This window comes from Pipra filicauda, unplaced genomic scaffold (assembly GCF_003945595.2).
Source record: "Pipra filicauda isolate LSUMZ 115617 unplaced genomic scaffold, ASM394559v2 scaffold342_size772408_pilon, whole genome shotgun sequence".
NCBI lineage: Eukaryota > Metazoa > Chordata > Aves > Passeriformes > Pipridae > Pipra > Pipra filicauda.
The window spans coordinates 662,361-734,449 of record NW_024104468.1 but is presented as its reverse complement, the minus strand read 5'-3'; the positions used below and the strand labels follow the sequence as shown (position 1 = coordinate 734,449).

The 72,089-nt window shown below is 38.2% G+C and overlaps 1 long non-coding RNA gene across 1 annotated transcript; it reads right to left on the bottom strand.

The window, feature by feature from the left end:
* Positions 1-33,030: 33,030 nt before the first annotated feature.
* On the bottom strand, positions 33,031-65,328 carry LOC113993945. The gene is made up of 3 exons (XR_005564633.1): positions 65,249-65,328; positions 43,310-43,385; positions 33,031-33,115 (listed from the first exon to the last, which is right to left on the bottom strand). It is a non-coding gene; the product is annotated as an uncharacterized LOC113993945 (long non-coding RNA).
* Between the last annotated feature and the right edge of the window lie 6,761 nt (positions 65,329-72,089).

The window sequence follows — 72,089 nt, the reverse complement described above, 5'->3', positions numbered from 1 at the left end:
ACACAATTTTAAGCAGGGGTTAGTTTGCTTATCTTAATTCTATGCCCAAATTTATGAGTCTTCAGGAAGAACTCTGGCCACCTTGACTTTTCTGGCAATTCAGGAAAAAAAAAATCCCACAAAATACTGGCAGAGAAAAGAGCGTTTAAACTTTATTCTAAGTGTAGGGTCTATTACACAGCAGTATAGCGTATCTGTGGTTAGGCTGCTATGAGAATACTGCACTTTGCTGCCTGCATATCTTTACACTTATTTAAGGGATAATCTTTATTTCTTATAGCTGTACTATACAATGCCATAAACAGCTGCCGAGATTAATAACTGAAGTTAAATCAGCTTCCAGAGCTGTATATAGAGAGCATACCACATTGCCACTGAGGGAACCTAATTGTATTTTAAAGCAAACCACATATAGTAATAGACAGCAATATTTTTCTCCACTTGGGAGGGCCTGTGCTGATCTGTACTCTTTCTTGAGCTTTCTGGTAACAGACAGTATGCACTATATGGTGGGTAGAATGCACAAGACCTGAAGTCTGCACTGATTAAGAAACACAGGGACTTGAAAGACTAATTAAAGATGGCTGAAAAGTGAAAGCACATTAGCTAAAGCTCATTAGATTCCTGGATGGGTACTTTGCTTCTGAATGAGAGGGTCCACATTGAACTGACTGCACTTCTACTAATGTGGTTTTACATCACGCTATAACTTACTATGTCTTGACTGTACAGGACATGTGCCTTAAAACTCCAAGTGCTACCACAGTGAGGTGAAATGTCCAAACAAATGAAGAAGAGGCTCCAAGTGCCAGATTGCAAGAGACAATGAGGACTTTAAATGACAGTAACATCTTTTGTTAAAGCTCCCAAGGCCAATCATTTCTAAACACCATCATGGCTCAGTAGCTGTTAGCAGAATTGCCTGTAACCACCTGTTTGTCCCACCCTGTTATCTGCTTTTTGTGCCACAGCAGAGGCTGCAGAACAGACAACATGCACTCACAGCAAAACAAGGCCCAGCATATTAATATAAAATTGAAGCAACCTAAGTTAATGGGCTGAGCTGTGGCTGCAGCTGCTGTGGCTGTAATTTCCAATTCCTATGTCAACAGCTGCCAAGGACTAAGGCTGTCTCTGTCACTACAAATGTGAGAAACCTATCTCAGTCCACGGGTCCACTGGAGGACATTAACCCAGGGCCAGGAATATGCAGCCTTCCCAGCACGCACAATAAGCAGTCCTACTCTTCATTCATTTTCATAAATATATTCAAATGACAAACCAACCCTGACCTGTTTGAAAGAGGAATGCTCTTTTTCAGAAGAGCACCCATTCCTTCCATCCTCGTACTAGTTTCCCTAAGTCCCACGTGATGTCTTTCAGGTGTGACAGCTTCAGAGGAGCATTGACAGCCTTTAAACTCACACAGCCTATGACTCTAGCTCTCCATTATGGGGCTGATGAACTACAATGAAGATTGCACAATACATGGTTTTCACCAAGAGCACAAGTTGTGAGGAAGTACCCTGCACCTCAGGAGGTTTGGTTTTGTCAGTTTTCCTGTTAAGAAGTGATAGTTGCCTACTGGAAGAAGGGAAAGGAAAAACAAAAAAAGAAAAAAAAAAAAGTCAAAGCCAAAAAAACAAATCACAAAAAAAACTAGCCATGAAATTCTTTGCAACTATTTTTTGTACTCTGTGAGCTATAGTTAAACCTAAACTTCATCTTTCTAACAATGAGAAATCCCATTCCTATCTCCATTGAAACCACCAATATTGCCATTGACTTCAGTGGGTTTGAATTAGGTCCCCATGTCTACAAACAACTTTGAAAAATAACTCCGGTAGGTTTAAAACTGATACTATCTCATTCTTTCCCACATTCACCCATGAAAAAGAAAATTGTCCTATTTCTTTTCAACCTTCGGTTCTCTTTTAACCTATTAAATCTCTCTTGTAACAAAGTACTTTGCACAAACACATTTCGAGCTGGAAGCATTCTTATAAAGACCTCCAGGATTTAGGGCACTGTTACGGACTTTAGGAGACAAGTTTCAATCCTGTGAAATTTTTAGTGTCTTCTAAAATATGAGCACTGTCCTTATTCCTCTTGATTCAATTTATGCAAAATTAAATGATTTCCTGGGATACAAACATAGCAAAACTATTGCTTAGGTTCAGTTTCCATTAAGTTGGAACCTTAAGACCAGATGCAGAACCGGTATTAAATATTAATATGTCTTACTTTACAAGACCATTTGTGTAATGATGTATTTTCAGATTTGGACTTTGTATTAGGAAGGCTAGAATTTCCATTTGGGTTTATTTTATAAATTCTGTGAAAATATCAAAGTGAACATCCAAGATTCTTCCACATTTAAAGAAATGGATTTTAAGAGGAAAAGCAGCTTATTGAAAATAATATTTTGTATCATTTGAAAGAGTAACTTTGGAAAACACAGCTATGAAGTGGATACAATAAACTAGGCTGGTTATATTAATAAATCAGTAGTGGTTTTAATAATTCAGTAATCAATGAACTTGTCTTGGAAAAAGAGTAAATCTCTAAAGTCAACGTACATTATACATTATACATTCAACAGTCTCATTCTTCTTAACATTTAGCAGTTGTTTCTTTAATCATCCCTTTACAAATAAAGCTACATTCGCTGAAATAAGTTTCTGCTATGAATCATTCTAGTTACTTTACAAACAAAAGACAATAATACAATAATTCTAATAATCTAGGTAGCAGAATAAAATATACAAGGACACCAAAGAAGAGATTTAGGATAATTTCAAACCTGAACAAAAGTACATCTGCACTCTGCCCTTTCAGTTTTTCAGTGTAACAGACTGAGACATTACTATCTCTCCATTAAAGCTCTGAGAAGAGTCTCCGAACAGCTGGTTCCTCTACGTGGTAATTGTCCCTGTGCTGGTTTGACCTGAGTTGAATACCAGATGCCTACCAAAGCCACTCCATCACTCCCCTCCTCAGCAGGACAGGGGAGAGAAAATGTGACAAAAAGCTCATGGGATAAGGGCAGAGAGGGTTCACTCACCAATTACCATCATAAGCAAAACAGATTCGACTTGGGGAAAATTAATTTAATTTATTGCCAACCAAATCAGAGTAGGATATTGAGAAAATAAAAACTAAATCTTAAACCCCCTTTTCCTCATATCTCCCTTCCTGGGTTCAACTGCACTTCCAATTTTCTCTACCTCCTCCCTCCGCCAGCTGCACAAATTGACAACGGAATGGGGGCTGTAGTCAGTTTATCCCACACTGTCACTGCCATTCCTTCCTCCTCAGGGGAATGACTTTCCACATTCTTCCCTTGCTCCAGCATGGGGTCCCTCCTACATGAGAGTCCTCCACAAACTTTTCCAATGTGGTTTCTTCCCACAGGTTGCAATTATTCATGAACTGCCCTGCCTGTGTCTCCCATGGGGTCACAATTCCTGCCAGCCAACTTGCTCCACCATGAGCTCCTCTTTCCATGGGTCCACAGGTCCTTCCAGGAAGCTGCTCCAGTTCAGGCTTCCCATAGGGTCACATCCTCCCTCAGGCATCCCCCTTCTCCTGCATGGAGTCCTCCGCAGGCTGCAGGTGGACATCATTCCACCATGGACTTCTGTGGGCTGCAGGGACACAGCTGCCTCACCTTGATCAGCACCACGGGCTGCAGGAGAACCTCTGCTCTGGCAACTGGACCACTTCCTCCCCCTCCTTCTTCGCTGACCTTGAGGTCTGCAGGGCTATTTCTCTCCTCTCCGCAACTGCAATTGCTCTTGTGTGGTAATTTTTTCCCCCTTCTTAAATATGTTATCCCAGAGGCACTACATTGATGAGCTCAGCCTTGGCCAGCAGCAGGTCCATCTTGGAGCTGGCTGACACTGGCTCTGTTGGACACAGGGGAAGCTTCTGCCAGCTCTCTCAGAGAAGTAACCCGTGTAGCCCTCCCCCTACTAAACCTTGCTAGCAAACCCAATATTGTCCCATTTGCCAAAACTAAATGAAATACAAACAGATTACACACCTGGGAGTATGCAACTGTCCATCAAGTTGGCAGTAGTATATATCAATTACTCAAATTCATCTTGGTGTTTTGCACATGGATCCCATGGATGTCCCCCATTGTCAGGCTGCTTTGGTCTTACACTTGGAAATGAAAGCCATTCCAGAGGTGAAATGAATTATTAAGGTCAAAGAGTACAGGTGAGATAAAGGAAATAGTGTAGGGAAAGATGCTCATATCTTGGTGACTTGTGTGTGCATTATAGGTAAAAATCAATTATTGTCCTTCAAGCATTTTGAGGATATGGGACTGAAGAGACATGCTGGCTCTTAAATTAAAAAAGGAAATCTTTAGGAAACTGAGGAGAAAAAAAAAAAAAAAGGAAGGGGAAGGGATTTTTTTAATCAATAAAACAGTCTTCCTGCTTGCATAAGGTGGACAAGGAATGCCTGTGCACTTATCAACAGGCAGCATTTAAAAATGAGCTTCAGCTCTCATTTGATAGGATTGTCTTTTTAAAGACAAAGAGCCAAACCCTGCCAGGAGCTCCTTCCCCCAGCAGAGTCAGGAGAATCAAAGGTATACCACACTCAGCCTATCCAGCTGCTGATTGTGCCTCTGAATTGACACAACCTGCTTCTCACTCACAGAGTTGTCTGACTGCATATAAGAAGCCCTTCTGGAGCAGCAGACGTAGTCAATGACAGTAACCCTTAGAGCGGTTAGAGGCAGGAACTGAAATAAGTAATGCTAAACCTGACAACATAACGCAATAGGGAGAGGCAGTGACAACACTGAGGCAAGTTACCAGACCTAAACTCCAAAGCATTTACCAGCAGTCCCTGCTGGAGGGTCTCTCTACAGGAACAGGAAACATTTCCTCAGCATTCTCCTGGAATATCAAGCATTGCTGCCCTCCAGAAATAAAAATCTGCTACAGTCACTTCTTTCTAAGGGTTAAAATTATGTTCTAAGTCAAAAAAAAGTAAATGTTTATGGCAAATATTGTCAAATTATGGAAATAAGTAATAAGCACCAGTCTCAAAAGCAACATCACAGATGATGTGATGAAAGCTTACAGATCAAATGGATCTTCTTCTGTTGCAGTAAAAGCATATCTTTCCCTACTTCAACTTCTCTTTTACATGACAATCTGTGGCTCAAGGTGCATTGAAGTCCAAAGACAGGTAGATTTATTAATGGAGAAGTTATAGAGTGTATTAAAGAGAAATTAAACTTGAATTTTTTTTCTATATGGTATAAAGAGAACAAAAATATGTGGTAGTTCTTGACTAAAATAATTTAACTTTTAATGTAGCAAATGAAAATTTAAATCACTCATGCTTCTGTCACTATAGGTTTTATTTGTTCTGAATATTGTTATTTTTAAGTAGCATGGTGAACACAATTTAACAGCAAGAGGATTGGTGTAGTCTTGTATTTGCAAATCTTCAAAGCTAGAAGTATTTGCACACTTATGCAGTCTATGAAATACATTGTTACGTGATTTATTTTAGCTAATCATGAAAAAATATTGCTATAGTAGACTATGTTTAGAGCAAACTCTAAAGTATTATGCCAAAAATTTAACCTTAGTTATAAAAAAATAAATCTGTGTTAATTAGAAGTATATTTTATCAAATCATAATCTTGCAATGGACATATTATGTTAAAAATTTATTACATTTTCAGAATTATTTTTCTTTACAAGTCAGCCACTTCTACTGAAATAAATCAAGAAATATGACAAGAGTAGCACATGTAACATTCCTCTGTGTCTGTAGGTAGGCATGGTAATAAAAGCTTTTGTAATAAAAAGTAGTAGTTTTCTAATAATGATTCTAGATTCAGAAATCAGTTCTCAAAAGGGTTAGGACTAGCAGTGGTGTGGTATTTCATTGGCTCCATCCAGTCATTTCACCTGCACTCATTAGCACTAAGTAGAACTGACTCAGTCAGATATTTAAAAACTATATTTCTGTCTTTGAATGAAATTGCAAAATGACGCTTCCTCTCCAAATCAAAGACAATGTACTTCTTTCAGGCTGAATGACTGCACTGTAAGCCTGCTGAAATTACCAAACTGCAAAGTTCTCTAAGCACTAATAAAATGTAATTTTAGGACAGTGTAGCCTCGTAATTATAAGATTTTTACATCTTCTTTAACCTGTGCTTTGTCTTTCTGCCTTTCTTATTTTGTGAGAGCCATTAAATAAATGACAGTACAAATGTCATTTTAGGGCTTTTTAATGTGAATAATATACTGTCTTCCCATATTCTCTCCATTATCTGTGTAGGAACAGACCAGCGTACTGTCATTACCCTGCCTCATCTTATCTCTAGATGTTGCTATTAAAACTCCCTTTTGTCAGAGATGTGTATCATATTAGTGAGTACCTCATCACAGAGATATCAGCTTTTGCCTTTGATGCTGGAGCATGCAGTACTGACTTCTACATATGTACAGCATTACCATAAAGACTTAGCAAAAGATAGCTACTACCTCACAGAAAAGGCCCTGCAGTTATGTGAAGATTAAGCTAGAAACAGTCAGGATGCCAGCAACACCTTCCTCAGGAAAACATCAGAGGATTTACTCAGCCTACCAAATCTTCCCCCAAAGAAACTCCTGCAAATTGTTTGAGAAAAGCATATTCTGGTTTAAACAGATTAGCATAAACAATAAAAACAGATTAGAGAGCGTTTAATTTATCAGAAACTTCTTGGGGTAAACGCTGATCTAATGTCTATTTCCCAGGTAACAGGCAGCAGTTGGTGCCATAGCAAATGGAGTTGAAGGAAGTTAAAGAAATGTTACTCCTCGCTGAGATCAGGATTCCTCACACATTTAAGGTTTTGCTTGTCTCTGTCTGCCATCACACTAGCTTAGCTTTACTACACAGTGCATTTGAGAATTGTGACTCCTGTCTGTGACTCAGCTTTTTTTATGTTCCTTGTCAATTTGATCCTAGCTGTTCAAGCATGGCATATTAGAGGACAAATGTGGCAAAGTTTTCCTGCCTAGATATATGAGGAAGATCATAAAACCCCACACATACGTAGCTGTGCAGAGCAAAATTTTTTAAGCCTTTTCAGTGCAATATAACAAATATTCCTAACTGTGGAACTCTGGATTAAATTTAAAACTGTAAAACTTTCAAATTGGAGAACTTGGAAACCAAATTCTCCCATAATATTTTTGTTTTGTCAAGTGTGCATCTTCCAACAAGAACCAAACACACTGTCAAGCTCCCAAGCAGCTCTACTGTCCTGCCCTATACTGATGGTACTGAGCTGCAGCGCAATTGTATTAGTGGTAAAAGAGCAAGATAGAAGAAGTAAAGGTCACAATTGTCACATTAAGCACACAGATTTACCTTGCATTGCACACTGGAAAAACACAGAAAATGAGGCGTCAATGTAAGAACTGGTTCACCGGCAGCCTTTCTCACAGTAACAAGAAAAATAGAGTGTGTTCATCTACAGGAGATATTCAGAAGTTTCAATAAGACCGTAAAGACTGTCTGGCTGGCACTGTGCATTTCTGAGAGTATGCTGGCAGCACAGGCTGCTGCCATTTTCATTCAACTCATATCCCACCTGCTGGCATCATGGCTCTCTAACAAATATTTTGTCCTCTGACTTCCCTCATTCTGTTTACAAACAATAAAGACCTGAAAATACACTGAAAATATAGAGTTGCTCTTAGTGCATAGTATTACTGTTTCCAGCAGCACACTCACTGAACAATTTACTTGTCAAACTTCAGCCAAAAGACAGAAAAAGTTTCATGTGTCTTTGTGATAACACCTGGAGGATATGTTATAAAGTACTGGCTCTTTACCCCTCTTCTGGACAATTTTCCTTCATATCTTTCTGCTTCTTTCAATGACTTTCCATTCCTACACTTATTAAAAGTCACAGTTTCAAAACAAAGATTTGTAGAAGACTTTAGAAGGCAAAAGATTAGCTGCATATTTTTAAAAACTCCTCCAACCTTGACACTTTTGGCATACTGCTTATTTCCTGATTTGCTAAATAGAGTTGCACAAATATCAAAAGCATACAGTTATATTACCTTTTTCTGCAGGACATTTAGTCCAGGGAGAAATACCTCCCTATCTACACTTCACTTTGTTTAGAACTTAATTTAATTGTGCAACAGATCATTTAATTGTGCAACATACTCACACCTTTAATTTGCTCAGTCTATGCAAGGTTTCAAAGCAATTTTTCACTACTTTGATCTCAGAAAAATTCAATCTGATCCTTGACGCCATGTTGGGTTTGCTGATTTTTCTCTTTGAATACAGTTAGCCCACAACACTGCTAAACTACCACTCTTTATTGGCAGAGTCTCATCAAAGGAGCATCTGTTCCCAGAAACTGGATTTAGTTTTTAGTTAAGGGGGAAATATCCATATGGCTCTCCATGGCTCCTACAGAATTGTTATGTGAGTCAGTGGTAATGGTCACTAAACTCCAAGTTCAGATATTTTCAAAAGTTCTGTTGTTCCTGCTTGTGTTTACAAACTCCAATAAAAACTCAACAAGATGAAAACAAATTAATAATCTGTTGAAAAATTGGTTTTCCTTTCCTTCTGTCCCTCATCCAGTAATCTGCACAAAACAAAATGCAACAGAGTAATAAAAGTAGGAATTGTTAAATGTGAGTTTTCTTAATAATCTCCCATGTTGCTTTGCATTTTTCCAGATCAAAGACATGACGAAAGTATGAGGATGTGGAAAATAGTGATCTATATTGCTACTTTACCGATTATAAATGTTGAATTTGATTATAAAAGCAATCAAATGCTGAAATAAATTCACACTAATGTCTTGTGTGTCAATAGCAGAGTTTAGACCACTACATTATGCTGCTAATGTTCTAGTGACCTGTGTGAAGCTATTCACACAGCACAACCAAAAATGGAGAGAAACACCATTTGAATTCACTATCCCTATTACACAATTTATCATTACAGTGGAGCTGAACTAAGAGTTTGCTGTTGAAAGCAGGTTTTATTCTTCCTCTCTTAATAACCCTGTTTGTTCTTTTCTTTCTCAGATTTTCCCAATCACCCAGAAAAGCCCTCCCAGACCACTGTCATGCTGGCATTAAAAATTCTCTTTTTTATTTCCTCCCTTTGACTATTTTTTGCCAACCTAGCATGTTCTAAGCACGTAATTAGATACCACCAATGCTGGCAAAAGAAAAGTGACACATGGCACATTCTAAAGCAAGGAGAAGAGAAGAAAATAATATGTTAGTGATCAGCAACAACAGTCTGTTAATTTGGATCAAACAGTAATAGAAATCCACAGCCTTACATGTCCTAGTGTTCAATGAGATTGTCAATCTGCCATGCTAAGGGACCAGCATTACATATTCCTGATAGCTGCTGGCCCCCAAAGTTTATACTCTAAACAGACACAGCAAACAGGAAGGAAGACAGAATACTCAAAACACATCCAACATTTCAGCTCTAAGATCAAGAGCGGTATTTGGTTTCTTCTCAGATCAGCATCAAACTCTAAAGGCATTTTGATCTGAAGCTTCCAAGGCCTTCTAGTGTAAGTTTTCCCATTACAGAGGTTCTGGTAGTTTCTTGGTCTGATTTTACTCCATAAGCCTGCGGATTTTTGACTCAAGGTCTAAAAGACTATGTAAGCAAGGTTGAGTCCCAAATACCAGTTTACATCAGTACTCTTATGTTCCACTATCCTGAACAGATAAGTATTAGCAAAAAGGTAAATCACAATGGAATAATCCCAGCAAAAAGGAATTCCATCTGTTCATAAAAATAAATGCTTTTAAGAGTAGATCTGCTTAGCACATTAAGGAGGCAGGCAGCTTGGTTCATAAAAACTTAAATCGAAAGGTAATCTTCAGTCATGGATCAGCCTGCTAAGAGGTCCATACACAGAGTAATAAATTTAGGTGCAGAAAAGTAAATGATGCTAGACATATTTCCTCTATCATTCTCTCTTCATAAGTTTTACATCAAGAAAAGTGGAATATTTAATTGTAAAATATAAAAATGCTATAAATCCTCTAATATAAAGCATGTGCATGGCTATCCAGCCATTGTTAAGAATGGAAATTTCACAACACAACACAGAAGCTCTTCTCTTCTTACACAAACTTGTATGTAACAAGCCATTGCAAGTGGGAAAGCACAGAAGCCAATGGATTTGTCTAAACATAAAACAAAGGAGAAAAAAAAACAACAAGGTGAGCCCCTCCCAAATACTTGGACATACTGGTACCACCTCCAGGACACTGTTTCTAGACAAATGCGCTAGAAGAATGGTTGCATCATGGCTCAGCTCCTCGCTTCATGACGGTTTATTTAATTAAACAAGTTTATTGGCTGAATGTCCAATTAGGAACTTGGAGCTCAGCCTGACAGTTTTATAACATATCAGTATCCTTGATATATTCTGAAGAGAGAAAGTCTATATCTACTTTGTTGGCTTATTTGAAAAACAAGTTTACTTGTATTTTTTCCCCTACACACCGAACCAAATGTGTGCAGCAGCTATGGACAGTGACAGCAAACCTAGCTCATCAACCCGTGCTGAGCGCAGCAGTAACCAACCCACTGGGGCCTTCATAATAACTATAGTACCAACCCACCCTAATGCTGCATCAGCAGTCCTACTGCCTCACTAGTCACACAGTTATGTTTAATCTCCAGCAACAGTCCTAACCCTTAATACCACAGCATATCACTGTGCTGTAGTAGTTTTACAGTAGCCTGTCTAAAACCAAACTTGCTTAAGCCTCTGAAACCATAACCTCAGTACTGAATGAGGAGATCCCCCCAGAACAGAATTGGGCATTCCTAGATGTCCCTTTTGGAAACAACCCTGAAAATAAATGATCTGTTCAAAGTGAACAATTAAAATATATGTGTTCATACCAGATGACAACCTAGCCTTCATCTAATCTACAGCCAGACCAACAACATCTGCCAGACAGAATTTGTATAACTGGAATTTCTAATATCACCACTTATTATCAACCGTAATTATCTGAAAATGCCTGCAGAAATTGATAATTAAGACTGGAAACCCAATAAAAACTTCTTGCAATTAGTAAAGTAATAAGAACTTCAGATAGGGGCTCTATACCAAACCAATCTGACTATTTTTTATTTTAGTTTTAGAAATAAATCTGAAAGCCCTGAAATTTGAGAGTTAAAATCTCAGTCTTAAATACTTTCTTGCTTTTGAATGAATTTATGAGTCTTTGCTAGGTCCCAAAAAACACTATATTACTGTTTTCAAAAAATATACAACTACCCTGGGAGAATGAAAACATGAACTCTAAATGTTCATCAGACTCATTAAAAATATTGAATTTCTGGTCCACTGCCAGCAAGAAACAGCAACATGAGCAAAACCTGTACAATATTTTCAGAATAGTATTTTTGCTCTCCCTATTTTAAACCCTTATTTCTAAACAGTAGAATATCTTCCCTGATGGGCACATGCAGAATACTAATTGAAAATCCACAAACTTGTCCCTCCTCTACATTATGGATTGTGAGATCAGTATAATTCTATTACTGTATAACATTTTTCACAACACCTCACAGCGTATGAGTTTACTAGATGACCACCAAAAGGATATGAACCCTTTCAACTTGTTAAATGGATTTTTTTTTAAAAAGGCCAGAGATAAAACTATAGTCATAGAATAAGTTTGAGATAGAAGAAGTAGTTATTTCCTTCTTCTATGACATATTTGTGTGTATTTGTACATAACAACTAGCATGCAAATACTGAATCATTATTATGTTCTTTTTTGAGAGAAAAAAAAAGTGTATATTTTCTCCCTAGTTGGATTAATAGGTTCATGTTACTAAATTTACTGTCAGCAATGCATTACTGTCATAGAACAGCAATTTCAGAGACCTGTAAAACCTACTGTAAATAACTATAATTTTTTTTTCATCTAGAAACACAAAGAAATCCATTTTGTCAGTGTTAGATGAAAGTAAAATTCTCGACTGCAGTCTCCTTCAAAGTTTCTTTTGCAATGTTTTTGACAATAACTGTTGAGAATAATTTATTTAGGCATTTACCTCTTTGTTCTTTGTAAATTCCCTATCAATAAACTGCAATTACAGTTCACATTGGTACATCTTTGATGGAGAGTTTTATGAAGATTTATGCAACCAATTAGGAGGATAGTTCATGTGACACAAAATCCTGGGGCACATCATCTCAATCATACTCTGTTGTTCCTGACTTCTGACTAAATGGTTTCACTTCACAACACTGTTTTAATTCATTATAATTATTTCATTAAAAATCAAATTTTATTTCTTGCTCCAGCAAATCTCATACAAGAAGCTGCAATAGACAGGTTCTGTGTATAATAGACAATTTTGCACTTGTCCAGGTACTCATGATCTGTGAATGCCAAAGATGCCCAAATAGACTGAGTCTTACTTTCAGCTTAATGAACAGTTCATGGCATATTTTTATGCTGTTGATCAGCCATATTTCTACATTTATTGTCATGGGTTTTGCTCCTTAAGGAACTGAGTGTAGTCACAACATTTCAAAACTGCATTGGGTTTCAAATTAGGAAGAAAAATAAAAAGAACAGAAGCATGAAGTTGCCAAGATTTCATTCTGCAACTAATTTTCTGTAACCTTCACAAAAGTAAGTCGATGGATTTTGGTTCAAAACCCCAGGGGTGGGTGCAGATTGGTGGCAGTTCTTTTCAGTCTGTTCCTTGCAAAGCTGTATCCTTTTTTACTCCACTCCTCTGCCTGGGATAGAAAATCCTGTTCACTGTAACATTGGAGTAGTCGACTCCATCCACACTGCGTGCACAGGCATGTGAAACCCACAATTACCATGCCATAAGCATCATGACAGAAGGCACAGCCCATCAGGGAACCCAGTCACCAGATAAGATCAGGATGTCAAAGAAAAGTGCAACTCAAAGACAGCTTTGTTTTACTTTACTAATTAAAAACATCCAACTGAAGTACATGGTTGAATTTGGATCAAATACAGTGAAAACACACATTTCTAATTCTATTAGCTAAAACTGAAATTGAGGAACTGCATTTTTCATTTGAGAAATCATTACAGAAAATAAATTTCTAGCCTGCTCTATCTCTTTACTTCTCAACTATTCTGCTTACTGCTCTGCTTACATTCCACTGTGGGACTTCTTGTAATTGTCTTCATCTCCTCTGAAATTGTCTCTGTGCTCTTAGTCTCAGCAATATTAACATACTTCTAAGGATAAAGTTTTCAAAATTCATTGCTTAATGACCAAATTTCATTATCTGGAATTTGGGGTTGCACTTCTAAGAATACCTCTGTCATAAGAAATTCTGCATTTTCATATTGTACTTATTTAAGAATAATGGGCTTTTATTGACCAGTGCTGTCAATGCTTGAAGCCAAGCTTCCTTTTGCTGTTTCCACACACGCCCTTCACTTTTCCTCATTTTCAATTTATCTAATGTTGATGCAAATTTAATCCTGAGGTTGCTGATATTAGCACCACAAAACACTGTGTATTCCATAAACATTATCATCTAAATAGACAATGAAAAACACAGTAAAAGAAAACCTGAAGAAATTGAGTTGACTGGATTTCTGCATTATCTGCTTATTGCTTTTCTTCCTCATAGTCCTATAGTTTGCAAAATATTTTTAGCATTTTTCACTGATATTTTTGAAATACTGGATGGGGAATGGAAACACTGGAATTTATTGTTGCTCTTGAACCTAATAAAAACTCTAGAAAAAAATCCCAGTATTTTTAACTATATGTCTACAGCTCAATCTTCAAATCTTCTGGTGCGTGACACTAAAACACTTTGTAGTATCTATGTCTTTGCAATGTCTTGGAGATATCGTAGAAGACCCTCATGAAACCACTCCTTTCTGCCGTTGTCTGTAGACAAAAGTAGAGTGAAATCAACATAGGACAAGAACAACAAACAGCAGTGAATAAGAAAAAGCAATGTGACAAGCGGCTACTTGCACTGTCCTAAACTGTACATCTTACATTTCAAAAATACTTTAGCAAGACTTCACTGGACCCAAAGCACAGGGCCAGTTTAGAGAACACTTTCTGCCTACACTACGCAAATCTCAATTTCTGGAAACAGAAAGAAAGGCAAAGATGAATTTCTCTAATACCTTTTCCAGTTGAAACAGGGATGATAGACAAAGTTGCTCAAAAGCAGTAGAAAAATTAACTGGAGGGAGGAATAAGTTGGTAATCCAATTTTGATGAGGGAAACATGATAATTCAATGGAAGCCTCAAACAGTACCTTAAACCCTAAAAAGACTAGTTTACAATAGCTAGAACTTTAGATACTGCTTGTCACTATAGTACCAATTTAACATCAGAGTCTTGTTCCTTCACAGATTTTTATCCTCAGCACCCATTTAAACAACTGGCCATACCATCCCATTACCTAAAATCTGTCCCTTTTGCCTGCTTTCTTGGCTCTTGTAATGAAAAAAAACAAGAGTATATCATCAAAAAGAAATGTTCACCATATTACCCACTTCCATTAAACAGCCTGGAGTCACTTATTTTACTGCTAATAAAATAATACCACATTGTGTGATTTTGAAGGGGACAAACACTATTTGAAGTGAATAAACACTAATTGCAAGCACGGGAAGGATTTGGTTCATTAAAAAAATCATAGCTTTTCAGCTTGAATGAGTCAGAGGAATGTATGTACTCACACCACCTTAACTAAGGTCACACTGTTTCCAGAAGTTTTAGCACCATCTCGTACAGCACAATGTTCCATTCCCAGATATGTCTAGTCTGCAGTCAATCATTTTAACTTTTTCGCAATGTTAACTTTCTCTTTTTGAAACCCACTGAAAGGTTTCTTAAACAAATACCTGACTAATTCTAACAAACCATATGTTAGACCCTAAGGGCAGCCAAAGACGACACAGCAGAGCTGTCTGAAAAGTTACTAGATACTATAGTCTGCACAGTTGGATGGCTGAAACCTGCAGATCATGCTAATTAAAGGAGGAAAAGGAAGAGGTTGAGAAAAACAGTTAAATGATATTTCTTCTAACAATAAACAGATTCCAGCTATAACAACCTCTTTTAGGGAAACGCAACTTTCAGTAGGACACTACCTTGAGAGAAACTGTCATTATTTCCCTTTCTTGGTTACTAACCAGTAATTTGCCACTGGGAAGGCACAACCCACTAACCCAAGCCAGTAATTTGTCACAAAGCATCACAGACTTTCTTACTAGCTATCAGCACGTAGCCCATTGATTTCATTACTTACAAGAGGGAGCCCCTACCCAGGACAAGGAAAATCCAGGAAAATTCTACATGTCAGACATTGTCTGGGTGTGAGCAATTCCCAATAGTGCCATCTTGAAGTCAATCCACATTTTCTTGCTCTAAGAAATTAAAAAGTGGTATTTTCCTCCAAATTATTCATGACTGACTTTGAGTCAATAGTGGATTCTAAGAACATGTCATTATGAGGTCATTCATCACTGGATGAAATATGAAGAGAAACTCTCCTTGGAACTAATCTTTTCTCACCTCCAACCCCCAGAAAAATTCCTATTCATGGTAAAAATGGCATCATCAGAAATGGTCTCTGTGTAGGTAAAACAAATTACAAGAAATTACAGGGACTGAGATGTTCTGTTTCATATTTTTGAAATACATATCATATTGCCCTTCTACGTGATAATCCTTTTCAAGAGGATCTAAACAAGACCAGGTCATCACAGATGATTCAATGCCTAAAGGTGAAGGGAAGAGCTTAGTGGGATTTTTTTTAAAAGCAGATGTGTGCAATTCTCATCAACATCAGTGTTTCTTAAGGGTAAATGTTGGCTTAAACCTTTGCAAGAATAGAAATATTAAAAAATCCTCACCAAAACACACACATACACAAAAGAAAACAAAAACCTCAAAACAAACAAATCCAAAAAACAAAAAAAAAACCAACAAAAACAAAACAAACAAACAAAAAACAAACAAACAAAAAACTTGGAGAATTGTCTTTATTAAAGTTTAGCCTAATCATTTATACAATTACACATATAAGGCTGAGCACTCCTATATCTTATCAGATTGGAGTAATAATGAGGAAGCTTACAATAAAATACTATTCTACTGAATGTAATTAACTTATAAAATACAACAAACCCAGGAATGAAACATAATTATGACCATGATCTTCCCCAATTACATCCAAATACCAAAGAAAAGATCCTTAAGAAGAAAATATAGTTATTGCAATTATCTTCTCTCTTTTAATACTCCTTCCATCTGTATTGGCAAATTAAGCCTGAATAGAAATACAAATTCACGTGAAATTACTTAAAGAAACATCGCTGATGCTACTTTCCAAGTATTTTGCTTAGATGCATTATGATTCTGCTCACACATAAAATTTTGAAATAAAATCCTTAGTTCTCAGATTACTTCTTTATAATTTTCATAGCTCACATACTTAGATCTGTGTGATAAACACGCTAATTAAAAGTTTACACCAGTATGTGTGCAACTAGAACCTAATGAGTGTTACCTATATATAAGACATCAATACCCAAAAGAGAAACATATCGTCATAGCACTCAATGTTCCTCTCTTTGACCATATGATTATTTTAAACTGAAGACCTTCTGTGGTTTAGTGTAAGACCACTCAATATATCTAAATATTCAGCCTGAGTATATGTAACACTATTGCTTCAATGCACTGTAGAATGAGATTGAACAGTCCACTCGCAATGCAGTGTGTTCAAGTTGTCATTAATCCAAAGTAAATTAGACAAGGTCATACATCAGTACTTAAGTGGAAGGTTTATCACTTTTGATTTTGTTCCCTGCAACTTCCTGCTCTCTTTTTGCTAAAATTTACATGTCCTGCATTTTACATGAATCCTGCATTGATCTCACATTTAAAGGAAAAGGTCTTTCAGGATACTCAAGTCCTTCATACATCTCATTAGCTCCATTTAGATTCACTATGTACACTTTTCCACTTGCCACAGCTGTATATAGCACAAAGTAAATTTTGTCTGTGAAAAGCCTTTCTATGAAAAGGTGGGGAGAGGGGCCATGAGCCTCAGATGTTCCCTGCACAAGCAAGCAGTCCCAACATTTTCTCAGACCAAGCATGAAAAAGCTGATAAAAGGAGCTCCCCCACATGAGGGGATGAAGAAGAGCCATCAGCACACAAACCCTCCCTAGCAATCAGGTCAGCAGCAGCCTGAGATCAAAAAGCACGGAGCATACATTCAATGGATGCTAAATCTGGACCAATTTTACTTTCTGAAACAAAGCATCTGGCTTCTTAAAGATGTATGTCTTTTGTTAAAGGGGATTTTTCAAAAATTAAAGTGCTGAGGTTCACAAAACTTTTTGGTTACATGTGGAAAATGAACTTGTCTTTTTCAGAAAGCTGAAGTTTTAAAACAGCATCTTTAAAACAACATCTGCAATAAGGGATATTTTTGGGATTTTCATTCTGAACTCCAGCCTTGGGACACAGAGATGCTTATTTTTTTAATGTTTAATTAACTGGATTTGGGTGATTTTTAAACAGAACAAGTAAATTCATGTTAGGTGAAATCAATTGGTGATGTGTTGAATGAGTGGTTAGTTTGTAACATACAGCATTTTTATACCTAAATGAAGTTTCTTTTTAATAGAGTAAACGAAGAGAGAACCACTTAAATCCCAAACATATTTAATTAAAATAGGGTAATTATTGTACAGCTATATTTGAACAGACAATATAGTTGCAGCAATTATCTGTAATTATGCAACTCCAATCAGAGAATAATGGAGGTTTCAATGTCACTAAGCACTATAGGGATAATTACTCTTTCCATTATTCTGATGGGCACATAATTAGCAACTTTAGAAAAAAAATCTTCATGGGGACATAACAGCCATACTTTAAATACAGGCTGCTTGGGAATGATCAAGGTATTCTGTGCAAAAAGAAAAAGTAGCATCCTCAATTAGTTCCAGCTGAACAGTCATTACTTCCCAAAAAAAAGAGCATTTATTTCATGGCCACGATAAAGATACTCAATCATGTTTGAATACAATACTATGCTTACTGAATGAGACTTTAAAACAGTAGTATGTAATAATTTAGTTGAAAAGCCTTAGATAAAAACCTCTCCTCTAACAGAGGATATCCAGGTCCAGAAAAGCCGTGCAACCATGGATTCATCTGGATCTCTAACTGGTTCTTAAATATTATATTCTTGGTCTGAGGAGGAAAAGATTTGAGCCAAAGCACACAGTTGCTTCAAACATGTAACTGAAAATCAGATGGAAAAGAGAGCAGAAAGTCTGGTGACAGTACTAACAGACAGTACTCAAGAGATAAACATAATTTGTCTCACAAATTTCTGTATGCAGTGTCTCCAGATTGTCAGTTGTCTGTCATTCACCTTCAGTATTACACAGAAACTGTGGTGTTACAAGAATGGATGTATCTAAAAGCTAGACATCACCTCACATTTCAGTCTGTTGCTCAATCTGCAGCACTGGACATGACTTATTTTGTAACAGACTGTTACTTCTGCTGGCATGGTCATGGCCATACCAAAAAGAACAGACACTTTCAACCAGCTGGACATGGCCATGATATCACCTGAGAGCTGCCAGCAAGCCTGACAGTTCAGCACCCATCACCTCTATTGACATTACCAAACACTGCTGAGTTCACCTGCTGCCTGCTTGTTGGGAATGCCCATGAGATCACCTTTCCACATACTCTTCCCAGTCACCTGTGACCACTGTGGTGTCCCAGCTAACTCCCAGATTGGTTGCATCCTATTTTAGGCATATTGCTGACTCACCTAAGCCAGGGAGCCTCGGTTTTCTGCTCAGTCAAACAGGGAAAGGAAGGTGTCTCTAGGTGAGGTCTGGTAGGTTGAGTTACCCCTTGGGTTTGTCCCACTCCTACAGCTAAACTGCCAGAAGTTAACTCAGCTGCATGCCTGAAGCTGGATGGGATGACTCCAGACATAAGAGGAGATCAATCTTCTCTGCTGTCCATCCTTAGCAAGGGTGGCACAGCAAAAAAAAGGGCTGCCCAGTCAGGATTGCCATGACATCACACTATTTCTCACCTAGCACACAGTTCAAAGCTTCAGGAAGACTAAGAGCTGCTGTTCCCAAACGCTAGCAAATTTTTCCTTCTTTTCTGATGCCCTATGTGTGGGACATGAAAGACACCCCACAGACACCCACTCATTCCTTGGCCAAGCCCTAGGGATTCTCACTGACAGCACTGACAGCATTCTCACTGACAAGGAGTATCTCCTATCTATACAAAAACTTGGTAGCTACAATACTTGAAGTTCTGTTCAGGAAAAGTAATGTGGTTTTAGAGGGAGTTAATGAGATTTTTAAATGGTAGTCAATTCTAGGCAAGGCCCTGACAAGCTCCCAGTTTTTATCTTTTATGAGTGGTATAATCTTTTCTGCTAATTTTCAGAACCAGAAGCCCACCTAAGATTCCAAACAGAGGCTTTCATGCACAAATATTTTGGAGTGTGAACTGGAATAAAAATACTAAAATTTTCTATGGCCTAGACAGAAATCATATGGTAACACAGAAAATATATTTATGGGGGCAAAAATGATACCATTCTTATATAGCTGCAGTTATAAGACCTGAAAAAGATTAATGCTCCATTTTGTAGGGTTGAAAGTAAAGGTGTTAGAAGCCTCTTTTCATGTTTTCCCTCAGTGTTTAGATTTAAAAGAAAATTGAGGAAACATGGTGTTTTTAAGAGAGACTACTGAGATTTTCTCCTAGACTAACAGCTTTGCTGACACAATATGTATTTGGATTCCAGACTTGACAAAGATCACATTCTGATTGCAAGGCTTAAAAGACAGTCTTGGCCCGATCCTGGTCCTCTGCACACAGGCTGTTCATCACATATCTGCAGCCCAGTGTCATGGCCTCTATCTCCGAGTCTGGGAGGCTGGTAGCCAACTACAGCAGGTCAGCCTGAGTTGCCACCTGATGGCCAGAAAGGTAGCCAGGAGCTCCAGGGACACGAGGAATATGTTCCAGCTGCCACTTGGTAAAACCCTGCAGAAATGCATAATCCCTACTGGCAGCTTGTGCTCTCTTAAGGTATTTCGGCCATTTTGAACTAAAATGTAGAAGCAAACAAATTCTATCACAAACTTGCCCCTTACAACTCAATCCATCACCTCTTTGCTAACAGTGAAAAGTGTCCTGCAGTTTTCTCATTAGGCCAATACTTTACTGGCTATGCAAGATGCAGTGAAGAATACTTTCTACATTTGAGCAAGGCTTTCCCAGCAAATGCTTGATCATTGTGCCATATGAAAGGTGCTGTAGCTTAATCAAGACTTTTGACTCCCATGGTGATTAGACAGCATGAGGAAGGCCGAAGTTTCCCAAAGAGACAGTCTGCATCCATGCAAGGAAAAAATGTTCTCAATATGTTCAGAACGAAAATTGCAATGACATCTGCACGCTACTGGGTCAGACTTTGCTTATTATATGGTATAAAAATGTCTTCTTGTATTAGGTTTTATGACAACTAGCCATTGCTTGAATGGATTACAAACATCTCTCCTGGAACAGGATACCAATTGTTGCCTCTTTGCATCATTTCAATAACTGTGCATTATTCAGAATAATGAACAATTAGGATAGGAACTTCAGATTTTTTCTGTAGCAAATATATTTTTCTTCTATGTTCATTCTACACAGTTTCCAATTTCTTGTTTTAATATGTTTAAACTTTTGTCTAAGATGGTTGAATTATTTCTCTTCCTAGTAGTGCTTCCTTTCTATAATTTTTGGGGGAGAAGGGGAGTGATGTCACAACAACTCTATTGATCCACATTCTTTACTGATATATTAGCACTTATCTTTCACTTTTTTCCCCCAAAAGGCTGTGCTATTTCATTGCCCCTATTTCCTTCTTTTTACTTTCTATGATTTTTTACTTAATTTAGTTCTGAACTTTGAATGGTTTCCCTTTTGAAGTAGACTCTAGTTAGTCCTTTTATTATTTGTAGGATTTGTCATAATGTTAACTAACAAAAGCTCATATTTATTCCGCGGCATTACAGAGGTAGTTTTCAATGTCAACATTACCTTCATCTCTCCCTGTGCCTCCGGGCATATAGTGTACAAACCATTTGGGGTTAAAAAAAGAAAAAAAACACCACCAAAGAAACCCCACAACCACCACCACCACAAAACAAACAAAAAAACCAACACATTTCTATTGTCCTACTCTGTAAACAGTTCAAAACCCTGACAGAGAAAAATGCAGCAAGAGAGAGCTCTAGAGGCCCTCTCCCGCATTGCACCAACTCCCACGTATATACACACACATACACTGAATGCATGCCCTATCTCTTTTGTACATCTGACATACAGGAAGCTTACAAAACACTCCAGCCATAAGCTGCCATTATATGACATCCCACACTTTGTTCGGCTACCAGATGCAGGTTTGCTTAGTTCTTTGAAATGAAGGAGGCAGAGGAGTGTTTTGCTTGGATCTTTCTTTGGAAGATAGTGATTTTTGATTACAAAAAATAGACCTGAGTCAATCCCTATAAAATAAGAAAAGCATCATTACAGTAAATTCTGGACAAGCTCTGTAGTCTTCTGATTTTCCTAAAATTTAAAGAAATCACAAAACCCACAACACTTTTTCAGTTCAGGTGAGAAGCACATGGTTGCAGCAACTACACTTACCAAAATCCCTTTGAGGTAAGCTTTAAGTAGTTAGCAGGAAGAAAAAGCCTTTATAAGAGATCCCAAACTCTTACAGATCCCTGTATTATTATACATAATACAGGCATTATCAGGTACCACTGGAGTTTATCTTTCCAAGGAACTGTTGAGCCATCTGGCAGAAGGTAGCTGAGGAGCTTCTGGGAAAGGAGCCTCCTGTACCATACCCATGCTCTGAGGATGAAAACTATGCTACTGTGTACCTGACCATCAACCTGATCATCACTATATGCAAAACAAGGGCTAAAATACTACTAATACCCAAGATCAGAGACTGTGCTGTACCACAAACACAGGTCTGTTTTACAGGGACTTTTATCTCAGGTTCTGGAGTTTTCGTTACTTATGAACCAAAATTTGCCTTTCTAATTGGAAGAAGTCCCCAGGCAGATGTATCCCAGCTCAGTGACTGCCTCAGGGCACCTCTCTGGTATCACCCCAGTAACTCTTGGAGTCTCTTTCCCTGTTGCTCCTGAAGGAAGAGGGCTACGGGCATGCCTGCCAGTTCCCAAAGCAACACTTCCTCTTAGAGAGGGTCAAGATGTCTCAGACACTCGCGTGACGATGAGCTAAGCCAAAGGACAAGAGCTTAATTACAGAAAGAACACCGATTTGTTCAAAGCCCATAGTGTTTAAACCCATCCCTGCCTACAGCCTGTCCTCCAGGCTGTTCAAATCATGTTCTTCCACAAAAACTTAGATACAAGTCGTATAGAAATCTTTTCTGTGACATATAAACTTTTTGTTCCGCATTTCTACCTTACATAATAGAAGAGCATATTCCCTAACATCTGTCAGTTTTAACACTTTAAATTCCATGGTAAAATGAAAACGCATTCATAGCCTTCAGAAATAAAACCATAAGGATCTCACAAGCGGACCTCAACATAAGCAGGAATGTTTGTCATTTTCTGACACACCTATAAACACAGATAATGTGTGTGGGGAAAAAAAACAAAGGACCAAATTCTGGCCACACCCAAATCTATACTGAATGTGAGATTGCAACAATAAAAATGGCCACATTTTCTCTGTTTAACTTATATATGTGCATATTGTATTATCTTATAACTTTAATAACCTTCTTAGCTACATTCTATTTTAAATACCAGACTAGTATAGGTATGGAACCCCATATAAATCAGCAGAACAACTTTTCTATGAGAATTATTTAACTGCTATTGATTACATGAAGCCATACACAGATGTAGGGGAAAAAAACTGTTCACATATACGGCCATCTCAGCTAGATGCACCATACAAATCATCGTGTCTCTGCAACATCCCTCTTGCTTGTGGCAACTGAAAAATCAATGCTTGTCTTTAAGTAGGCTCTCCTCAACACTCAGCTGCCAGGGTCAAGGTGATTTTGCTGGGATTCTCCTTTGCCAGCCTCCTTATACTCTGAGATCAGCTCCTAAGAGGTAGGTGGATTTTTTCCTCCCCAACTTTAACCCTTTTCTGAAAATCCTCTCTCTTTCACTTCTTCCCCTCCAGAACAGCTATTTGCAGTGTCCTTCAGAGACCACATTAAAGCTCTTAAATCTTTCCTGCATTTCTTTCTATTGACCACTCTCAGATGGTTAGCCCCAAAATTCACAAAGGATGAATCAGACTCTAAAATACCATGAAACAACAACTACACAAAGCTTAAAAATAACTGGTGTAGTTTGGGGATGTTTTCTGCTTGCTCTGAATACGTGTGCAAGGTCCTTATGGCACTGAAACTCTCTAACCTTTTAGTGAGTACAGAAATCTTGGCTACTGATGCAGTTCCCTCAGCAGAATCCCCCAAGGGGGAAATCAAACCCCTTTGGGTTTGGCCATAGAATAATAGAATGGCCTGGGTTAAAAGAGACCCTTTCACTGGACCAGGTGGCTCAGAGCTCCATTCAACCTGGCCTTGAACATATGAGACATCCACAGCTTCTCAAGGCAACCTCTTCCAGTGCCTTACCACTCTGACAGTAAAGAATTTCTTCCTAATATCTAATCTAAACCTACTCTGTTTTAGTTTGAAGCTTTTCCCTCTTGTCCTGTCACCACATGCCTTTGTAAATAATCTCTCTCAACCTTTCTTGCAGGCTCCCTTTAGGTACCGGAAGGCCACAATTAGGTGACCCCTAAGCCTTCTCTTTTCTCAGCTCTTTTCCTTACCTCATGGGAGAGGTAAGAGGTAAGAGGTTCCATTCCTCTAATCATTTTGGTGGACCTCCTCTGGGCTTGCTCCAACAGGCTGATGTCCTTCCTGCGCTGGGGACCCCAGAGCTGGATGCAGCACTCCACGTGAGGTCTCACAAGAGCAGAGTAAAAGGGCAAAATCCCCTCCCTCGACCCGCTGGCCACGCTGTTTTTGATGCAGCCCAGGACACATTTGGCTTTCTGGGCTGCCAGTGCACATTTCTGGCTCATGTCCATCCTCTCATCCACCAGCACTCTCAAGTCCTTCTCAGCAGGGCTGCTCTCAATCTCTTCAACCCCCAGCCTGTGTTGATACCAGACATTGCCCCAACCCAGGTGCAGCACCGTGCACTTGCTCTTGTTAAACCACACAAACTAACCATGGCCTCAGTTGTTGAGCTTGTCCAGCTCCCTCTGGATGGTATTCCGTCCTTCAGGTGTGTCAACCACAGCACTCAGGTTTGTGTCATCTGTAAATTTGCTGAGAGTGCACTTGATCCCTTCGTCTATGTGAATAATGAAGACAGCACCTATGCACAGCAAGAGTCCCACAGGCACCTTCAGGGCTGACCAATCATTAGATTAAAACAGCTTTGAACTGGACAAAACTCAAACTGGTCATCTGCCTGTGAAAGACTCCATGGCTTGCTTAGCTGGGAGCTAAGATGGAGCACTGCAACTGAAATTCCAATGACCTGCTGTCCTCTGCCTCATAGGGACAGAGGGAGAACAGCTTTTCTGGCAGCGCACGTAAATCTTCACAGCTTTTCAAGGTTTCTTGCAATTGTCAACACTGAACTTCTCAAGCTTTCCCAGTCAATTCTATGGAGGAAGAGAGGGCTGTTCTGATCAAAAGAGCAATGCTGCCGGCCAATAGTCAATAACATTTTTGGATGAAGGAGCCTCCTAACTGATCTATTATCCATTTTGCCGTGTTAAAAAGGTTGGACAACGCCATGTCCATATGTGCAAACAAGGTGTGCATTGTGTGGGTTGGTTAAATAGTCCCAAATATGCGATGCCAAAAAAGCTAGGAGGAAAAAAAAACCAAACCACACTCCAGCAAATGAGCTTAAAAGAAGGTTAATAATGGTCAGCTTGAAAGCCATAAGGAATGCCCTAAAAATATAACCAAGAACTGTGGATGCTGTCTCAACATATAAGCACCAAAAAATTACTCACATGAGTCTAATTACATGTGAAACAGCTTGTATATATCTAGTTAAAAATAAAAAAAGCCCAAAGGAAGCTCAAAAAAGATTAAGCCTTAATTCAGTCATATGTATTCATTTATTTGGGAAAATATCCCTTACAAAAATTAGACTCCATAGTCATAACAAAAATTAATGCAGAGAAATGTTTGTGCATTATATACATATATATTATTCTCTTAAGTAAAAGTAACTTATTTGAAGTAACTAAAGTCTCACTTTTCATTCTAAAATTAATTAAAGGAAAATCCAAGTACTCAAGTTGTTTAATAAACACAGTAAGCAATGTCATGGTCAAAGAGAAAAACGAACAGGGTTTTTGCTGAAAATGCATCGAGAGGAAATAAATAGCTTTCTGGATAAGTAATAATCAACAGCAAACTGCAATGCCATTATGCTTTACAAAGGATAGAGTGGAATGTGTGGAAAGATTAGAACAAAAAAATAAAGAAAGCTGTAAAAAACCCAGATACTTGACAGAAGAATGAGAAAAGGACATGGTTCGGCGTTCTGCAAAAATGATTCAAATAAATCTATACTTTGGCAAATAGGAAAAGGAAACAGAAAAGATGCAATAAAATCCAGTTATTTTTCTTGGCATTTCATTTGACAGCAATAATATCTAAGGTCATCTCTCATATAAACTTACCCTAAGTAGAAACATTTTGCTTCTGTTTACATTGAGATTGGACAGTAAAGTCATTATAGTTTGTTCATGTGGTGGTGTTCTTTATCTTGTATGGCTCCTCACAAAGTAATACATTTTATAATTGGAGAAAGAAAAACCAGATTTGTATAATACCAATGAGTGTTATAGGTAGCAAAGACAATTTTACTGGCTTATAAAAATTGAAACAGGGAGATGGCCATAAAAAATATAAAACTTTGCCAATGAGTTCATATTATACACAAGAATACAAAACTCTCAGGATACTAACTTCAAATCATCATCTCTGTCTCCTACTATACCGTATCTTTGGCAAGGCTTATGAACAATGTTTCCATCTCTCAAAACTCTTAGGTTCCCCATGTGAACTTTGACCATTTTTCAAAAGTTTCCATTAGCCTTCAAATAAAAATCAGATAGTAGGGTTCTTTTACAGAGTGAGTAAAGGGTGTTCTCATAGGAATCTTTATACCTATATGCGTGTATGTGTGTGTGTGTGCGTATACATACACGTACACACACAGGGAATTAGTTTGAAAGCATTTTTGTCCAGGAAAAATGGAAAAACACCCTAAAATTTTTTGAGGGATAGGTGCTATGTGGTTTGAGCTTTACAGTACCATTACCTGAGTTCCAAAAAATGATAATGTTAGAAAGATGTTCAAGTAATCACTCTAAAAGCTTGACTGTAATTATAAAATACAATATCCCTACACCTTTTGATGTTGTCCTTTCTGTTTTTTTCAATACATTGAGGATGACACTAATAATGTCAAAAATATTAATGCATCAGTCTCACGCAATGTATGTTTGCCATGTTCTGTATCATGTTAAGAGCAGGAATGAAGGCACTGATCTCTATTAAAAAAAGTTCTTTCAGCCGAAATTCAGATCAAAATGTTACCGCTTATAATACAGTACCACCATTAGAATAAAAAAACAAGCCTAGGTAACTGCTGTGACAATAAGCAGAGTAAGACTGTATTTTATGTCCCCCTTCATTACAAATCCATTTGGCATCCATTCTAATTGCCAGCCTATTCTCAGAAAAAAAAATTTATTTGGTGGGTTGGTGTATGTCATGTGTGCATTGTACATTTATAGCACTTCCATTGTAATTCAACATTAATTATATTTCACATTATGTACTGCATGATGCTGCCATATGAAATGGTTCAATTCTGTAAATGAGAAAATTAAGCTCACTTTTGTCTGTTCTAATCCCATTTTACTCTTATTACACTTCAGTATCAGAACTCTCCTCTTTTGTTATATTACCAAATCCACAAACACACGAAACACAGCTCTTTCACACAGAAGAGCAAAAGCTTTAACAACCTTTAAAAAAGAAAAAAAAAAAGTCCCAAACAAAAAAAACTAATTTTCAGCAATTCCGTATCACTTTAATATATTTTCCTACTTCTGAATTCTTACTAGGCTCATAAAACACTAATTGAGAGAAAAAATGGAGCACTAGTTTCCTGTCATCATAGATATAGAAATAATAAACATGCATGACAGGAGATTATTGGTCAATGATTTTAAAAAATGTGTCACTTCATGTATACCCTGACCTCTTCTCAGTCAGTTTGACATTTGCTCAGAGATGACTAGTGTTTATCTTCCCATAGTTGTGTTTATCACAGAAACATAGCATAAAAGAAAAAGACAAAAAAAAAAAGGACAGTTAGAGGGTTTTCATCTTTTGTTGAGTCATAGAGAGCTATCCCTACTGAAATAAACCTGATTATTAGTACAAAATAAAGAAATTAAAAATGGAATAGTACAGTGGAAGATACACATATATTTGTTGAAAAAAATATTTTAAAACATCAGAATGCTTTTTACACTTTCTCTGATGCCTCACAATTGACAGAATTTATAGAGGTTTGATCCTTTTGTAGGAACTTCTGTTGCTTGACTTCATTTCACCAGTACACCAGGTGACCTTTCCAGAGATCCTCTGGAAAGGCATTTTTGAAGCCTTAGGTGCTTAGGGTGGACAGACAGGTTGAAAACCCAATTATGTTCTTCAAACAATTTACTAGGCAGTCCTTCTATCAAATATTTATGTCAAATGTGACACTTCTCAAACAGAGGCTAAAGAGCCCATGAAGATACGGGGGGGGGGGGGGGGGGGGGGGAGGAAAGGAAAAATAAGAAAATATGAACAAGACAGGAGCTTTAAGACCACCCAGATTCCCTTAATCCACGAAGCCTTTCTTGTCCACCTTTGCTGACCCTTTGAGCTAGACTTTCCAGAAACTTTCTAGGAAATAAGGCAGAGAGGTTAATGCCACTTGTTTGCTCATAAACATTCTTCCAGAATAGACACATGATTGAACAGGATGCACAGGTCTTTAGTTTAAGAAAAGTATTGGGAATATCAGACAAATTATTTCTGTACCTGTAAGCAGGTGTTACTGTATCCGATTTACTACAGTTTTAGAGTAGAATCTCATGAGATGTTACTTGACTCTGTGGGAAAGTTGCCCATACTAGACCAGAGGACCAGATCTTGTCTTCTTCAGTGAAAGTGGGAAAAGCTACATTCCCATATGTAATTGGTTATCTTCAGTAGCTAGTTGTCACATCCACACCAAGAAATCAAAGGATATGATGACTCATGGGAGACCCCAGCTACAGACCCCTCAGGCCACTTAGGCAGAGAAGGCCTAGATGGGAACTCCGTAGTCTTTCCTCAAGAGCTCGGCTGATCTGCCTATTTCCCTTCAACAGAAACAGGGTCTTTCTCTATTGTTTCTCTATTTAGATAAGCAACCAAAGCCTTCATCCAATTTCCATGGGCTTGGAACCTTACAAGTAAGTGCTAAAATCTTACAGACTGTAAACTGCTTGTGGTTAAGACCCTTAAGGTACATCCCACTGACCAGCTAAAACAGAGAGACAAGAAGTCCATACAGCAAGCTCCTCCAGAGCTAGACATGATCATCTATGTCCTGAACTGAAAAATGATAGCTACCTAGGCCAAAGTAGTACCTTTATAAGCCATATTTTCATGAGTAGTAGTTTAGCCATGCTATTTTCTAGCTAGAAGAAAGTGGTAGCAAGGAATCTATTCCTGCTTTTTATACACAGACTCCACAACAGTCTAACACATGCTGAAAGTGTCAACCTGTGCCACAAAAATTGGGAACAAATCTGGGATATCTTTAGGTAAAATACCCAGAAAATATATGTGTGCATAACAGCTGTTTAACAGAAGTTTTCTGAAGGTACTCCAACTGTAATAGGTAGAACATTCCTTCTAAATCTTAGACAGTATTAAAACGTTAAACCTTCAGGTTCCCATACAAAAAAATCCTATAGGTAGATGCTTGTAGTTTCCAGGTCATTTTCTCAAAGGAATAACCTAGAGTGCCTCAGTAAAGTGATCATTTACTGCATCCAGGAAACATTATAAATAAGGTGAATGATTTTTTAATATTATAGATAACTTTCAATAAAATCTCCTAACAATACTGCTCCAGTTAATTACACCATTCCTGGACATGTTGATGTCACCATATATTTAAATATAGGGTTTCAGTAGAAGAGTCATGTTTCTGAAACTTTATTGTGCATCTATAAAAGTTTCATGTTGAATTACTGGATTTTTAGTGTAATTATAGTATGTCAATTACATATTTATAACAGCATTACAGGGCTTGAGAACAGAAACTGCTGGCATTCTCTGTCTAACACTTCAGAATTAGTCAGATAACCTTCAGCCGGGTATCTCTGCACACAGGAGCACTGCAGTCCTGGAGTTGAGACTCAGACAAAAAAGAATAAAATCTGTAGCCTTTATTCAAAGGACTACAAGAATCAGCATGCCACACACACAGCTAAAACTTGTTATGCATGGATCAGTCACTAAATCCATAAAGATTTATTCAATATTCTTCCTTTACAGTCAGAATTTCTTATGCCATTTCAGAAACCATGACTGTGTCCTGGACCTGTACCAAGCTTCCTGAGCACAGCAGCCTACCCTATGCTTTGTACGTGCAATCTCAAGAGTATCCTGTGAAGGTCTAATGAATCTCCTCATCACTGTTCTCTCTGAGCCAAAATCAGACATTGTAGTAGCAAAGATTTTTACTGCAGTCAGAGGTTACAGATAAGTTAATAATACAAAAGACCAATACTCTATAAAGACAGTATAGGTTTGGGATACTGCAAACGGATACCATATCATCTCATCAACCCTTTTAAAATTTACTTGACCATTCAGTTTGGTTTAATATAGATACAATTGTTAAGTTAGATAAAAATGAAAAAAATCAGCAAGAGAATATAAATTGCAGAAGTCTTCCTTTATGGCAGCTTACGCCTCAGTCCCTTTTCATATAATCAAACTAGTCTTGTCAGAATTTGTCACTTAGTATTTGCAATAAAATTTCTGGTTATGATAATGTTTGTCCTCTATTATCCTTAAGAACATTTTCAGAGGTGCTGCTCTAAGGATCTGCAGAAGACCTGACATTTAAAAATCAGTCATTTGATATTTGGAATGACTTAGAATTATTCTAACTCAAAATAAAGGTTGTGTATGCATGAAAGTGCACAGCCTTTCTTCGCGACACCTCTATCTTTCTTACCTTTTTTCTGAGCCACAATATTTTTGGTACTTGAAGTCCTGTAATAGCAAGTTCACATTCAAGATTTAACCAATGTCAGTGAAAGAAGTGTTAATTGCTTCCAAGTTACACTATCTGTTGGCTGTTCAACTACATTTGCTACACACTGATATGTGAAAGCCCAGACTGCAAGACAGTTCACTGCAACACCTCCAGAACCTTGCAAAGCCTGTTTGGATATAACATTAATTCACCAGAAGCTGGTCAGTTCTGGACTTCCATTCGTTTTAGTATTTGTCAAAAGTAGTTTTTTAATAAAAGTTCAATCCTTCCAGTGGTTTAAAAAACAGAAAAGCACAGTTATGCCCATTGTACAGATCATATATTCAAGCCTCAGATAAACATGACCTGTACAATTGCACCAAGTAGATCAATACCAAAATGGGAAAAGAACTTTCTCTCCTTATTTTGACCAGTGTGATATTCAGTGAACTGTCTTGCCACTTTTGAGTTATTTCAAGATTTACCATTGTCATTTCTAGTATCCCAGTTTAAAACACCTACTTTAAATGCATTTTATGAAAGCATAAGTAACATTAACGTGAAATTGAAAGAGATTTTTTTTTTTGAGAGCAGAAAGAGCAATACACTAATTATTACTTAAGACCACTTCTCAGACAAAAGGCAGAGAGAACTGCCCAGCTTCATATTTAGTCTTCTCATACTGGAAATTTGCCAATTAAGACTTTTCTTCCTTGCATTATTCTAAGATTCCTTTAAGAGACAACCTAATTAGCACAAGGTCTCCAAATGGGATGACAATTTATGCTGACAGTTAAATGCTGAGTTATTCTTGTTTCTCAGCTTTAAAAAAATGGGAAGAACCAGAGTGGTAATGATAATTTCATATTATATAAGATAAAGTGAATTATTATGCTCACATTTGCTCTTCAGGCATAGACCATAACACATCTTGTTTCGAAGTCAGAGCCATTTTAAATCAATTGCAGGGCATTTCAATCAATTGCCCAATATTGCCACATTTGGCAACAAGCATTGCCAACACATTTTTTCTCTCTCTACTCTGCTTTGAAAGTCAAAGCAATCACAGAAAGGAAGTTCACAGGTAGCACCCAATTTCAGAAGAGGGCATAAGTCATCCCATGATGAGCTATTAGATGGACTGCTGGACTACTTTTGGTCAGTTAGGTCGAAGCTATCTGGTTTGGTCTGCAGTTATATTGCCACACTGCAGACATACCCGAGTCATCTTTCCTTGTTTAGCCTCAGGCCCTCTTATGGTGGCCACAGCAGAATACACAAAAGTACAGTTGTTTTAAATGAAAATACAATAACAGACCCTTTATTAGGATACAGAAGAACCCAGAAAGGAGTAACCTACCTGGTCTTTATAGAAATAGAGGTCAAGATTCAATGGATGAATTTTTAACAAGAGAAAAATAATCAACTTTTGTATTTTTTATTGGTTGTTTTAAACCATTGCCACTGATTATTCCAAGATTGGGCTTCTTTCTCATTATTCCTCTGAGCAGAGATAAAATAAAGCCTTCAGGAAAATACAATGCAATGGAAGAACTGTCCATGGAATACAGACATTTTCAAAATAACAAAAAAATAAAACCCAAAAAGAACCTGATCCCTATCCCTATTGTGAGCTGATTTATCAAGACCTATACAGTAAGAAACACTCAGAGAAAGATGAAAAACGCTTTTAAAGGACTATTGTTGCAATCCCAATTAAAGCAAAAACAATATCATTATACATTCCAAGAGGAAAAGTTTCCAGCTGCAATGACACACCTTTTCAGCAATCTGAAAGTGAAGCTATTTAGAAGAATGAGAACAGCTGACACTTCCCCATTGCTGTCCCCTTGATTCATGTGTCTAGATGACTCATGATAAATAAATCCACATATTTGAAATGGTCTTTTTTATAAGTCTATGAACAAACCACATTACCATACCCTGGAGATTTCAGAATTCCAGATAGACCAAAAATTTATTTCCAGTGTCCCATCTATTTTGCAAATCACTGCACCAAAACTCTGCATTATCCTGTCAGATTCCTGCAGTACTCATTTTTCTGCTGTGCTTCGGTGAACACTTCACCAGCTGCATCTTTCTGCATCAGAATAAAATGAACATGAAGAAAATTTTCAAATCATCAAAGTGGAAAAACAATTTTTCTTTTCTTCTCCACTTTTCTTTATATCCGCTTTCTCAGATGCTTGCAGAAATCAGTATATGATCATCTGATTGCAGGAGTTAAGAGACATGATGAAGCCACAGTCACTGTGGAAGAGCTTAAGCTGCCTCTCTCAGCTTCAGTTGTTCTCCTCACCACATCCTTGCTCCTTTCTCTCAGACTAGAATATAAGCACTACATTTTATAGACTGCTCTTTATTAAAAAAGATAAGAAAATTGTGCATATTGTGTATTTCAGTATTCAAAAATTTATTTGGTGTTTCTTTCCAACAATTACAAGGCAGGATCAGTCCAGAGTAGAGATGCCTTGTGTTTTTACCTGGAATAGTGACTTGCAGCTCATCAAGAGTCTGGAGCTGGCTGTGTGGCTTTTATCAAAGCCAGGAATGGCACCAAGTGTGTTCCTACAGGATTGGAAAAATTTAAATTTAGGAAGATATTAAACACCTAGTCACACTTCTCAGGTGCATTCTGATGAGAAGAAAGGCGCTGTGCAAAGTATTACAGAAGAGCCAAGCTGGACGTTCCTGGAGAAATCTTGCCATGGTACCATAACAGAGGAAGCTTTACACACACCCTTCATAACTGTACAAAGTCTTGCATGAGAGCAGGCACTAAGGAACGGAGGCACAACTAACAAAGGTTTAAACAGATCACACTTTGCAAAGGGCAGCAAAGACCAAAGCTAACAGGTAGTCTGAGCACAGCAGTCCTCCAGGACTCTCTTTTCAGTCAGAGGAAAAAAGAGCACAATAATCAGAATACAATCTAGATGCTTTCTCTTAATCAGATTACTTGTTGGTAGCTTTGTTCAACCACTTAGTGAAAGTGAGCCAAGTAATTAAGACACCAATTTCTGTCTAGCCTCTTCTAAAGTATATTTATTATTTCTTCTTCTCATAATCTTTCCCTAGTACACACCTTCCTTTTCCATATTTACTTAAACAGATTTTATCTTGTTAAGTGTTCAAGGCACTCTACACTTATGTTTGTATTTCAAAACTGCCCTGGAAATCAGTAGGATGTCAGTAGTCTCTATGTCCCGCTGAAAACAGACAGAGTGGTGAAATAACACCATTAGCTGATGACACCACACATTCAGGGCAAGTGGTGTTGCATGCAACCCTTACCACCTGGTTTGATCCATGAAGAATAGCAGTAACTGGCAAATCTTGTTGGTGTCATTAAGATGAGCCTTGAGAATTAGCCAAGCTATAGATACTACACAGAAGTATGTAATTGGTGCTTCCCTCGGGGAAATATCTTAATTTGATTAGTGTTGAACCCAAATTGTTTTCATTAGCTATTACTAGCCATGCGGGAAAAGGGCCTGCTGTGCACAGGTGGCTTGGACATCTCTTCATGCTTTCAGGACCTCTGTTTACGCCAGTGGGACAGTGGCATAAACTATTAGAGGCAGGGAAGTGATTCAAATTAATTTTCTCTGGGCTAGTAAGGCCATTTAATTTAGTCCCAGGAGATAAAACAAGAACTTGTAGCGACAAAAACATCTGAGGCTGCTGAAGCTAGGCAAAGGAGTTCAGGGCTCTTTAACAGGAGTCTGCTTGGAAGAGTTCTGCTGGCTTGGATTTTGCCATCCCAATGTGAAAGAAAAAGAAGCTTTAATTTATTTACACGTGAGTTCATTTCCTCTGTCCTACTTCATCGCCACCATCCCACTTGCAACCTCTGGGTTGGAAGCCAACTTTTTCCAGAACCCTTTTTTTCCAACCATATCCGTAAAGTCAAATCAGTCCGTACCTCTGCTACAAACACAATAGAAAATACCATGAAGATTAAGAAATATATGCCTACAGTTACAGTTTCTACTAAAACTCACTGTTCTCTGAATTTCAAAATAAAATAAAATATAAAAAAGTTTCCAAGGCAGAAATCATGACAGCTAGACTGGTTGTCTACCATCACAATCCCAGTGAAAAGTAGCTAAAATCTGACCTCAGGCTGTGGTTCACACATATTTTCAATGCAAATATGCAACTACTTTCAAATCTGCAAAATCACAATGTACCGCAGTTTTATGCAGGCCTATGTTTAGGCTTCCAGACATGTTCTCCATCTCCCACAAGTCTCATACTTTTAGTAATAACTCTGAAAAATTACTCTGATTCAAGACCTGGTATCTTCCACTACTCATAGTTTTCATAGTCCCTCAAGCTCAAATTCTCCTTTACCTCTGGATGGATTACATAATTTCAACTGATAGCAAGAGGATTAATGTTATAGGATAGAACTGGAGTTGAAACTATTTACAAAATCAAGTCCAGCTGGGGAGCTTAGCCCTTAAAAATGAAGCCAGACATCAGACAAGCAAACTTCAGAAGAAAGAAGCCAGAAGACACTGCAACAGAGCACCCATGCCAACATTCTTTAGTGTTGCAATATTTTAGCTTTCTGTTACTTTAAAAAATATATATATTTATAAAAAAGTTATCTCCACACACAGCAATTATTTTTCATGAAAATTATATAATAAAAAATTATTTAACTGGAAAAACACTTGCTCATTGACAGAAACCGGATAAAAATACCAATCAGCTTGCCTCACCTACTGCTGCGGGAGAACTTAAGGGGCCAAGAAAGTGGCCAGCTCTTAACGCTCAAAGTCCGTTTGCTCCTTACGTATCTCTGACTTTGACTTTCCATACACTCCCTGGTCATTCCTCTTTCCTGCACTCACTCCTGCCTCCAGGAAGGGAGCACTGCTGGGAGAAAAAGCCTCTGACTCCCTGCTAGAGTTCCCCAGAAGAGGGTTTATAACCAGGAAGAACAAACCACAGTGACTTGCAGGATGGAGCCAGCTGGGCACCACACACAAGGGAAAATAGCACGGGAGATATTTTGACTTCCCTGAGCAAAATATCTCATTTCTTTTGCACCAGGCAAAGCAGCCTCTAGTGTTGCTTATACCACAAGTTATGGCACAGAGCCCAGATAGTCATTTCTACTGCTGTTGCTGCTTAAGAAGTTTCCTGGCTTCAAAAATAGGTTTATACAATTCTTTTAATGATTTCTATTAGCAAATACTCATTTATTATGAAGTCCTAAGCTAAACAAACAAGGAAGTAATCTAGTGTGCTGAAAAATAATTCTTTCACAGAATTAAAGCCTCTTGATACTACTCGTCACCATCAACCTTTCCCCTATCCCATTTTTTTGAGTTAGGGTTTCACAGTCCATTCTTATATGCCACTGAAGCTTCATCTACCTCACTGCGGGTAAATGGGGGCCATGAAGGCTTATTTGTGAAATGTGGCATTGAACTTTATTGCTATAATGCTGGGAAAGAGCACTGGAATATATTCTAGTGTCTTCTATGTTCTAATCCCTCTGTGACAGGACTGGAAACCAAGCAGAGATACTCTCCATGGAACATTACAGCACTTAAGGTAAATACACTGAGGCAGATAGCTGAATCCTGACCTCTTTTTGTACCAAGTCCTCCACTCCTTTTCTTCGTCATTATGATACTTTTACAATGACATGTTTTGATAAAGAGGAAACTTTTCATACAATGTTATTCTGAAACCTCCTTTTTTTTTGCTATTACTATATAGTTGCCATAACAACTTGATGCAATATCTTATTTAATAATAATTCTCTGCATCCTTTTTAGCATTTTAGTTGTCATGACAACAACATGGATTTTATTTCAGACCTACCTCCTCACATTCTTTCATGTGTTTTGGTTGCTTTGAATGAAATCAGACTCAGTCTGCACTAAAAAGACCAAAAAGGAATTTGATGAAGTGCCTAGAAAAGAATCATCCTTTTGGAAAAATGTTCTCACGCTGTTGTATAACGCATAACTATGTCTTTTCCTGATGTAGTCATGTTTACTTTAACAAAAAACTCAATGGAAATCTGTGTTTGAGAGCTAAATGCATAGAATGGAGCTATATAAACATCCAACATTCTGTCTAAAAATAAGCAATAGTTATAGATTAAACAAAAAGAAGATAATGGAATTGTTTAAATTAAGCTAGGTATTCTTTCAATTTGTAGCTTACAGTGAAATATTGTCTTTGACCTCTCCTGCCCTACAGCTAGGTCAGATATTTATGTTACATCAGAGTGTTAGCAAAACTATCTAAAAATATTGTTATTTTTCACTCAAATATAACATCAATTGAGAATCATTCTAAGCTTCAATGGGAAAAAAATAGAAATATTGTGGCAATCTTATACCACTCTAAACTATATGCAGTAGTGGAGATTTACTTTTTTGTGTATGTGAGATGATTGTCATGAAATAGTGAGCTAATGTAAAAAAGCTTCCAAGTCAGTGCCCCTTTTTCTGTTGAATATCAGAATTTACAAATTATAAACTGAGATTTGAAACTTACAGTATCATGAGTAGTAAATTCACATCGCTTGTATAGAATAGACAGATCATGAAGTTCACCCTGGAAATAACTGTTCATAGAGATATCAGGCCAAAGACTGAACCAGTTCTTGTCTCTTCCATTGACAGCAATACAAACTCTGTTACCTGGAACCTACTTGTCTCCTTCTGAAAAGAGTGTTACTACCTTATCACTTGAAGTGCTCTACTTTTTTCAGCTGTCTGAATTGTGAAATTCAGAGTAATATTTACATAATATTTACGAGCTGTGAAAACTTAAGATCAGCCCAAAAAGATTTCCAGCCACTTCCTACTACACATCAGAATATGCTTTATGTATCTGCAGTTCTTACAAATGTTTTCTCAACTGCAGGAAACATTTTAGCTTTCCCTGAATATTTCAAGCTTCTTTTCCCAAAATGTGAAATTCAGAGTCATCCAAAGTGCAACATGTGGTTTCTAGGCTGCAGTAGCTATAATGATAGGAATGGTGAAGCACATGTGTAGTGAGGGAGATAGAGGTTATGAATTTTAGAGACATGAATCTTAATTTCCATTTTATTGTTTCTGTGGATTGGTATCATATGTGCTGTATGCATATGCACCCTAAATCCCTCTTTAACATTTTCTTCAGATCTACTAAATCGTATTATCTGGGCATCCTACTCTGGATCTGATGTTTCTCTCTAAACATTCTACTTCAAAAGTACAAAGCAGAAGCAAAAATATAGAAAAGAAGGAGATTGTCTGATTTTCAGAAATATGGAGAAATAATTTATTTGCAAGAAAAATGCAGACAAGACTAGAACACATAGTAAAAGGATAAGGAATGGGAAGTATTGAAAAGATCAAGTATCTTAATTTTTTCCTTAGCACAAGAGCTAAGCAAAAACAACCAAAGTTAAAACACAGAATTTTTTGTCACTTATTATCAGTGAACTTAGTAGACTAAAAATTATGAATTTGGCTAAAGAAATATCTGCAATTACCGAAACAAGATGCAATAAAAGAATTATAAGTCCTTATGCTCATTTGTTAACTGCAAACCATGTGAGATTGGAAATTTCCTACTGGTAGAAATTCCCATGGATATTTACCAGCTTATACACAGAGATACATAAAAAGCATGGCAATAGTGTGCTTTGTACAAGTGCACAACATGCATTTTAGAGACAATTTAAAGAGAAACTAAATTAACATCTATCTGGTTGGAAGGGAAAGAGTGAGATAAAGGGAAGGTGAAAGTGAGTTAATATCAAAGTCTTTATAGAGAAGAGAAATCTGGTTATTTAAATCTTGCTGCTTACAATTATAAAGCTACTACATGCAGCATCTTGGCTGATTTATTAATCTTCACCTTACTCTTATCTTTCAAAATGCTCTTATCTGTTACCATTTGTGTTAAAACACTACAAAACAGCTTGCTTTGTATTTCTTTTGTGTGAATTGAGAATTTATTTAGGAAAGAGATAACATGAATGCTTCTCATTAAGAAATGCTGTTGCTCTAATTTTCTCTTAAAGGAAACATAAATGTTCATATTATTCTGAACTTTATATTGGGATAAAAGGTAATTGACAAGAACAAGTACCAGTACAAATGCACTCCCCTTCTCCTAAAACACATTTGTATTACCTTATTTTTCAAGTATCAGCACTCTTACCAATGAAAATCCAGTTTCTGTGTTACTGCTTTACTCTAGGTGATAACAATATTTCCCAAAGTCAGTTTCCTTTCAAATCATCACTTCCATTTAGTGTTTCAAATACGAATTACTACCTTTTTAGTTTATAAGAGTACAAACCTAGTTTAGTCATCACTTCTGCAAATAAATTCATGGCATAAGATGACAGAAAATATTATATGTCTTATTTTTATATATTTACATTTCAAATATGAGATTTTTGTGTGACCATTTTTCATCTCTTGCCATAGTAAATCAGCTTACCAGTTTCAATGAGTCAAAAAAAAATCACAAAAAAAAAAGAAAAAATAAGAAAGAAAAGTCTTTCCTATTTTCTTCACAAAATATTCTTACGAAATAAAGCTGAAATTCAAGTTACAGCTACAAAGTTTATATCCTTTGATTGTATTTAGTAACTAGAAGAAAATCTGGAATATCTACTGGTATTTTGCACCCGGAGGTATTAGAGTCCTGTTTCAAGTAGGTTTGCAGAGCCTGGCCTCTTAGAGTAGCCAGCTCTGAAACTGCCTTTTATAAATACCCAACAATACCAGCCTGTTGACTGCAGCATACTAGATGTCGGAGGAGGCAGTTTATAGATCTCATTTTATTTCATCACATAAAAAATAGAACTGGAAAAAAAAACCCTAGATTTTTTTAAAATAGCCAAATTTAGAAAATCTTAATTATCCATAAGCACTTACATATGTTTGTGCATGTGGGTACTTTCTGTATGTGGAAAGAACAGACAGGACATCATGCCTAAGAATAAGAGGCTAACTAGTCCTGCCTCCTGCAACACCCTAGTTCACTTTAAAGTGTTTATTATCAGAAACAATGCAAAGCAATTGGGGAGGGGAGCACACAATGAGTAGGTGAGTTCGCTATAACAAACAGCTGTAATCACTCAACAGCATAGCTTGTCTCTATAGTCAAGACAATATGGTCTTCCATACCACACTATGATCTTCCTCTAAAATTTCCCTCTTTGGACATGAAGCACATCACAAGTAAGAAGGGGGGCAAAGAGGCTCTAGAAAGTAACTTCTGCAGGTGACTTAGGTACTCAAGTCCTAAGGAGCTGCCTACATATTTTCTGGGCTGTTCTAAATTGTGTCAGCCACAATAAGGTCCAGCACAACAATTTGGCAAGTGGAGATTGCCAGAATGCAATAACCCTTTACTTTCCAACTCTTCTTGACACCTACAACTCACTGGAGTATACCTCAAATACAGAAAAAAATTATAAGTCACCTGCTTAGACAATCTTTATTGCAGAATTTTGCTGCTGTAGAGGCATACAATGAACCCAGGAGTGCCAGAGACTCAGGGTAGTTTCTTCGTAACACTGCTTGACAACTGCTGAACCAAACTGCTGGAGATAAAAAGGCACAGAGTCCTACTCCTACTCAACCAGAACAAAACCAAAACAATTACTTCAAAGGCCCTGGGTTCCAGTGATGGCAAGACATACTTTTGAAAAATGGAAGCAGGCATGTGCTAGGCATAAGAGGAAAGAAGAGGGCCACTTTATGCCTGAGGAACACATCTGAAGAAAAGAAGGTGCATGTGGGACAGAGTCCATGTCATTAGCCCCTGTAAATGACTCCCAAAAGTGAGAACAGAAAATATAAATATGGGAAAGGGTTGATAATGGGATTTTCTGAGTCCTGTCCCAGCAACCCTGAGTAACATGCTCTAGGGAACACAGCTTAAACAGAAAGGTTGAACTAGGTGATTCCGAGAGGTCCCTTCCAACCTTAGCCATTCTGTGATTCTGTGATCTGCTTCTGTGTGTGTTCCGCAGCAAAACCCAGTCATTTCCAGGCAATGTCCACAGCGGTATCTCTGTCAATCATAACTGATCATAAAACACAGCTCCTGGTCACATCTTTTCCCAGACAGCTAGGAAAATAACTTATTTTCTTAGAGTGACAGAAGTCTTTCTGGGGCAATTTGCTGGCAATATTTGTAATAATGCACAACACCATTGCATCCATTTCCACTGAAAACAATGGCTTTAGCTCACAGTGAACAGAGCCAACATTATTATTATTATGCAGAATCACATTCTGTGTCATGGCACCTGGGAATTTAATATCATAGTGTTGCCTTCTTTTTCCAATGAACTGATTGACTGCTTTGATAGCAGCATTAATTATAGCATTGGCAGAGCTGCAATTAAATTAACGTGATCACAATTTACCATTGACCAATATCAAGCAATTTACTTCAGACAACTACCAATTAGTTAGCTATCAAAAAACACCCTCCAGAGACATGATTTGCAAGTTCAGCTGTTAATCTAATTGAAGTGCAAACAGTACTGTGATTACTTATCAAAACATTATGTAGTCTAGCAGGTCACATGCCCTTTGGACATCTTGAAGCCTTCACTTTTTACCTCTGAGCAGGTATGAGGGGAGAAGCTAGAATGAGTACTATCAATATCATCTCTGTTACAAAATGAAAAACCTACCCCACTTATACATCCAGCCCCTGGCATGTTTTACTGTAAAACACTGCAAGAGTAATGGGAAAATGAAAATAATCTTGCTGATCAAAGACCACACAGCAATTAACAGGGAGTATTCTGTTCAGAATTTATTTTGACATTAAGGCAAATTGAAAGGATGCTGAAATTTTAATAAAACTTACATAGTTATAGACATGCAGAATTTTTTCAAAAGCTAAAAAAATTTTGATCTCAGAATAATGAGTTTTACTGATTTCTGCTATTGGTTTAGTTGTTTCAGTCTTTGTTTTGGTTTGGTTTTTTTTGTTCTTGACTTGGATTTTTTGTGGTTGGTTTTTTTTTGGTTGACTGATTTGGGTTTTTTTTGTAACTTCATTCATGTATAAGATCTTTGGGGAAATTCCAGACCCATCCTTTCTGCAACATATCTAAAAACAATCAATATGTGAATTTATACTTTCTATTTAGAAAGGGTTTTTTCCACACTTAACTGAACCCTTTATATTTTAAACAGTTTAAACATTCATTACTACTTCTATTTTCTTTTTTCTAAATTCAAAGGAAGTAAATTTGAAGTATAAAAATATCTGTTCCCTCCAGTGAACCAGCAGGATCGTAGCACTGGCAAAGTGTTGTGCCAAATGAGAGAGGACCTCAGTGTCCTGGGCCAGGCAGACAACAGACACCTCTGTAAAAGCACATCCATACCCTAGACACAAGCACTGTATTGCATTTACTTGAACTTGCTAGGTAACGCTGCAAGCAGAATAAAAAATTACGCCTAAACCATGACGATTGGAAGAATTACAGTTTGATTTGTAATCTCTGTGAAAAGGAGAAAGTTAAGAAATGGAACAGGTTTTGTTCCTCCAAAAATATTTGCAGGTATGTAAGCTGGTTCAGAGCTAATGAACTCAAAGACCTATTCCACAGTCTGACCATTTAATATTTTTTTCTGTGAAATTTTCAATTATTTAAAAAACTCCTCCAGTTTCTGACTCCTATTGAATCATATCACAACACAGTAAGGCAAATTATAGATATCAATATAGAATCATATCTGCTGTTGAGAGTCACCTTATACAAATATTAGTCTAACATTTAACACACACAGGTTAGGACTGATTCTAATATAGAACAAGAAGCTTTTAGAGAAGCTAGTCAAGGCCCTGTTTTTACCCTTCTTTAAAATTTTCTGGAAAACAAAACAACAAAACCCACCCACAATAACAACAACAAAAAAACACAAACAAAGAAAACCAGGCAGAAGACAAAGTGGCAAGATGTCTTGCAAATTTACTAAACGCATTGCTCCTCTTTAATAAAAACTCTCTTTTGAATGCAAAAGCAAATAATACGACTCTGTTAGGTTGACACAGGCAGCAAAAGAAAGCATAAACTCCCGAGGTCTGATTATTCATTCTGAGGGACTTCCACTTACAAGACCAGATGAGCTTTTGCATTTCACTCACCCTAGAAGAAGTACAAGGAAAATGTGTGCAATACTGCTCTTCCTCTATATTTGCTATGGTCACTCTGAAAGCACATAAACCCTTTTGCCCCAGGTGAAAAATTTAAAATCTCCAATATAAACTCTGGAGAGATAGTGGACAGTCCATAAACTGTTCATTTCTCACTTATACTATTATATACTAAAGACAGAATAAAAATATTATTACACCAGTTCACAGGAATTGTCAAGCTTCACTGAGGAGAAGAGGACAAAATATATTACCATTTGAATCTGATTGATACTATTCAATCATGGCTAACTAGTGATGCTGTAACTTCACTTTAGTACTGTCAGCACTTAAGTGGTAAGAATTCATTTCAAATAAAGTTGGCTATTTTGGTATCCCAGACAATTTCATTTAGGACATTGCACAAAAGTTATATCTATGGTGAAAACACTGGGATTGTGGGCAGACTAACCATAAAGAGAGATACAACAAAACCCCTCGCTCATGATCCACAGGAATCTATTTAGTATCTCCAGCATTCATAATGCTCTGAAAATACTAACTGCACTTTGAGCAACCTTACAGCTGACCTCAGGATCAAAAGGAATTACTTACTTGAAAAAGGAATGCTCAGATGGCTGATGCTTCAGAGTATAACTTGATAGGAAGTCCCACTCAAGCTTTGTGTCTACTGAAACAAGTGAAGAGAACAGACACCTTTGGTTTTGTGTGCTTGCAGATATGAATTGAGAGCTTGTTCTGCTAAGTGGTGCCACTGAAATAAACTTCTTAAAGAAGGCTGATCTAAAACCTACTGGCTCTTTCTCAGAATTCTTTCCACTGACAATAAGAGACTTCAGTTCTGGCCACAGCTTCATACGATTAAGTACAACTCATCAGAATCAAAATTAGGTCCAAAATATGTCAGTACAGACAGAAACAACTGTTACCTCAACAATATTCAACTCTGTAGCTGAATGAGGTGTATTACTGCTGTGAGTTTTGCAAATGTTTATTTAGTCGGCATTTTTATTTTCTTTTAGCATTAACCAGTGCCACCTACCTTATCTTTCGTCTAGCACACTGGCATGAAAAACAAATAAATACATCTCCAAGCCTCCAAAAAATTCTGCATTTTCCTTTAAAACAGAATCCTGCTTACAAATTAAGTGTTTATTCCAGTGACTGCCACCTAAGCTAGAGCTGGCAAAATTATTGCCCCAAATAAATCAGCAGCCTGAGACAGGTAACTTTTTTTTTTCCATTTGTCTTCTTCAGCTCTTTTAACGTATTTGTTCGTTGCACCTGTGCTTTGGCTATGTGAGACTATAAAGCTACTTCTTGGCAAAATATTTTCATGTCGATCATACATTCTCCCTTGGCTTTGGCTGACCACACTGGGGTAACGTAGTATCCCTTTGCTCTCTCATACAGATACTTCCATAACAGAAAACAAAGAAAACCTACAAACCAACAGTGGTTAACAAGTGATGTATTGTAATTCCCCAAGTACCACTGTAAAGACAAAGCAGTTTCCAAAAACATTCAGTAACAGCCTGGCCACTTGATCAGCTCTTTAGAAAATATGTTCAAAAACACTTCTTCCAGCTACCTATGATCTTTACACTTCAAAAAACACAGCAAAAGAAAAGGCAGAGGCCTTAGCTGAAAACATAGGCGTGCTGCAGCAGAGACTTATATGACCTCTTCTGCTCTATATGTGTTACACTCAAAATGGCTAGAAGTACAGAAGAAAGTAAGTAATCTTATAGCTCATTAAGGCTTTTTCAAAAGATGCTGACTTAGGATCTCATCCATCCTTTTGATTACCACAAAGAATAATTGTGTAAGAAAAGAAAGAATCAGGAGGAAGAGGGAAAGCTGTGTTTTTCTGTTCATATCCCTCTTCTACTCCAGCTCTTTAGCACATCCATCACAGATTTGCATGTTCCTCAAGGAGCTTGTCATAATAAAAGGTGAGATTCTTGCAATGTCAATGGAGCTGACTGGGGCAGTGCCCCCTAAGAAGTCTCACTGAAGTGAGCATGACTATTTGTACGGCAAGACAGTGACCCATCAAGAGTTGAGGCAGACAATATCCAGCATTAAAGCATTGCCTTTGGTCAAGAACTTCTCCAGACAATTCAGCTTACTGGGATGTGAGTGTTCTTGGACTGAAAGTTCTCTTTGAAAGCACTGGGGTTTGTGGGTTGGTTCTTTTCATTGTTTTTAAGTCTCTTGAAATGGGCAAGTTCTCTAAGATTTAGTGGATTTAGATGAAGTCCATACAATCATTCAAGGATGCATTCTGTTAAAAGGTGAAACAGATTGAAGTCACTGCAAAAGGTACAGGATGCTTGGGAAACTCATTTGACAACAATAGTAATGCATGACACTGGTCAGTAAAATACATCTTTTTCAATTAACATTTTATCTACTGGAGGCTTATTTGAGTTACACCAAGCAATTTAAAAGTCTACAGCTCAGTGATGTGTCAGAGAATACATGTTCTCTTATTTGCAAGTCATTAAAAGTCACTGGTCCAGATGTTTCCTTCCATTTTCTGCCATAAATATGAAGCAAAGTCACAGCAGCTGGGAGAATTAGCCTACTTCTGTGCTGCTGAAATTGAGAGAAGAATTCAACTCATTTGTCATTAGCAAACAGATAGAGGAGGACCTGTGCCTTTTCAAAATAATAAACAGTGATGAGCACCCTTCTCCCTAACACACCTATTTTTATTTTAAATGGTTTAGCCACGGCTGAAGAGCTTGAAGGAAATTAAGCTTCATCAAAAATCCTATTCATGCTTTCCAAACTGGAATGTATAGTCTATCATTTTACTTATGCATCTCTTTCAATTCTATGCTTATGGAACAGCGGTTTTCTGATTTGTTTCTTTCAGTGTGGGCTACTGATTGTGTGTTGCAGTAAAAGCCTCTTCATCTTGAAGAAAACTTATTACTAGTGCATTGTGGGATGCCGGAGCTACTGTTGAGTGTCCAGTAGCTTTAGCAGTTCATCAGACTGAAACTAGGAACACACAGCGGGTGGGACATCTGCCTGGAAATCTACAATAACATCAAAGGCACACACACAAATTATAATAATGACTCATTATAAACTCTTCGTGCCTCTAGAAGAACACATATATCACAGCTTGCCATCTTGTTATCATCAAGAATGCGAAAATGCCACCTGAAAATGAGTGAAACATATTTTCATATAAACATCCATATTTATAGGAAAGGAAGAAAGTGACAGTATATCAAAGTAGAGGTAAAACACACAACACTGATGAAAGTGGAAAGACTCTTGGAACTATGCACACACATCTTTCTAAAAAGAAAAAAGAAACAAAGCAGCTCTATTTTTAGAGAAAACATGAATGTGGAAAACCATTTGTGTTTAGGGGATGGGCGGTTATGCAATATTTGGTAGCCATAGGAAAGCTATGTAGTTTTTCAAATTATGCACTTTTTATGTTATTAGGACTATGGATGTCCCATCCCTGGAAGCATTCAAAGCCAGGTTGGACCTTTAAGGTCCCTTCCAACACAAGCCATTCTCTGATTGTACGACTTTTGCATACTCTAGATCATCATATCTGTTGTCCAGAGTCCCCCTAATGTTATATTAAGGTCTAAATTTAAGCCCATATAACTTATTTCAATTCACAGGGTCTTTTGTCTCTGGCACATTTGGAAGTACATTCCAGCATGCTGTAAGAGCTTGTGAAAATGAGGTGAGCCACAGTTCACAACTGTCAGCATGGTATTTGGAACAACTTTGTATTACAGAATACCTTAACAGTGAAATAGCAATTTTGAGAAAGACTTAAATGATAGAAGGCTGAATACTTAACAAAAAGTGACAAGAAATCTTTATTGACTGGAGGTCAGGCAGACAGAGAGAGAATTCTGCTTCCCTAGAACTCTTTACTCCCAGACTGAACTAAATTCATGACAGACAACAATGAAGCCAAGACCACTTTAAAGAGGACTGGGCAAGCATATACCCCATCCTTAGCCAGGTCCTTCCACTCTCAAGATGGAGAGAGTTAAACTTTGAGAGAAAAATTTCTGGAGGTTTATCCAAAATGTGTACTTTACTGAGGACTACAGCTTTGCAAGGCAGTGATTTCTCAGACATACCAAATAAAACAAAATGCTGAAAACAAAAAATTATTAATCTAAAATTATTTTCTTTGAGGCATCTTACACAAAACAGCTTTCAAAGCTAAGTGCTAGTCTTAGAGACACCATTTACAAAACAAAGTTTAGCAGCAGTCTCTATCATCTCTGACTGTTCCTCACCAAGAAGGTAAAGTCAAAGAGTCTCCATCTCTGATGAGGATATCCTATTAGAAGAGAAAAATTTACAGGAGCAGAGCAGCATCACTAACAGGTAGTGCAGAGAACCCACTTTTCAAAATAATCCTTACAAATAATGTTGCAATACCTCCTTGAAAAAGAACAACTTTTGGTTGCAAATTGTCACACATGAATGATGATCTCCCAACACTTTCAGCAACTTCTCCAAACAGCCAAGTTCATTCCAGAGTGAACCTGAAGATGTTAAAATTGCTGCCTACTGCACTAGTGTGTAAGAATAAACATGTACCCTAGGACAGAGGTAGTTACAGGTTATTAAAGGAGTGAAATAGCATAACCACTTTATTTTTTATAAATACTGGATAGTGTAACAAACAAGTAAAAACAGCACCACAGCAATGGGCTTGCCTATGGCCAGAATCATGAGAACACCTTTCAATCTCCTAGTCAAGGCCATTTTTCAGCACGCAGTATAAACCACCGCTTATCACTTTCACAGCCACTTCATGCTGGATGAGAAGTGCCTCTCCCCAGCTGTCTGCATGCTATCATGAGCACAGTCAGCACAGCAAAATCACAGAAATCACAATGATAAACCCACTGTCACCTCAAGGGCAACTTTTGGCAAACACTCCCTTTTATATTAATCCAACTTCTCCTTCAAACACGGTTGTGATCCATTTGTTCACTGGCTTTTCCCATCTAAATTCCTCTGAACAAACTGTGCACCAAATAAGAACTGACAATGAGCAGACATCAAAAGTGACTTAGTTCTTTGGATCACTTAACTCCTGAGAGGCAGGCACAGCAAAGGAGACACGTGCATTCCCTATGCAGCAAGGTTTGTGCTTTTAAGAAAACGTCCCATGCAAGCTAACTTCTCAAAATAAAAAAAAAAAAAGGTTTAACAAGAGAGAGGAAGGGAGGACAAAAAGGGGAGCTCTGGTGATTTCTTAGGAGATGACAAGATAAGTTAGAGAAACAGAGAACAGGAATAAATGCTTCAATACCAGGCAAAAAAGAGATAACAAAAAAGGAAACCATTCAGAAAGAAAAAAGGCATAAATCTGGAGATGCCCAGACAATAAAAAAGGAAGCATGCAAACAAGAAGAAGAAATAGTAAATTGTTTACCAGTTATATTTCTTCACCAAATTGGTGAAGTAGGCTAACAGTACCAAGGACCACCTACGAAGCACCAGTCTCCAGACACCACTGAGACCTGCTCTTCTCACTCTGAAGAGCTGCCATGACACCATGGCACGATGGAGCCTGCTGGCTCCCCAGGGCCACCGTGCTGAAGCCAGGACCTGTCTTCATTGCCCAAGCCAAGGGCAGTGCAGCCTCAGCCCCAGGCATCAGGCAGGTCACCTCCCACAGTCACACGGCTTCACCTGGGGTCACCCTGCGTACCTGGGCCCTGCTGTGCCCAGAGGCCACAGCCACCTTTGGGAGCGACTCCTTTCAAGCACTGTCCCATCACACTGACACCTCCCCCCATCCCCATAACTTGGAAGTAGTTTAAACCACTGCCTCCTCTTTCCATTCTTCATTTCTTTCTCTGGAGGTCAGAAAAAAACCCAGGCACCTGCATCTCCCTAGAAAAAATTTATATTTTTATTTATGAAAACTTATTTTCTGATTTACTCCACAAAGTCCAATCTTTTCTCTCTTCCAAAAACCACCTGGCATTTCAACCCAGCAGTCCATGATATCCACACATTATAGAGGATCTAATTCAGACAGCAGAAATTGATTTTCACCTTAATCTCACTGCATTTAAGAGAAGGAGATAGTGGTGTTCTTTTACTGGCAGCTTGACTGACCACTGCTGCCAGCAAGACTGACCAAAAGTGGGATCCTGAGGTTACAAAACTAGCAGTAAGTCATCACAGGTACCTTATCACCTGAGTTACAGTATTTTTCTTACCCTTGCTACTATCAGGTGGTCTTATGCTCCACTAAAGGGAACAAACTGTACTGATACTGATACTCAAAGTAATGCTGTTTCTTGTGGGAAATATAAACTTAAATGAAACCTAAACAATATGCTTTGCTCTTATGCAATTATGTGTGGCAATAAAAGGCAAAAAGACAACAAAAATAATGGCAAGAAATAGGTAAAATCACAACAGTTTGAGAAGTTCTCCATGACACATCTGCTGTTCTTTAAATGAGACAATCTGTTCATTGCAGGACCTGCTTCCTGAAATCCAAGTTTTCTAATACCAACCACGTCCAGCATTACTAAAGGCTCATTCATTTCCTTCTGTTTTTATGAGAGGCATTTTGATAGCCTAGAACAAAAAACACTTAAAACTTTGGAGAGTTCAGTGCCAGTTCCCATAAAGCATTAAAATAAACTTTCATGGTAACAGCAATAGTTAGTGCAGTCACAATCAAAATGATATTCAGTAAGAAGTATAATTTCACAGCCCCGTAAAACCAGATACAAATGTGAACTCCCTCAAGTGAGACTTATTCTTTTCTTAGTGTTCTTTTATTTCTACCTTTTATTGTTTCCAGATACCATCCTCCCTGTTAGCTTCCAGCAGCACTAGACAATAACGCAAAATTACTGTGATGTTGCCATGCATTAACAAAGCCAGTCCAAATCACCTTATCCCGGGAAGCTGACCACAGAACTATTCCCTCCTGTGATGGCAAAGTGTTAACTGTTACTCTCCCAAAGGGCCAGCTTACCTTATTGTTAGAAAACAACCCCTAGGGAGAAGACAAACAACTTCATGAGGATGCCATCAGATACACTTTCATATAACCTACACAGACTATTCCTGGTTTATCTTGTAATTTTATTTCCTCTGTGGGATCATTTTATTTTTTCCAACAGAAAATTGCACATTTTAATACCTTTATTTTTCCCATTATTGGGAGAACAGTTATACTTTGGGGCTATTTTCAAAGATGCAATCTTTAAGTAATACTGAGAGCAAAAAAATTTAAATGGATCAAGGTACTGGAAATGCATGACTTGGACTAGGTAGTCCTTTTCTCCCTTACTAATCCGATCTCCTCAGCCAAATTTATCTCAAGTAACAAAGTAACAGAGCCATTACAGGGATTCCTCTTACCTATCAGGTCAATATGAGAAATTTAGGAGACTAGTAAGACATTTCATTAACTTGACAGTTTTTTACACTTAAGTAAATATATATCTTTGCTTACTTAATTCTCAAACAAAATTTCCATATATTCATTTCATTCACTACCTTCCACAGCAAGACTCTCTTCTAAGAACAAAAAGATCACCCTTCCAGAAGAGCAGAGGTATCTCAGATGGATGCACAGTGCCTCTTCCTCTTAGAGGAGGAAGTTGGATCCACAGCATACCTCACAGGTAGGAATGCTACCTAAAGAGTTGCTCTTTATTTTTCTATAAGTATGTCACACAATGCTGAGCTGCTCCCAACAGCAAACCCTCCAGAAAACTCTACATTCTGTTCATGTCAGACAAAGACATGAGAGACAATAAAATTCACATACAGGACTATCTAGCTGCTATTGCTTCATTTTACCATTAATACTTATTATGGGAGAGTCACTGAGAGAGTCAGCAGCGAGAATGGCTGGTCCTTGATGGCTGGGACATTTGCACAATAAAAAAGCACATCCCCATGCCATTCCTCACCAAATAAAGCAGAGGAATAGGAATAGGAGAAACCAGAAAAAAAACACCCCCAAACACTCTGGTACTCTTAATACAGTCTTCTTGAAGACAAGGGTTTAGGTGGAATTCAGAAGAGAAAATGTTTGGGTTTGGTACCAACATCCTGAATGCCTTCATTTACAATTACTGGATCTTCTTCTAACAGCCTTCCAGGTCATAGGATACACCTAATTTGATTCAAATGTGGTTTTGAAGTAGATCTTCCAAGTATCCCTGCTTATTGTGCTGTGCTTCACATTAGGCAGAGGTTTCAGAGCACATAAGCAGGAAACCTTCTGGGGGAAAAAAAAATTAAAAAAAATCTAAAAGACATTGTCCAGGACCTCACCTGATGCCTTCCAGGGACATTCAGTCCGTGTATCATATTAGGACTAGACCAAAGGAAAACCTGTTGAAACATATAGTGCAGATGCTAAGTCCTCATCATCGGTTTACTTTTCAGTTCTGCTTCTACTGTGCCACATTATTTTCTAATATAGATGTACGATAATTTTCTTTCCTGGGCAAATTTAAACCAGCATTGTGAACAGTTTGAAACAATAAAGCCTGCTCATCTTTGTCTTAATATTTGTCTTTGCCTGAAAAGGTTAACCTTTTCTAGACTGACTCAGTGGGAGTACCAGAGCTAACTGCATAAGCAAATCCCAACACAAAACCAGTACCCAACAAACCTGGGGTCATGTAAGATCTACAGTGTTCCAAAATGGCCAGATCAGTTTGAAGTGGGTAGCAGCTTTGCTGGTACTCTGGAAAGAGCCCAGCAGCTTAATAGACTTGGTGGCTTAGCTAGACTAAAGAGGGGTGGAAAAAGGCAAGTGAGCCTAAAACAAATATTGGTTGATCATGGTTCATGCCCATTAGCAAACACATCACTAAACACAACTATAGGAAACAAGACTTACTGTTCCATATCAAGCAAAACAGAGCAAAGACTGTATCTGCTGACTTTTACTCCTACCCACATTTTTCCTGTTCAGTGAGGAAAAAGGAGATACCAGCTAAAAATATACTGTCTCACCAGAGCTGTTTATGTTTCAAGTAGTAATTGTCATAAGCAGCTGAAAGTGCAGTAGAGAGAACATTGTTGTTGCCCCAGGTGGTAACCACGGAATCAAAAGATAAGTTTTTCCCAGTGGATTTTCAGACAACACAGAGAAAGATTGCAAGGTTTTTCTTTGTGTTTGCTTAACCTATGCTGGAAAGTGGAGTCTTTAAGTTGTCATTAGAATATCAGAGATAACCTAAAACCATAATTGAGGTTGAATTCTCCATTAAAATGATTGAGAATTAAAAAGAGCTGATCTTTGCTCATGTAACAAGACAAAACCAAGCTAGACACAATGAAAAGAATATGAAGAATCAATTTTAAAAGCTCTGCAAATGCCTGACTAAAGAACCTATTCATTTCAGCATTTCTAGCATTAATGCCACAGCATAAAAAATAAAAAGATTTATTGAAAATGTTAAAAGTAATGCGTTATCAGATGTTATTTGCAAGCTAGCCAAAGAAAAGATAAAATTTAATATCAGAATATGTGACCCAAACAGAATCCATTAATAGTCCTACTTACCGAAAATATTCAAAACAGATTAAACTAAATGCATTTTTAGAACATTTCTGGAAATAAGTTAAATTGATCACTGAATCAAAATATCTGCAAAAAAAACCAGCAATTAAGAATCTCTGAGATGTACCTTGTGAAATTATTCCCTCTCTATTTTACTGTGAGACAAAACACAGGTACCTACGGTGCAAGTACGCGATACCGTACTCAATCAGATGTGTTGGCCAACTGACAATGAAAGGTTTAAGTCAAGTGGCACATCCATTTTCTAGTGAAGAGTTTCACTATCTCATGTATGGCTTCCAAACAAACAATATCTAACTACCATTTTTCCCCCTCTCACAGAACATGCAAATTGTCTAGGATTTGAAGCAAAACCCTCCCATAATCATAACTTCCTGATGAGCTGCTGAATGATGTACCACTCATGCAAAAAATTTGTTCCTTTTTTTATCATTATTTCCACAGCCAAATATATAGTGTCTTCTTCTAACATCTCAGTTTAATACCACCCCATAAAAATATTTTTTAGTTAATATTATAGCACATTCTTCTAAAATAATTGTTATGAGAATAAGAGCTTCTTAGTCATCTTCTCATGGTTGGTTTTGCTCTATTCTTTGTAATTTTGAGTCTCTTACAGAATATATTCTTCCCCACTTTGCACATTATTCTTTTCATTTAACTCTAGTAATTAGATGCAAGATGCCTAAAAGTTAGCCTTCCTTTACAGGCTATGGGAAAAAAAAAATAGAAGACCGCTAAGGTTGGTTCAGCTTATCTCAAGAACTCCCTTAAAGAAGAGGGTGATTCATGTCTTCTATGTCTCTGCTCCTGACTAGCAGAGCTACTTTTAAGCTGGCCAGACAAGATGAAACCCTTAGCTGACGCTTTACAGCTATATCTGCATCATTAGGTAGCATGGTGCAAACTGGAGTGCAACTGTGGAGCAGAACCCTTGGTGCTGAGCAGCACACTTCCATACTAGGTATACCTCAGGGAGAGAGGGGAAGCAGCACTTCAGACTTGCTGTAGTCTGTCCCCACAGGCTGGAAGTCCATTAGCAGCTGGAGCATATTCAGGTGTGCTCTTGCACACAGGAGTTTAGGCCTGACTGCTTAGTTTTACCACCAGTTTCCACAGCCCAAGACTGTTCCTCAGTGAGAACCCAAAGCAGTTAAGTGCGAAAACCCAAGAGGCTCAGTTTAAAAGCATGTCCTCTGTCCAAACTAAACTGCTAATATAGATGTACCATGAGTCAGTACTTCTGTACTTTGAAATGTAACTTTGGGCTTTCTGGCACTGCCATCCAGGCAATTACAATCCCTTTGGTAAAATGCCCACCCTCCGCATCAATGCTGCATTTCTGACGCTCGTTGCTTACGTTGGAGTGCCTTTCATTAATAGAAATGGGGTGTAGGCAGCCTTTTGAATGAATGCCCAGTACCAGCTACAACACCAACTCTGCTACCCCTATTGAAAATATCTTACCCAGCACTTCTGTGGCTGCATCTGACACCTTCATGATTTTATATATATACAGTCATCTCGTTGTCTTGCTCCACAGATGACTGATTTGAAAGACAAACAGCAAAGGACAACAATATTGTTGAGAATGAAGTGAAAAGCTGTTGGCATGAGTCAAAGAGTGAAAAATTCCAGTGCTCCCATTTTCTCAAACACATTATTCTTGCCTTTAACCTTAATGATTTTTTTTCTCACTATTCAGTTTTAAAAGCCTCTGAAGAATCTAAGGGTAAAACATTTTCGTTTTCAATAAGAAATCAAGCCAAACACAGTATGAGGCAAACTGAATTGAAAAGTACTCCCTGGGAGCAAAGTAAAGACTAATAATGGACAGACTGAATCACCTGATGGTGAGTCTCTCTAGCAAATATCGCTGTTAAATCAGGCATCTTTTGTTACCACCCGGAAGCGATTGCATGGAAAATTTAAATCTGACAGAGGGAACCATTAATTTTAGAAGATAAAGATCTACTAATAATGAGCCCAGCAACAATATAACTTCACAGATATTTAGCAGTATAAACTGCATGTCTTATATCCTTTGGGTATGCACAGACAGCAAAAGGTCACTCTGCTTTGTTATTCATATCAGAACATTTAACCTAAGAGGCTCTTCTACAAGGCACAAGAAATAAATATATTTGTAGAAATCAGGGGTTTGTACATGAAGCACATACTAACATGCTCCTTCACTTCAGGAATGCTATACATCTAAAATTTCCAACACAATTTCAGTTGGAAGCAGTAGACTGATTCAGGAGAGATAAAGCAGTAATTCACAATATCTTCTAGCAGAAGCAAAGACAGAATTGGTATTTCTCTCTCCTCCTGCCCCCATATCACTATTAGGAAAAGTTACCAAATGGCTACTCTTCTCATCACCAGAAATAAAGGTCTCTGTTCCCATACTCCAACCCTGCACTCTCACTTCCCCAATGGGTATTTCAGAACCTCCCTCTGACCACCTCCACAGATAAGGCTAGACATCACTCCTGGCCCCTGAACTACCTTAAGTGAATTTGCCATGCCCAGAGAGCACATGGAGAAGGCCAGCCATTACATGTCCTGACCTTCACATTTCAGCAGCTCCCTCCTCCTCTTTCTACATCGCCCCTTGCACCTGCAAGTCAGATAGGGTAAAAATGTCTGAGATAGAACTACCCGCACCTTTCCATATAAATATTTATTTTCCCCTGACAGCTCTAGGCTTCAACGTGCCCCTCAGTGGGGTTTACATCAGCCCTCAGAAGCAGCAGATCAGACACAGAGATAACAAAATACCATGTGAGTTATACGCTTGCATCCATGTGATGTGAAAACCACCTCTGCAGCACAGTCAATGCCTCAAATTTAGGTCGGGCTACACTGAGCTAACTACAGCAACAAGCTCAACACAAGGTTGAAATGCCTTTCCTGGAAGCTTGGGAAACTCTTGGCAGGTACCTCACACTACTGCACTCTTGGCCAAGCCAGATAATTTAAAGTTAACTCAGGTATGCCCTGGTGCACAGTCACAGTAGCAACTATGCAAGAGTAGAAAAACCCTAGATTTAAATCTTTGGTGGTCCAATTCCCTACTGTTTTGTATTTTCTTACTACATCACCGACGAAGAATTATTACAAAACATTTCACTACTAGCTGAAAGCATTTAATATATAATATACATGTAAACACAATTCACGTGCAACAAAGCTTTATGTATCTACTATAAAGATTCAAGGGAAGCTGAAATTAAATGCAAAAGCTCTAATACAGATCTCTGAGAGGCTTTACATCAGTTTTCCATTGATATTAGTGTATTACTCCCAATTTACATCAGTGTAAGGATGGACAAATATAGGCCCAAGGATTATGAAGAGACCAAGTCCACAAGAGGAAAAGAGCAAATTTTATAAACATAGGACTCCATTAAGCTGCCTATATAATACCTGAATTTGCAGCACTACACCTCATATATTGCTGCATTTATTTCTATTATGAAAGTTTTTAACCAAAAAAAATTTGTCTGATTAAATTAAACTAGAAGTTTGAAGACTAAAATCTGTCAGAACACTCCTGAGAAAAAGTTATTCAGAGTTTGTGTTTCACAAGCAATTTGAAATTTGCCCTTGATCATCTTTAGTATTGTTTTTTTGCTGAACTCTACCCTAAATTCTAAACTCAGAGCTTTATAAATTTTACAGAAAGTTTTAGTCTATGTAGTGTCATTGTCAGCTCTGTCAGACTACAACATTTCTGTCTTCACATACAGAACAGAAAAGCTGGCAGCTGCCTTTCATACAGTAAAATCCAGGAAATTACTACTGTAAGAAAGTATATTGAAATAGAAAGTGAATGATTCAATGTCAATTTAATCCAAAATTGCATAGAAGGACATTTTTCATCATACTAGAGCTTTTGGAATCTTACTTAGTGCTCTTTCTACTGACTGCCATAATGTGTCCCACAACCCTTTTCTTGCCTCATGCCAAGGCAAAAATGGAACAGAAAAAGTGACATATTCAGTGCTGTCATTTTGTGCTTTCCACAAATATACAAAATTGTTGTGAGTGGCAGAAGTTTCAGTCAGTAACTCAACTGAGCATCGTAGTTTATTTCCACTAAAAGTACAAAGACATTATACTTTTATACTCAGTGAATTTTCAATCAATTCCCTGCAACTGTTATTTCCAGCATCTTTGGTTATGCTTACTAAGAACATTAATTGAGATTCCATATAGCAAATGTTTTCATATAGTAAACATTTGGCTCAACATTTTACGTATGGTGAACTAGTTTCAAATAACAAATATTTATATAACAAGAACAAAAAACTGTTCACAAGCATTCTTCTAATCGTAAGCAAGAGCTATACATTATGAATTATTCTCATGTAATATACATACAGGTATTAAAGTTTGTCCTCAACTAGTAGCCCAGGCCTGAATTTGCAGTGCAAGTTTCTCCTCTTAACAGACTGAAGCTGAACAGTAAATATAGACCCTAAACATCAGAAAAAAAAAAATATCTCCAGCCTTAAGTCTGGAAGCTACATCTTATTACAGCATCACAAAAGATAAACTAAGACCAGATTTTAATCTGAAATTCAATATGGCCTGAGAAGATTTACTTCACATTAAGAGACTCCAATTAAGTAATAGATAGGACAAAACCATTAACAGACACCCTTCTATGATCAGTTTAAGGGATGAAACATCTACCTGTAAACCATGTCAAGTGGTATTAGCAACAGGATATATTCTGGGTCTTTCTTTCTGGTTGCTATGCATTCATATTTTGCATCCAAAACAGATATTGTGTGAAGAAGAATTTTGTTATTGAAATTTGACTGCCCCACACACTAGTCAGTAATGTTTCACCTTTTCTCAAAAGTTTTTTGACCTTATGTCAAAAACTGATATATGTCATGAAAAATTAGACTTATGAGACCTCAACATTTCACTGAGTATTGGCATATGATGTGTGTCATCCTAATTATAGCCTATTCTATGGCTCCATTCTGCAAGTATTCCATGTAGTGCCAGATACTTCTCAAAGCGATGATGCTGCAAAACGCATGGGATTACTTACCTAAGAAATGCAGTGCTTGAAAGAACAGTACTGAGATACATTACGCCCAGAGAGATGAGCAAGGCATACATGTTACATGCTACAATAAGATGAAAAAGCTTTGCAGAGGTGAAGTAAAGAACAGATGCTGCTCACTGTCCCAGAAGACACAGCTCCCATGCCCATGGGAGGGAGCACCTTGGCCTCTGCATCACCCTCCATTCTCTAACGCTCTCCCAGGCCTCCTGGGCTGACGCGTTTCTTTGCACATCCACAAAGGGATTAATGATATCACCCCTAGACTATGAACTCTTCAGCTAAATGCCTAGCACACAAGGTAAATGAAATATTTGCTTTTACATTTGCTTCCATGTAACAGCTTTCACTTCTCTTTTCCAGCAGTTAAATGTCTCCCAGGTAACATTTCTGTCGCAAAACCCTGAGAGAAAAACAGAAGGTATGCTTAGCTCTAAATCTAGGTCTATCTGTGCAGCAGATCATCATGACCCCATGAAGTTTCTCTTAGAGAATTTGCTCTAACAAAAAGAAAGGAAAAAAAAATCCCTGATCTCACCTTGCAATAACCTTGTAACACAGTCTGACGCTCCACACTTCCCGATCACAGCCTGCCATCTGGACTTTTGTCTTCCTCTGAGCTCAGTCCCGGTCCTGGGCCACCTCACAGTTGTTAATTAGTGGCACTGTCTACATGCAAAATACCCTGCCCATCATCATTTATATTATAAATGCCTTTTCCCCCCTGACTCTCTGCTATGTTCCTGCTGTTAAATGTCCTTAATTCAAATTCTTTATGCTAGGTTTTGCCTTTAATAATACTCAAATGAAAAACAATTTTAAAGCAATCCATACTGTCAGTGGTCCCCTCAAGCAAATGTGTTTCCTCTTTCATGTGTAGGTTAAGAAGTTTAAATTGAGTAATAAAAAAATACATTAAATTTAAAAAAAAAAATAAATGCTTAAGGTCAACCATTGAACAAGACACACTTTTACACATTTTCCCAACAGCTGCCCATATGCTTTGTAAATTCTTGCAGACCATCAGCTCCCACTCCAGCCTACTTTCATCATTACAAGCTTTAGCTTATAAGAAAAATTAATGTAACACATTACAAAAGGAAAGTTTTAGAAATGGACAACCAGCTAAAGCAAGTTAGTAACGAATACAACAGCTGACTGTCAACACATTCTGTTCTGCTTATATATCAGCATGGAGGCATCAAGGAAAATGAGGCTTTTTGAACTGAAGAATTAGTAACCTTGAGAAATCAGCCAAATAAATCAAAAGGTATTGCAGACACAATCAAGAAAAATATTGAGAAAGCATATTCTTACAGAGAAGATACTAGACTGGGATCCAGAAAAGTAAGTTTTACACTTTCTGAGGTTCTTAAGTATCCATGGTATGAACCTCAAATCAGTTGTTTTGGTAATGACAGAACAGAAGAACCTATTGATGCACATTAAGTGTTCTTTGAAAATTCTACACAATGATTAAGCACTCAGAAGCACATAACTAGGTATGTGCTTACCACATAAGAGGTAACTAGGTGCCAATGTATTTTTGAAAGTATCCTTTGACTCTTCAACAACAAAACCTATTTTCCTGCTCTCAGCTTTCGATCTCGAGGTCTCCAGTAGCTTGTAAAGTACAAAGAATAGACTAGTCAGTAACTAGTCAGCACAGGAATTCCCTGGGACTCCTTCTGCCCCAAGAGGCAATGGAGCTAACAATTTGTAAATACATTCAAGTTTAGATTTGCATATCCATACTATCATCACCTCTCTTTCCTGTTTAATGGTGGACCAATTTTAAAGGGCATTCTGGTTTCCAGTGCTTCTGTAATACCTACTTGGTGGACTGACATTACACCATGCAGTGCATAGTAGCGGCTCTTGTGCAGAGGATCAGGGAATGGCCTTTCCCACAGCAAAGTTCACTTATTTCCTCATAAGAGAAGTGGGTCCAACATAGAGAAGTGGGTCCAACAAGCTTCATTCTACCTACAGGCCTCTTATTTTTAGTGTCCACTCGAACAACTGCCCTTTCCCCCTAACTCTCTCTTCTACGGCATGTGCAGCCTGGGTACCTCCCTCTCGGGACAAACAAATTCAGCTCCAGCAACAACACTGAGAAACTTGGAAAGTATTAGAGGACCCATTCTAGCCCTGACTCCATATCTAGGAATTTGCTCCACAGACAGTGCTCCTTAGCCACAAGCAGGATGTGCACGTGTGCTTAAGCTCAGTGCTGCGTGTGTCAGAGTCCTGCAGCAGCACCTGTACTACCATGGCTGGCATCTGACCTCACCTTCCTGCCAGACATGAGACTGCTCTTCTGAGGAAGGTTTACAATCTCATTTTGTTTTGAAAGAAACTTATATTTTAGGAGCAGAACTTGGCATCTCTCTGGAGACACAGGGAACCTTGCTGTTCACTGCATGGTGTGATGTCAGCCCAGTCAACAAGCATTAGAGAAGCACTGGAAATCAAAACACCCTTTAAAATTGGTCCAACATTAAGTAGAAAATATATGACAATAATAATATGGATATGAAAGTCTAACTTTTTTATGCTTTCAGAAGAAATTTATAATACTATTTCTCATGGGCCCCCAGGGCAAAAAAATCAAAGCATCACCAAGACACTAGCCCCCAAAAAATCCACCGCATATCCTGAGTCAGTGGATAACAGTATGGCCACATTGACTCTTACAATAAAATAATTCATGAAGACATGCAAGAAAAGAGTTCTGCTGAAGTTTTAATTCTCTTCTCTTGGGCACAGACAAGTGTAATGACACAGCACTGCAAATTAAATATTCTAATGCAAATCAGGCCCATTTCTGAATGTCGCAGTGACCTGAACAGCCACCCAGAATAAAATTGTGCCAAAGTTCCCTCAACCAAAGGACAAGTCTAATGGTGCTCATAGCACACAGAACTGTAGAAATAGATTTTCTCCATCTCATATACAAATGCACAAGTCTTGAAATGAATTCCTCTGAAGGAAATGAGATGGCTAGCAGTTGTATGAGAAACTAATGGGAATTTTAATAAGGTACAAAAAAATTTGCGATGGACACAGCTATTTGATATCTCTTATGCTTCATTCTGAATTTTAAATAATTAATTTTAAAAACCAAACAAACAGTAATTGGGTTTTAATAATTGAGAGAATACTAGATAAGGAAACAATATCCAACAAAGAGCAAAGGAAATTAAGAAGTAATAGAAATAGTCTTAGAAGACCCAGATAACTTGAAATCATATTTCAATGTATTTCATTTTTTCCTCCTGGGACTTCATTCACCCTCAAATCTCAGTCATGTTCTTGCTTAGTTTCTACTCACACAAGACTTCAGCATTTTTATGTACTGCAGCAATACTATAGTAAGTTCTATGACTTGCATTAGTTAATGCTGGAATAGGATGTGGTTGTATTTATTAAGAAATTTATTTATTATCATCTGCCAATGATGTTCATGATCACCTCTGTAAGATGTACAAGTGAATTCAAAGATGTCCTCCTGCAGATTATACCTGTGACAGCTCTTTGAACAGCATACCATTTACCACTGCCAACTCAGTTTTTGATGGGTGGCTGCACAGAAGAGAGAACCTGTATACAAGCAACATGCAGGTATGGGTCAGTTGTTTGTCGACATTGGTTCTCTGTTTACAAGAGTGTTTGACATGGGTGGGCACTGATAGCAGCAATGATCACTGATGTACAAGAACAATTAATTTTCCTTGTCTTGCAAGCTATTTAAAAATATAGGGTTGCATTATATATAAAGACCATGAGATAAAGATCAGTCTACTATCAGCTTTTTTTCATCACACGGAGGTCTGAAAGGGGGCCATGGATTTACAGAATTTGAAAGCCTGAATATTTCTAAATGCATAACGGAATTTCACAAGAGCCTTGCACAGAGAACTCATGAGAGACCTAAAGCAACAAGTCTGAATTCTCTTAGAAAGAATAAAGAAGCACTTCAACTCATGCCAAAAGCCTTTGAAAAAATTGCAGTGCTCTCCCTATCCCTCACTGCCCTATACATTTGTTTATTTAAATGAGTCTAATGTGAGATTCTCAGATATGTGGTATGCCTCTGATATGACTAAGCCAGGGGCAACTGGCTTAGCACAGAAATTGTTAGGAATGTATCTGAAGCCCCCAGCTGAGCAATAAGCCCATTGATGAAGTCTCCAAGCTGCTTGCTGGGAAGGCTTCTGCCCCATAATACTGCCAGTGGTGACCAAAAGGGCTACGTGTTTGCAAGTTTCCAAGGTCTGCAGCACAGTTGAACCCTAACAAGTCACTCAGGCTTCGCAAAGTTTTTAAAAAAGTGCAGCAATATGTTGTTGCTGCTTTATTATAAAGCATAAAAATAACCAAGAGCATTCCTCTCAGTTGTGGGCTAACGCATGGTCTGCTGTGCTGAAAGTCGGCAGGATTATTGTTGGACTGAGTCAACAAGCATGTACAGGCATACAGGTCCCATACAGGTAACAGGGGTCAGATATTGTTACACCTTATCTCCTACAAACCACTGCACAATTTTTATCCTTGGAGTAGTTGTACCTCACAAAGTGGAGTATATCTTGTCCCAAAATATACTACTACAGCTTTGAGCATCAGCAGTTAGAGACCTGTCAGCAAGCAAATCAAAGTCAACTCAGCAGTTAAACTACCTAATCAGCCTCACTGTTTGGTCCTTGTTCTTTTCTCATACCAATGCAAGTCAACTGACTGAGATTATTCCTAATTTTTGCCACTGTTTCTGAGAGAATAATCTATCGTGTTCTTCTCAGGGGATGCCCTGAGTTAGATTCTAGACTGCACAGCACATCCTTGCAACCCAAGAAAAGTCCTCCACTCTGTACAGGGACTTTATTTCCTCTTCCCCTACCAAAAGAGGAGGCAGGAAATCTATTTCCTAGTAGAACACATTGCCGTGAATAATCTAAATTTGTGTAGGACTAAATTGCAGTTCTTGAGAAAGCTAAAAAACCAAATTCCCTTATGGCTTTGATAGAACATATTACAAAGCATTTACAAGGGTCTTTTCCCTGTGATTTATCTCCTTGTTTTGCCAATTGATGGGCAATAGAGAGGACACAGACACCAACAGAGGGAATGGTCTTACTTTACTAGCAGTATTAAGACAACACAAAAACAAAATAATGCATTTAATATGGCAATAAGCTTAGCACGCGCACCGTTTAGGCAACAAACAAACTGAGCAAGGTAATGTATCTAATCATTACTATACAAGAAAAGAATAGTGATTAAAAAAGGTACATCACCAGTTACCCCATTAATACATTACCATCATCCAGACCACTTCATTCGGTGGGGAGCCCTGAGTCACAGCAATGGGGCGGGGAAATCCTACACAGTGCATCTACTTGTAGGTGAGGTCCCCATCTTTGCTGTGAGGGGGTCCATCCACCTTTTATAGGGCCAAATTGGCAAGTCACAGCAAGTTGCATATTTTGTAATGCGGAAACATCTGGTGATAGTCTTCCCGACCACCCAGGGCCAGGGCATGGCCAGAGTCCAGGTCTCACTTGGGCAAGGTCCTCTAAAGGTCCCCAAAATATCTTGCAGACAATCACAATAGTATAGCACAACTTCTCAAGCATCTGGTTTAACAGACAAAATTTGGCAAAAGATTTCTTAAGTATATGGTTTGACATAATAATACTTAGCATAAGCAGTCTAGCTAATCTATGTATAAAGTTCGCCTATTTTTCTATATCAAAAAGGGACAGTACAGGATTCATCTGTAAGTCAGTTCTGGCCTATCTCAGGCCCTAGCACTTCACTCCTGAAATAAAATTTTCAGGTTGTTTGTTAGTATAATTTACAATTGGTCATCTTAACACCTGGCTATCCCAGTTAATCCTATCTAGGAAGCTAAGCCATGCCACATTAAAGAATGTCCTTTGACCTTTGCTGGACAAATAGTTAGGAACTGAGAATCACTCTTCCCCTTTAGGAGTGCTGTTTTTCAAAGACTGATCAAGAGAGAAATGTAAACATTAGCCTGCTCCTCTCCCTCCTATGAATTTGGAAATGCTGATCCTCGCTGCACTACAAGAGTAGCACAATAATTCAGCTGTCACAGAGAGAAGCCAGTCAGCTTCTGCAGGATGCAGAAGGGCTGTTCTGCTCTCCTACCTCATGCTCTGAGAGGAAGCAACAGAGTCAGCAAGTGGAGCCTTTGATGGAAGGTCAGCATTAGCAGATCTTCTTTTCCTATGTTTACTTGAGCGTGTTTTCAGGCAGCCAGGGAGATCACCAACAGCAGAACTCATGAGACCTAAAGACTTGAAGACCTTCTTTTCCCTAGGAAGTGTCCCTCCCTCCTTTGCCACTGCTGCCATGTTCACTACTGGCTGTCAGACATACACCCTATTGAAACAAGATTACAGGAGTAAAAGCATACCCACAACCACCTTGCAAGCTGTTTAGAGTTCTGCAGTGGTGCTGGATCATCACCCTCAGGCATCTCGCTTAGGTCCTTTACTGTTCTTCACTCTATACTGATACTGCTTCAAAAACCTCTCTAAAATGACCCTTTCAGATTTTCATCCTGCCAACATAGCCATCAGAAGCCCTCAGAGCCACACTCACAAGCCCCAGTAAAGTCCAGGATTTATTCTCATTCCTGAGCATGGGTCTCCCAGGTGACTTTAAGCCCCTCTTTTCTTGCCTCATTAGTATTTTCTACCTAGCACACACATTATAAAGCACACAGATACAAATAAGACAAGTTATAATTCTGTTTTCTTGACAAGATGTGCCTTTTAAAGTCTCTTCTGGTAAAAAGCAGAAACAACTACTGCTGGAAAGCAGTTGGAGAGAAATATCAGCAGCAGTACAATGTAAATAATTAACCAAACCATTTTATTAGATTGCATTATGCAGAGAAGAATAAATCATCAGACGAGCATTAAATATTTCATGGAAGTTATTGTAAAACTGAAGAATCAAGTGTCCTTCTCTATCATCTAAGAGCATGGAAAAGTCATCAATACATTTTAGAACTGCCTCTTATCCCCTTTGCAGCACTGAAGGAGATGGATTCTCTTGAATTCTACATGCACTAAGTATTCGACATCCAGATTTCTAGAAGGGGAAGAAAAAAAGGGAAAAAAAAAACTACCAAAAAAAGCCAAACAAACGAGGAGGGGAAAAAAACAAATCACTAAACCACAAACCACCCCCCACAGAGGCCTTTTTATGGCCTCTCAAATTGGGTAGCCAGAAATGGAGGCATATAAAATTGTTAGTAATTTCTGAAAACACTGACTCACTGAGCTAGTAATAAGCAGTTGTGTTGCTGAATGACTATTGAAACAAAAGACATTATTTACCTCCCTCGGTGATACTTATTAGCAATAAATCTATCTTCTAGAGAAAGAAACAAGTCAAAACCCAACCCGACTCCCTAATTATAGTGCTGCCAAATGAACTTTTAATGTGGGATCATCAGAATTAATAAATAGAAAACCATGGAGCTCATCCAGCCATATAACTTGCTCTCCAAATCATTAATTTTTCAGGAACAATGGACATAGTAAGTGTCTTGTGATTTTTGCTAATGATACATTTTCTCTTAACAGGCTGATAAATTCTCAGTACTACCATTGACTTTACAAATCAGAAGATAATTCTTACAACAGAGAGTTCACCCAGAACTGAAAAAGTATATTTCATTATTTATTCAGTTTACATTTAGATATATCTATTTCAAAATACATCTTTTTCAGGTTTGTTTTTTTTTTCACTTGTGCTCATTACCAATAGTAAATCTGCAAAGTTTCAGCATTTTCTGTCAAGCTTTTCCCTCCTTGTCTACCTTTAGCCACTGCTTTTCATCCTACACTGACATTCCAGGTTCTCCTCAGGCCTGATGAAACTAAGGCAGTGCAGTATCTGGAGAAAGAACCACGGTGGATTAGAGCACCACAATTCATAGAATCATAGAATCTGCTGGGTTGGAAGGGACCTCTGAGGTCATCAAGTCCAACCCTTGATCCACTACTGTCATGGTTACTAGACCACGGCACTAAGCGCCACATCCAATCTCATCTTAAAAACCTCTAGGGACAGAGAATCCACCACTTCCCTGGGCAGCCCATTCCAAATTGTCTGCTTTGAAGGAGTAGGTATATGAAGCTCGAAATAACTACTAATCTGAATTGAGATCCTTATGTGCACAGGGCCTGGACAACTTCGACTTCTAATATCCAGTCTACATTGAAGAAAGTCAGTGGAAAAAAGGATTAGAGCTCTGAAAACACAAGAACTTTTTTTGCTAGCAGAGCCTCCACAAAGAAAGTGAGATAAGACCAGAACATTGTATTTCTCAGTTTCTGGCATTGTTTTAGCTTATGTAACACACTAAAGACACTAATATGTCATTTTACTTCAATACTAGGTCAAAACAAAGCAAATTGTGAAAGTTCTCATGGGAATAAAAATTATTTTTAAACAGTAAGAAAAAAATTAGGTTTGACCCCAGAGTAAGAGCTTTATATTTTACTTATTTCCAGAGAACTTTTGATGGTGGGAGAACTTGTGAAATCACTCAATATGCAAAATAATAAACTCTACAAAGGTAAGATGCATGAAGAAGTGATTATTGAGGAAAATTAGTTTAAAACACATTAGCAGTACACACACTTGCATGTAATAAACTTACAGATTCATAGTGCAGATCCTAGCACACAGATAAAACTGTATTGATACAACTCTGTCTTGAAAGCACAAAAAGGAGACATTTCACAGTTTTTCAAAAACCTCAGCAGTTGTGGGGAACCAGAGCCCTTCAGAGGTGGCATCAAAATTCAGGCTTCAAGTTCAGAACCAAGGGGATATAAATACAACAAAGGTTCCTGAAAGTCCAGCTGTCACAAAAACATGAAAAAACTGAAAGTCTCCTCTTCTTAATAATTAAAAGAGTGAACACTTGAGCATAAACTGTTAGTTCAGCAGTTACTGCTCCAGTACACAGCTTCATGGCTGGAACTGGGAGGTACTGGATTCCGAGCCAGAAAGTGCTTCTGACTCACCCCCATTTTAGAAAGGTGTTTGACTGCACCTTGTTTCCAGTTTTTCCTCAGATTCATCAATTTCCAAAGCAAGATACTGATACCAAGAACAGGTTTTATGCGCAGAATTCCTCTCAACAACACCACGATAAAAGGGCAAAGCTTTACACCAAAGTGTTTGGTCTCTCCTTCCCTTTTTCCTAACTAGATCATCCCTATTGCTTTCTACCATCTGATCTTTCCCCCTACAGCCTTTGCAATGCTGAAAAGAAGAATATATTACATTTGCAGTTCATTATAAAGCCTAGTTGCCCCAGTTGTACTGGGAGGGAGTTGGTGTGGTTTTCTTCCCAATTTAAACACAAACAGGCAGCCAGGCACAGCCCAGGCCAGACTATACAACATTATATTTTACCTGAGCTAATGGGCTGTAGCTAGTGCCACATGTGTTTGTAATAGGTCCAGATGCATTCAAACAAAATGCATTTAGGTCTCTGATACTGCTGGTTTAATGAAAGTTGTTAGTCTCACTTCTCCTAAAACAAATTAGTCAAAATGCCATTATTTTATTCAGTATCTAGTCAACCTCTGCTATGCTATAATCAAAATATATCCAGTGAATACCTCTGAAATTTTCATTTTATTTATTTAGTCTGTAAGAGTCTCATCAAGTTCCCCTATATCAAATCCAATAACCTGATTAACAAATTAATCATCTTCACACAACACCCAGTATAGCAAAACACTATTACACTGCTTTGTCTTAGTGAGCAAAACAGAAATCCACATGATCACGTAATGAAGCACAAGTGAGATACAAAGCACTGAGCATATTATTTGATATTTCTCTGCAGAGAGCATGTGTGCTCAGTTGTCTTCCAACCAACGAAGCGGGGTTTTTGCATCTGACTTAGGTTATCCTATAACACTGCATAATTCTAACAGCAAACTTGAGATTCAAATAGGCAAGCAAGGAACTGGACCATTTCCCAGAAAGTTCTCTGAAAGCAATCTATCCTTCTTAGCAACCAGGAGATGAATATGGTGGATTAAAGAATTAGATAATAAAACAAAAGCCTAATCAGAAATACTATTGCCAGCATTTTACTGGCACGGGGCCCATGGGAATAAAATTTAAAATTAAAAAAATCCTCTAAAATTATTTTAATTTTTCACAAAGTTAACTCAAGGAATTGAAAAGCAGAGGTTGAGAGACTCAGAAAGTTAACAACCCTAAATTCTTTTAAGATTCTTTTAAGATTCCCTTCAGGCAGAATCAATATGTCAAACCTTCTTCAAGTCTATACAGATTTGTGGTCACTGCTAATGCTTTGGAACTAAGGCACCAAAAATGCTTATGGTTCTGTAGCACCAGGTAAGCAACAATATTTCAGGAAGATACGAAAAAACATATGAAATAATTAAATTTCCAATTATTTTTTGCATCAAATATGTTATCTATACTAATTTTTGCAGAGTAAATCTGGAAAATTAGGGGGGATTCTTGTTTCTTACACATTTTCAAAGCTTTGTAGACACCTTATAATTTTTCCCACACCAGCTCATACATTTGCAAAGGTTTCTGCATTTAGCATTGTCTTTATACTTAACTAATATGCTGTTTACTTGACTTTTCATATAATTAATAAAGATGTTAAGGAAAATGCACTTAATATTTGCCTCCATAGTACTATTGGACATCTCTTCACAATACATTGCTTTTCCATTTATGAATTTGTAAGGATGTCTTTTCTGTACAAACCAATTTGGAGTTGGGACCTTAGTGAAAACCCAGATTTTCATTCAGAATGAACCTGTCTGACTGCAACATGTTTCATGAGCTACCATAATTCACCTATAATAAGACTATATGGTAGAGACAAGATTAAGTGTTTAATCAACTGCTCTTGAAGAAATTTACTCCTGATTACTTCAGGAACTTGGCAGGGCAATCTGAGAGATGCTGAAGATTATTTTCATCAATTCATAAAAGTTGACTAAGATCTATGAAGTTTAAAGTTTTGAGAGCTGGAGGGAGAGAGGTGTGGAAACCCCAGTATCATTCCTTCATCTGCAAAATACATTGCAACAAATAATAAAGCAAGTTTCTTATTTATATCATACCTGCTTACACAGTTCAGAGTGGATTTGCCAAAAGCATTTACATTTCTTCTCGAGTATGAAAACAGTGAGAACATAAGCATGAGTAAGCATGTGAGAGGTATTGCAATGGCTTTTCCTGCACAGAAAACAACTAGAATGAAAACACAAGCAGACCAGGCTAAATACATGCAAGTAAAATCTAAGCTGAGGTACTACCAGGTTTGGGGCTGTAGTGGTTTGGACTTTGTTTTCCCCCAGAGGCTAAGAAAAGTGGTAGACCGCAAGGGGTGGAAACCCCTGGAAGTTTTGAAGTTTTATCCAATGGGCGCTCCTGCAAAAAATGTAAACATATCACAAGCTCACCGGAAGAGATGAGTTGTAGTTTGCTTGTTGTTGAGGAGAGGTGGCCATGTTGTAGAGCCACGAGGAAGGGGCTCTGAGCCCCTTGGGCCCTCTGGGGCCTCCCAGCCCCTGGCTGGGGGGACTGCAAAGACCTGGAACAGTGCTAGACTGGACTAAGTGTCTGTAGTTAAGCCGGGAGATGTTTTCTCCATGGGTGCAGAGCAGCAGCCGGCACTGACCAGAGAAACGGTGGCAGAGAGCCAGGATAGATAAAGACCTGAACCGGAGGAGCAGCAGAAACAACATGCAACACCTCAGAGAAGACTCCTGGAAAAGGAGAGAGAGAGAGAGCCAGCAGCTGAGAGACAGAGTTCTGGGGGTAAGGCTGATATCAGATTCTCCCCCAAAAGTCCTTTGAGATCCCTCTGAGAAAAGAGGGAGATGGACTCCTATTAGACATGCAGCACCGGAGAGAGAGAGAGGAGCTAAGAAGCTCAAAAGACGTCCTGGAGCTGGACCGGGACGGCCAGATGGAATGCGAGGGGAGTTGACCTTGGCTTCCCCCTCTCGCACTGCTGCCACGGTGGCAGCCTGAGAGACAGGGCACAGAGACCCTACAAGCTTGAATCTCCTGGAGATACCAGACCGTCACAAAGACCCCCCTGTGTCTTCGTGATATGACGTGGTGATACGACCTTGTCTGGGGTTACGAAGCCCACGGAAGACCCCTTTGCCTGCGTCAAGGGGGCCGAGGGAGCTTGGATACCTCCCTCGTGAGTGCTGGCAGAAATCCAGCTATCAGCTGCTGCATGTGGAGAGGACAGACAGACTGCTGCCTTAGAAGATGCTGCTGCTTAAGGACTGGAAGGGGTCTGTCCTTCTTTCCCTCCTGGACTTTTATTTGGAGGAGAGAAGAGATCTGATCCATTGTAAATACATATGTCATGGTAGAGATAGTTGTGATCGTGTGTATAATGTGATATGGTATTTATTTGTACAGTCATTGTAATATATTCCCTTTCCCCCACTTTGAGTCTGGTGTGTTTTGCCTGGAAAAACCCATCTCACATTAGGTTGAGATGTGGGAGGGGGGAATGGAGCTAGGGAATTGGATTTTGGGGCTATCTCAAACCATGACAGGGGCATCATACGTTGACAAACTTCTAGTCTGCTCATGGGCAAATACATAAGACAGCAAGCAGATGATTCCAAAATCTAAAAAAATCTCCTGTTCGGTGGTTGTTTCCTATGATCCTGATGTATTACAGTACTTCATTTCCAATTAAAATAATGGAGACTAATGATTTACAGAGGCACCTAATAGCTAGAAAAGAACAAATGATTTTAACACCTACACTGTTACATTGAGTCCTATCTGTTGTGTGTCACATGCACACAATCAGCCTTACTGAAAACAATCTAACATAACACCAAGAAAGGAATTCTAGACATAGGTACCAGATAGTTTGCTATAAAATTCTGGAACTTTTAATTAATAGAAAACATTTGCCAAGATTCAGAAGGCTAAATAACCAGAGTCACACTTAAATCACAGCTCTTAAAAACTGATCCATCATGGACTGACCTGGCTTTGAATGTTCTTTTCCACATACTAATTAAACTAAGTTGAGAGCTTATGGTGAGCAAGACACTGGAAAAGCACTAAAAACTGCTAATCTCTCAATCCCTACAAAAAGTTAGCAAATTATCTTAATTTTCTGCTGCCCCAAAACTATGCTGGCATTTAAAATTATAGCACAAATGTTATTCTAATAACTCTGTTTACCAGAAACACAGGCCACTGGCATCATCCCAAATAGTTTGAGGTAATCACACTCTGGGGCCATGGAGAGAAGTAGTAGAAGATCTGGCACCTCAACTCAAGTATCATTCACACCTAAACCCCATCCCAAGGTAAATAAAGGTAACAAATTGGCCCTTATGCACCTCTTTTTCTCCCCAGTACAACACACAAACTGCACACAGAAAAAGAGATCCACAAAAACAGTTGAAGGATAATCCTGACAAGTTTCTAAAAAAAAAAATAGTTCACAGTGCAAGGAATTAATCTTCTTCAGCCAGCAGTCTTTCCATGGGGAGAAGCACTCAGCCATACAGCTTCCACAAAGCCAGTATGCCTCTAGCAGTAAAAGCATCCCAAAGTACCTATAGAAGGCTTACACCAGAGAGATTACAGTACACGCAATTGCACTCACACCCAACTCAGTCTACTGGCTGATGGGGAAGAATAAGCAACCTGTCAACTTGTCTTTCAAACAGTTTGTAATTAGCCATTACCCAGACTCTAGAGGGACTATGCTTTTCAATGCCTCCTCTCCATTGTGCAAACAGAGAGAGAAGGATGAAGGTTCCTATCTCCCTTACTGAGACAAGCCTAGTAAATATCCCGGGTCTCTCTTCTCAGCAACTGTACAAGATTGAACGTGACCAAAGGTTTTGTTCAGACATCTCTGTCGCAGAACTGTGCTGTTGATTCATTTTGTATCAAAAGTAGTAAATTTCCGCACAACACTCAGACAGGACACTTGCCAGAAAATTATTAGATTCAACAACATACAAGGTAGTGCATTAGAGCTTTCAGTTATTACCCAGGGGTTTGAAGTGGTATATTTTTCTGTTTCATGATGAAAGAAAGGAACATTTTCTCCTGCTCCCTCTACCCACTTTTTAATTCTCTATACTGATTTAAAATGATAGAGACCAGCAAGGTTCTTCATCAGCAGAAAGAGCTCTCTACAAGACTCAAAGAGCACGGTGCAGTCTGGATGACCACAAAGGAGAGTCTTTGCACTGAGGACTCCATTTTTCATGGTCATAGAAGCTCAACCAGAAGTTCTATCTTGTACAAGCAGCAGGAGATAAAACAGTATGACTTTGAGACTGTAGGTGGATGTATTTAGAATCAACATCCTCCTGAACTGCAGAAACAGAACTAAGAAGAACAGGGAGAGTTCCCTTGGGGCAGCCTCTTACCCATCAGATGAGGTCAAATTGGGTTTTGCAACAACAGGATCAGCTCTACATACTAGTACAGGACAAGTTCAAGGGCTTTTGTCACTACATAAGATAGCCTTAAGCAGACTAGAGACTCTCAGCAATAGAAAAATATGGTAAAAATATCCTTCCCTTGCTTAGAGGAGCTCTACCATTGGAAATCAGCTCAAGCTGAGCTGCTGCACA